Here is a 72089-nt window from a genome sequence, read left to right as displayed (position 1 = left end):
GGTGGTGGGATTCCGTTCCGGCTTGGGTTAGGGTTAGGGAACGGCAAGGCTTAGGGTACAGGTGAGGGTACGGAAACGTGGGATGGTCAGGCTACATGCTGATGCACGTGTCAGTGCCAGCGTACCGGCCAGGAGTAGGCTATGGCGTAGGGTAAGGTGTAGGGCTGTTTCCCTTTCGGGCTACAGTTAGGGTTAGGGAATGGCAAAGCGTAGGGCACAGGTGAGGTTACGGAAACGTGGGAGGGTCAGGCTACATGCTGATGCACATGTCAGTGCCAGCGTACCGGCCAGGAGTAGGCTACGGCTTGGTGGTTAGGTGTAGGGTTGGTGGTGTGTTTCCGTTCCAGGCTAGGGTTAGTGTTAGGGAACAGCAAGGCTTAGGGCACAGTTGAGGGTACAGAAATGTGGGAGGGTCAGGCTAGGTGCTGACGCACGGGTCAGTGCCAGCGTACGGGCCAGGAGTAGGCTATGGCTTGGGGGTTAGGTGTAGGGCTGGTGGTGTGTTTCCGTTCCGTACTAGGGTTAGGGTTAGGGAACGGCAAGTCTTAGGGCACAGGTGAGGTTACGGTAATGTGGGAAGTTCAGGCTACGTGCTGACGCACATGTCAGTGCCACCGTATGGACCAGGAGTAGGCTACGGCTTTGGGGTAAGTTGTAAGGCTGGTGGTGGGTTTCTGTTCTGGGCTAGGGTTAGGGTTAGGGAACGGCAAGGCTTAGGGCACAGGTGAGGGTACGGAAACGTGGGTGGGTCAGGCTACGTGCTGACGCACATGTCAGTGCCAGCGTACGGGCCAGGAATAGGCTACGGCATACGTTAAGGTGTAGGGCTGGTGGTGGGATTCCGTTCCGGGCATCGGTTAGAATTAGGGAAGGCCAAGGCTTAGGGCTTAGCTGAGGCTACGGAAAAGTGGGAGGGTCAGGCTACGTGCTGACGCACGGGTCAGTGCCTGTGTACAGGCCAGGAGTAGGCTATGGCATGGGGGTAAGTTTTAGGGCTGGTGGTGTGTTTCCATTCCGGGCTAGGGTTAGGGTTAGGGAACGGCAAGGCTTAGGGCACAGGTGAGGTTACAGAAACGTTGTAGGGTCAGGCTACGTGCTGACGCACGGGTCAGTGCCAGTGTATGGGCCAGGAGTAGGCTACGGCGTAGGATAAGGTTTAGGGCTGGTGGTGGGTTTCCCTGCCGGGCTAGGGTTAGGGTTAGGGAACGGCAAGGTTTAGGGCCCAGGTGAGGGTATGGAAACGTGGGTGGGTCAGTCTACATGCTGACGCATGGGTCAGTGCCAGCGTACGGGCCTGGAATAGGCTACGGCGTAGGGAAAGGTTTAGGGCTGGTGGTGGGTTTCCGTTCCCGGCTAGGGTTAGGGTTAGGGAACGGCAAAGCTTAGGGCACAGGTGAGGGTACGGAAACGTGGGAGGGTCAGGCTACGTGCTGACGCACGTGTCAGTGTCAGCGTACAGGCCAGGAGTAGGCTCCGCCATAGGGTAAGGTCTAGGGCTGGTAGTGTGTTTCCGTTCCTGGCTAGGGTTAGGGTTAGCAAACGTCAAGGCTTAGGGCACAGGTGAGGGTACGGAAACGTGGGAGGGTCAGGCTACGTGCTTACGCACGTGTCAGTGCCAGAGTATGGGCCAGTAGTAGGCTACGGCTTGGGGTTAAGTTGTAGGGCTGGTGGTGGGTTTCCATTCTGGGCTAGGGTTAGGGTTACGGAACGGCATGGCTTAGTGCTCAGGTGAGGGTACGGAAACGTGGGAGGGTCAGGCTACGTGCTGACGCACGGGTCAGTGCCAGCATACAGGCCAGGAGTAGGCTACGCCGGAGGGTAATGTCTAGCGCTGGTGGTGGGTTTCCGTTCCGGGTTAGGGTTAGGGAACGTCAAGGCTTAGGGCACAGGTGAATGTACGGAAACGTGGGAGGGTCAGGCTACGTACTGATGCATGTGTCAGTGCCAGCGTATGGGCCAGGAGTAGGCTACGGCATAGGGTAAGGTGTAGGGCTGGTGGTGGGTTTTCATTGTGGACCACGGTTAGGGTTAGGGAACGGCAAGGCTTAGGGCACAGGTGAGGGTACGGAAACGTGGGAGGGTCAGGCTACGTACTGACACACTGGTCAGTGCCATCGCATGGTCAAGGAGTAGGCTACGGCATAGGGTAAGGTGTAGGGCTGGTGGGGGGTTTCCGTTCTGGGCTAGGGTTAGTGTTAGGGAATGGCAAGGCTTAGGGCACAGTTGAGGGTACGAAAAAGTAGGAGGGTCTGGCTACGTGCTGACGCACATGTCAGTGCCAGCGTACGGGCCAGGAGTAGGCTACGGCGTAAGGTAAGGTGTAGGGCTGGTGGTGGGTTTCCGTTCTGGGCTAAGGTTAGGGTTAGGGAACGGCAAGGCTTATGGCACAGGTGAGGGTACGGAAACGTGGGTGGGTCAGGCTACGTGCTGACGCACGGGTCATTGCCAGCGTATGGGCCAGGAGTAGGCTACGGATTTTGGGTAAGTTTTGGGGCTGGTGGTGGGTTTCTGTTCTGGGCTAGGGTTAGGGTTAGGAAACGGCAAGGCTTAGGGCACAGGTGAGGGTACGGAAACGTGGGAGGGTCAGGCTACGTGCTGACACACGGGTCAGTGCCAGTGTACAGGCCAGGAGTAGGCTACGGCTTAGGGTAAGCTGTAGGGTTCGTGGTGGGTTTCCGTTCTGGACTAGGGTTAGGGTTAGGGAAAGGCAAGGCTTAGGGCACAGGTGAGGTTACAGAAACGTGGGAGGGTCAGGCTATGTGGTGACGCGCGTGTCAGTGCCAGCATACGGGCCAGGAGTAGGCTACGGCTTGGGGGTAAACTGTAGGGCTGGTGGTGGGTTTCCGTTCCGGGCTAGGGTTAGGGTTAGGGAACGGCAAGGCTTAGGGCACAGGTGAGGGTACGGAAACGTGGGAGGTTCAGGCTACATGCTGACGCACGGGTCAGTGCCAGCGTACGGGCCAGGAGTAGGCTACGGCGTAGGGTATGGTGTAGGGCTGGTGGTGGGTTTCCGTTTCGGGCTAGGGTTAGGGTTAGGGAACGGCAAGGCTTAGGGCACAGGTGAGGGTACGGAAACGAGGGAGGGTCAGGCTACGTGCTGACACACGGGTCTGTGCCAGCGTACGGGTCAGGAGTAGGCTACGGCTTGTGGCTAAGCTATAGGGCTGGTGGTGGCTTTCCGATCCACGGTAGGGTTAGGGTTAGAGAACGGCAAGACTTAGGGCACAGGTGAGGGTACGGAAACGTGGGAGGGTCAGGCTACGTGCTGACGCATGGGTCAGTGCCCGCGTATGGGCCAGGTGTAGGCTACAGCATAGGGTAAGTTGTAGGGCTGGTGGTGGGTTTCCGTTCTGTGCTAGGGTAAGGGTTAGGGAACGGCAAGGCGTAGGGCACAGGTGAGTGTACGGAAACGTGGGAGGGTCACGCTACGTGCTGACGCACGTGTCAGTGCCAGCATATGGTCCAGGAGTAGGCTACGGCTTGGCGGTAAGGTTTAGGGCAGGTGGTGTGTTTCCGTTCCGGGCTAGGATTAGGGTTACGGAACGGCAAGGCTTAGGGCACGGGTGAGGGTACGGAAACGTGGGAGGGTCAGTCTACTTGCTGATGCTCAGGTTAGTGCCATCGAACGGGCCAGGAGTAGGCTACGGCTTCGGGGTAAGGTGCAGGGCTGGTGGTGGGTTTCCGTTGCGGGCTAGGGTTAGGGTTACGGAACGGCAAGGCTTAGGGCACAGGTGAGGGTAGGGAAACGTGGGAGGGTCAGGCTACATGCTGACGCAAGTGTCAGTGCCACCGTACAGGCCAAGAGTAGGCTACGGCGTAGGGTAACGTGTAGGGCTGGTGGTGGGTTTCCGTTCCGGGCTAGGGTTAGGGTTAGGGAACGGCAAGGCTTAGGGCACAGGTTAGGGTACAGAAACGTGGGAGAGTCAGGCTACGTGCTGACGCACGTGTCAGTGCCAGCGTACCGGCCAGGAGTAGGCTATGGCTTGGGGTTAAGCTGTAGGGCTGGTGGTGTGTTTCCTTTTCGGAATAGGTTTAGGGTTAGGGAACGGCAAGTCTTAGGGCACAGGTGAGGGTACAGAAACGTGTGAGGGTCAGGCTACGTGCTGACGCGCGGGTTAGTGCCAGCGTACGGGCCAGGAATAGGCTACGGCGTAGGGTAATGTGTAGGGCTGGTGGTGGGTTTCCGTTCCTCGCTAGGGTTAAGGTGAGGGAACGGCAAGGCTTAGGGCACAGGTGAGGGTACGGAAACGTGGGAGTGTCAGGCTACGTGATGATGCACGGGTCAGTGCCAGTGTACAGGCCAGGAGTAGGCTACGGCGTAGGGTAATGTCAAGGGATGGTGGTGGGTTTCCGTTCAGGGCTAGGGTTAGGGTTAGGGAACGTCAAGGCTTAGGGCACAGGTGAGGTTACGGAAACGTTGGAGGGTCAGGCTACGTGCTGACGCACGGGTCAGTGCCAGCGTACGGGCAAGGAGTAGGCTACGGGGTAGGGTAAGGTCTAGGGCTGGTGATGGGTTTCCGTTCCGGGCTAGGGTTAGTGTTAGGGAACGGCAAGGCTTAGGGCACAGGTGAGGGTACAAAAAAGTTGGAGGTTCAGGCTACGTGCTAATGCACGTGTCAATGCCAGCGTATGGGCCAGGAGTAGGCTACGTCGTAGAGAAAGGTGTATGGCTGGTGGTTCGTTTCCGTTCGGGGCTAGGGTTAGGGATAGGGAACGGCAAGGCTTAGGGCACAGGTGAGGGTACGGAAACGTTGGAGGGTCAGGCTACGTGCTGACGCATGGGTCAGTGCCAGCGTACAGGCCAGGAGTAGGCTATGGCTTGGGTGTTAGGTGTAGGGCTGGTGGTGTGTTTCCGTTCCGTACTAGGGTTAGGGTTAGGGAATGGCAATGCTTAGGGCACAGGTGAGGGTACGGAAATATGGGAAGTTCAGGCTACGTGCTGACACACGGGTCAGTGCCAGCGTACGGGCCAGGAGTAGGCTACAGCGTAGGGTAAGGTGTAGGGTTGGTGATGGGTTTCCATTACGGGCTATAGTTAGGGTTAGTGAAAGGCAAGGCTTAGGGCACAGGTGAGGATACGGAAACGTGGGAGGGTCAGGCTACGTGCTGACGAACGTGTCAGTGCCAGAATATGGGCCAGGAGTAGGCTACGGCTTGGGGGTAAGGTGTAGAGCTGGTGGTGGGTTTCCATTGGGGGCTAGGGTTAGGGTTAGGGAACGGCAAGGCTTAGGGCACAGGTGAGGGTACGGAAACGTGGGAGGGTCAGACAACGTGCTGACGCACGGGTCTGTGCCAGCGTACGGGCCAGGAGTAGGCTACGGCGTAGGGTAAAGTGTAGGGCTGGTGGTGGGTTTCCATTCCGGGCTAGGGTTAGGGTTAGGGAACGGCAAGGATTAGGTCGCAGGTGAGGGTACGGAAACGTGGGAGGGTCAGGCTACGTGCTGACGCACGGGTCAGTGCCAGCGTACGGGCCAGGAGTAGGCTACGGCATAGGGTATGGTGTAGGGCTGCTGGTGGGTTTCCGTTCCGGTCTAGGGTTAGGGTTAGAAAACGGCACGGCTTAGGTCACAGGTGAGTGTACGGAAACGTCGGAGGGTCAGGCTACATTCTGACGCAAGAGTCAGTGCCACCGTACAGGCCAGGAGTAGGCTACGGCGTATGTTAAGGTGTAGGGCTGGTGGTGGGTTTCCGTTCCGGGCTACGGTTAGGGTTAGGGAACGGCAAATCTTAGGGTACATGTGACGGTACGGAAACGTGGGAGGGTCAGCTACGTGCTGACGCACGGGTCACTGCCAGCATACGGGCCAGGAGTAGTCTACGGCTTGGGGGTACTGTGTAGAGCTGGTGGTGGGTTTCCGTTCCGGGCTAGGGTTAGGGTTAGGGAACGGCCAGGCTTAGGGCACAGTTGAGGGTACGGAAACGTAGGAGGTTGAGGCTACTTGCTGACGCACGTGTCAGTGCCAGAGTACGGGCCAGGTTTAGGCTACGGCTTGGGGTTAAAGTGTAGGGCTGGTGGTGGGTTTCCGTTCCGGGCTAGGGTTAGTGTTAGGGAACAGCAAGGATTAGGGCACAGGTGAGGATACGGAAACTTGGGAGGGTTAGGCTACGTGCTGACACACGTGTCAGTGCCAGCGTACGGGCCAGGAGTAGGCTATGGCTTAGGGGTTAGGTGTAGGGCTTGTGGTGTGTTTCCATTCCGTACTAGGGTTAGGGTTAGGGAACGGCAAGGCTTAGGGCACAGGTGACGTTACGGTAATGTGGGAAGGTCAGGCTACGTGCTGACGCACAAATCAGTGCCCGCGTAGGGACCAGGAGTAGGCTACGGCTTGGGGGTATGGAGTAGGGCTTGTGGTGGGTTTCCGTTCCAGGCTAGGGATAGGGTTAGGGAACGGCAAGGCTTAGGGCACAGGTGAGGTTACGGCAAAGTGGCAGGATCAGGATACGTGCTGATGAAAGTTTCAGTGCCTGCGTATGGGCCAGGAATAGGCTACGGCATAGGGAAAGGTGTAGGGCTGGTGGTGGGTTTCCGTTCCGGGCTAGGGTTAGGGTTAGGGAACGGCAAGGCTTAGGGCACAGGTGAGGGTACGGAAACGTGGGAGTGTCAGGCTACGTGCTGATGCACGGGTCAGTGCCAGCGTACCTGCCAGGAGTAGGCTTCGGCTTGGGGGTTAGGTGTAGGGCTGGTGGTGGGTTTTCGTTCCGGGCTAGGTTTAGGGTTAGGGATCGGCAAGGCTTAGGGCACAGGTGAGGGTACGGAACCGTGGGAGGGTCTGGCTACATGCTGATGCACGGGTCAGTGCCAGCGTATGGGCCAAGAGTAGGCTATGGCTTGGGGGTAAGCTGTAGGGGTGGTGGTGGTTTTCCGTTCCAGACTAGGGTTAGGGTTAGGGAATGGCAAGGCTTAGGGCACAGGTGTGGGTACGGTAACGTGGGAGGGTCAGGCTACGTGCTGACGCACGTGTCAGTGCCAGTGTATGGGCCAGGAGTAGGCTACGGCGTAGGGTAAGGTTTAGGGCTGGTGGTGGGTTTCCGTTCCTGGCTAGGGTTAGGGTGAGGGAACGGCTAGGCTTATGGCACAGGTGAGGGTACGGAAACGTGGGAGGGTCAGGCTATGTGCTGACGCACGGGTCAGTGCCAGCGTACAGGCCAGGAGTAGGCTACAGCGTAGGGTAATGTCTAGGGCTGGTGGTGGGTTTCCGTTCCGGGCTAGGGTTAGAGTTAGGGAATGTCAAGGCTTAGGGCACAGGTGAGGGTACTGAAACGTGGGAGGGTCAGGCTACGTACTGATGCATGTGTATGTGCCAGCGTACGGGCCAGGAGTAGGCTACAGCGTAGGGTAAGGTGTAGGGCTGCTGGTGGGTTTTCATTGCGGGCTACGGTTAGGGTTAGGGAACGGCAAGGCTTACGGCACAGGTAAGGGTACGGAAACGTGGGAGGGTCAGGCTATGTGCTGACGCACTGGTCAGTGCCAGCGTATGGGCAAGGAGTATGTTACGGCGTAGGGTAAGGTGTAGGGCTGGTGGTGGGTTTCCGTTCCGGGCTAGGGTTAGTGTTAGGGAACGGCAAGGCTTAGGGCACAGTTGAGGGTACAGAAAAGTTGGAGGTTCAGGCTACGTGCTGATGCACGGGTCAGTGTCAGCGTACGGGCCAGGAATAGGCTACGTCGTAGAGAAAGGTGTAGGGCTGGTGGTGGGTTTCCGTTCCGGTCTAGGGTTAGGGTTAGTGAACGGCAAGGCTTAGGGCACAGGTGAGGGTACGGACAAGTGGGAGGGTCTGGCTACGTGCTGACGCACGGGTCAGTGCCAGCGTACGGGCCAGGAGTAGGCTACGGCGTAGGGTAAGGTGTAGGGCTGGTGGTGGGTTTCCGTTCCGGGCTCGGGTTAGGGTTAGGGAACGGCAAGGCTTAGGGCACAGGTGAGGGTACGGAAACGTGGGAGGGTCAGGCTACGTGCTGACGCACGGGTCAGTGCCAGCGTATGGGCCAGGAGTACGCTACGGCGTAGGGTAAAGTGTAGGGATGGTGGTGGTTTTCCGTTCCGGGCTAGGGTTAGGGTTAGGGAACGGCAAGGCTTAGGGCACAGGTGAGGGTACAGAAACTTGGGAGGGTCAGGCAACGTGCTGACGCACAGGTCAGTGCCAGCGTACGGGCCAGGAGTAGGCTACGGCGTAGGGTAAAGTGTAGGGCTGGTGGTGGGTTTCCGTTCCGGGCTAGGGTTAGGGTTAGGGAATGGCAAGCCTTAGGGCACAGGTGAGGGTACAGAAACGTGGGAGGGTCAGGCTATGTGCTGACGCACGGGTCAGTGCCAGCGTACTGGCCAGGAATAGGCTACGGCTTGGGGGTTAGGTGTAGGGCTGGTGGTGGGTTTCCGTTACGGGCTAGGGTTAGGGTTAGGGAACAGCAAGGCTTAGGGCACAGGTGAGGGTACGGAAACGTGGGAGGGTCAGGCTTCGTGCTGACGCACGGGTCAGTGCCAGAGTACCGGCCAGGAGTAGGCTACGGCGTAGGGTAAGGTGTAGGGCAGGTGGTGTGTTTCCGTTCCGGGCTACGTTTAGGGTTAAGGTACAGCAAGTCTTAGGGCACAGGTGAGGGTACGGAAACATGGGAGGGTCAGGCTACGTGTTGACGCACGGGTCAGTGCTAGCGTACGGGCCAGGAGTAGGCTACGGCGTAGGGTAAGGTGCAGGGCTGCTGGTGGGTTTCCGTTCCGGGCTAGGGTTAGGGTTAGGGAATGGCAAGGCTTAGGGCACAGGTGAGGGTACGGAAACGTGGGAAGTTCAGGCTACGTGCTGACGCACGAGTCAGTGCCAGCGTACGGGCCAGGAGTAGTCTACGGCATAGGGTAATGTGTAGGGCTGGTGGTGGGTTTCCGTTATGGTGTAGGGTTAGGTTTAGGGAACGGCAAGTCTTAGGGCACAGGTGAGGGTACAGCAACGTGGGAGTGTCGGGCTATGTGCTGACGCATGGGTCAGTGCCAGCGTATGGGCCAAGAGTAGGCTACGGCTTGGGGGTTATTTGTAGGTTTGGTGGTGGGTTTCTGTTCTTGGCTAGGGTTAGGGTTAGGGAACGGCAAGGCTTAGGGCATAGGTGAGGGTACGGAAACGTGGGAGGGTCGGGCTACGTGCTGACGCACGAGTTAGTGGCAGCGAACAGGCGAGGAGTAGGCTACGGCGTAGTGTAAGTTGTAGGGCTGTGGTGGGTTTCCGTTCCGGGCTAGGGTTAGGGTTAGGGAACGGCAAGCTTAGGGCACAGGTGAGGTACAGAAACGTGGGAGGGTCGGGCTACATGCTGACGCACGGTTCACTGCCAGCGAACGGGCCATGAGTAGGCTACGGCCTAGGGTAAGGTGTAGGGCTGGTGGAGGGTTTCCGTTCCAGGCTAGCGTTGGGGTTAGGTAACGGCAAGGCTTAGGAGTTGCCAGGCTGCCACGTGTAAAGAAGAGGATGTGTCACCCATAACGTCTGCTGAAATTTCTCTCCGTGCTGAGGTGAGGAAGGAAAAAAAGGAGTGGGGGCCGGGATACGAGGGGTATCTTAGGCAGGAAAATGGAAAGCTTCCAGAAGAGCGCCCGTTGCCAGGACCATCCTGGCTGACCTGCAGGCACCAAGTGGGCCTGTGTGCTGTCGCTGGTGTGGCTCCACTGCCCTTCCTCTAGGCTTTCAAGCCCTTGTACATATTCAGGTGTTTTACCTGGGAAGGGTGGGAACAGTTCAGCAGCAGCTGGCCTGGGGCTCAGCTCACGTTTACTCACAGACGCCTCGGCACGGTCCCACAGCTTGGCAATGAGGACCCTCCTTGCGTGGGGTGGGGCTGCTGGCTGTATGGGAGATGATTCTCCACATCTGACCAATTTCAGAATTGTTTACCGCTGGAGTAAGTGCCTTGATAGTGTTTTCCTCTGTATAACTGTTGGGTTCAGGTTTTTTTTTTCTCCATTGTTTCAAGTTAAATTTTATTCCTCTTTTATGTATTTATAGATATAAGCATGGAAATAAGTCATTCATATAAATACATCTGTGTGAATGGAAGAACTTCTTTCTGTTTTATTTTTAAAAATTTTGAAATTTAATTTTATTTTCTTATACAGCAAGTTACTATTAGTTATGTATTTTATGCATTTACATGTATACAGGTCAATCCCAATCTCCCAACTCATCCCACCACCACCACCACCCCATGGCTTCCCCCTCTTTGTGTCCATACGTTTGTTCTCTACCTCTGTGTCTCTATTTCTGCCCTGCAAACAAGTTCATCTGTACCACTTTTCTAGGTACCAAATATAGGCATTAATATACAATATTTGTTTTTCTGTTTCTGACTTACTCCACTCTGTATGACAGTCACTAGATCCATCGAGTTCTCTACAAATGACCCAGGTTCATTCCTTTATATGGTTGAGTAATACTCCATTTTATATATGTACCACATCTTTATCCGTTCTTCTGTCTGTGGGCATTTAGGTTGCTTCCATTACCTGGCTATTTTAAATAGTGCTGCAACGAACATTGTGGTGAATGTGTCTCTTTGATTTATGGTTTTCTCTGGGTATATGCTCAGAAGTGGGATTGCTGGATCAGATGGTACTCCTCTTTTTAGTTTTTTAAAGGAACCTCCATACAGTTCTCCATAGTGACTGTATCAATTTACATTTCCACCAATAGTGGAAGAGGGTTCCTTTTGTCCACACCCTCCCCAGAATTTTTGTTTGTAGCTTTTCTGATGATGCCGACTCTAATGGGTGTGACGTCATACCTTATTGTAGTTTTGATTTGCATTTCTCTGACAATTAGTGATGTTGAGCAGCTTTTCATGTGCGTCTTGGCCATCTCTGTGTCTTCTTTGAAGAAACGTCTCTTTAGATCTTCTGCCCATTTTTGTATTGGGTGGTTTGTTTTTTTAATATTAAGCTGCATGAGCTGTTTATATATATTGGAGATTAAACCTCTGTACATTGATTCGTTTGCACCGATTTTCGCCCATTCTGAGGGATGCCTTTTTCCATTCCCGTTTTTTTTTAACAAAAAAGGAAAGAAAGGAAAAGAAGCAGAACACTAATGTGCGTAAAATATGCCTTTTGAAACGGTCCTTTTGAAATATGGATGTCCTTTGAATTTTTTGGTCGATATGTGACCCCAGGAATTGTTTTCAGGGCAGGTGTCATTTACAGGCCTGCAAAGATTTTGAATATCAACTGACCATTAGCGCTGGGATTAAAGCTGCTGTTGTGTGAAACGGCCACAAGGTGGCAGCAGTTCTCCCTTACCAAATCTGGTTACTAGGGCAAGAGAGCCTCAGTGGAAGTGGTGTTCTAGATTGGAATTTAGAATGGAATGTGCCAGGAGAAAGCCCCTCAAGTTTGTCTCACTATTTCTTGTTCGTGTTTTTAATTTAATTTTTTTTTATTTTTTATTACAGCAAGTTTGATTACAATGTTTGGCTTGTTGTAGGTGTGGAAGATGTGTTTCTTTTACACATATACAGATGTCTGTTCTTCCTGGGATCCATTTCCCATGTACGTTATGATAGAATGTTGAGTAGTCCTCTCTTCGTATTCTGTAGGTCTTTGGTGATTATATATGTCACCTGTGTTTGTATATGTCTGTTAACCACGATATCGTAATGAAACCAATCCTCACACCTTTCCATTGGTGAACCATAAGTTTGTTTAATGAATCTGTGATTGCCCTTCTCCGTGGAAGTATCTGCCCTGGTATCCATTTTTAGGTAACACCTATAAGTGATATGATATGATATGTGTCTTTCACTTTCTGACTTACTACAAGTCACGTGATTACTTCTAGACTCATTTACGGTGCTGCAAATTGCATTGTGTCCTTTTTTTCCTTGGCTTCTCTTCTGCCTTAGCGAGGTCCATTTTCACCAATGTGATTCCCTGAGGGTTGTGGATTAGCTGACCTGGGCAGCCTTACCCTGCCGGCCTGCCCTCCCCAAATGTGCCTCGTTGAGGTCAATATAAACAGCGCTCCAGGCAGCAATAGCCCCTGAAGCTGTGCCTGACTCCATATTCTCTGCCCCATCAGCAGTCTCGTGGCTGTGCTGGTGGGAGGGAGTGAGGGGCCACAGCTTTGTGGGTGGCCCGGTGTGAGTGGGACTCTGCTGGCCTTTCTGCAGGAGTTGCCAGGCTGCCACCTGTAAAGAAGAGAATGTGTCACCCATACCTTCCGCTGGAATTTCTCTCCGGACAGAAGTGAGGAAGGAAAAAAGCAGTGGGGGCCGGGACAGGAGGGGTATCTCAGACAGGGCAATGGAAAGCTTCCGGAAGAGCGCCTGGGGCCAAGACCAACCTGGCTAGCCTGCAGGCACCAAGTTGGCTTGCTTGCTGTTGATGGTGTGGCTCGATGGCCCTTCCTCTAGGCTTTCAAGCCCTTGTACATATTCAGGTTTTTACCTGGGAATGGTGGGAACAGTTCAGCAGCAGCTGGCCTGAGGCTCAGCTCACGTTTACTCACAGATGCCTCGGCACTGTCCCCCAGCTTTGCAATGAGGACGCTCCTTGCGTGGGGGGTGGGTTGCTGGCTGTATGGGAGATGGTTTCCCACTTCTGACCAATTTCAGAATTGTTTACCGCTGGAGCAAGTGCGCTGGTAGGGTTTTCCTCTGTATAATTCATGGGTTCAGGTTTTTTTTTTTCCTTTATGGTTCAAGTTAGATTTTATTCCTCTTTTATATATTTATAGATATAAGCATGGAAATAATTCATTCCTATAAATACATCTGTGTGACGGGAAGAACTTTTATCTCTTTTATTTTTAAATTTTATTTTTTAAAATTTTGAAATTTAATTTTATTTTTTTTATACAGCACGTTATTATTAGTTATGTATTTTTTGCATATACATGTATACAGGTCAATCCCAATCTCCCAACTCATCCCACCACCACCACCCCATGGCTTCCCACACTTGGTGTCCATTCGTTTGTTCTCTACCTCTGTGTCTCTATTTCTTCCCTGCCAACCAGTTCATCTGTAACATTTTTTAGGTTCCACATATATGCATTAATATACAGTATTTGTTTTCCTCTTTCTGACTTACTTCATTCTGTATGACAGTCTCTCGATTCATCGATGTCTCTACAAATGACCCAGTTTCATTCCTGTTTATGGCCGAGTAATATTCCATTTTATATATGTACCACATCTTTATCCATTCATCTGTCTGTGGGCATTTAGGTTGCTTCCATTACCTGGCTATTGTAAATAGTGCTGCAACGAACATTGTGGTGAATGTGCCTTTTTGATTTACGGTTTTCTCTGGGTATATGCCCAGAAGTGGGATTGCTGGATCAGATGGTAATTCTATTTCTAATTTTTTTAAGGAAACTCCATACTGTTCTCCATAGTGACTGTATCAATTTACATTCCCACCAATAGTGGAAGAGGGCTCCTTTTGTCCACACCCTCCCCAGAATTGGTTGTTTGTAGATTTTCTGATGATGCCGATTCTAACAGGTGTGAGGTGATACCTCATTGTAGTTTTGATTTGCATTTCTCTAATAATTAGTGCTGTTGAGCAGCTTTTCATGTGCGTCTTGGCCTTCTCTGTGTCTTCTTTGAAGAAACGCCTCTTTAGATCTTCGGCCCATTTTTGTATTGGGTTGTTTGTTTTTTAATATTAAGCTGCATGAGCTGTTTATATATATTGGAGATTAAACCTCTGTCCATTGATTCGTTTGCAACGATTTTTGCCCATTCTGAGGGATGCCTTTTTCCATTCCCGTTTTTTTTTTAACAAAAAAGGAAAGAAAGGAAAAGAAGCAGAACACTAATGTGCGTAAAATATGCCTTTTGAAACAGTCGTTTTAAAATATGGGCGTCCTTTGAATTTTTTGGTCAATATGTGACCCCAGGATTTGTGTTCAGGGCAGGTGTCATTTACAGGCCTGCAATGATTTTGAATATCATCTGACCATTACGCTTGGATTAAAGCTGCTGTTGTGTGAAATGGCCACCAGGTGGCAGCAGTTCACACTTACCAAATCTGGTTACTAGGGCAAGAGAGCCTCAGTGGAAGTCGTGTTCTAGATTGGAATTTAGAATGGAATGTTCCTGGAGAAAGCCCCTCAAGTTTGTCTCACTACTTCTTGTTCGTGTTTTTAATTTAATTTTTTTATTTTTTATTACAGCAAGTTTGATTACAATGTTAGGATTGTTGTAGGTGTGTAAGATGTGGTTCTTTTACACATATACAGATGACTGTTCTTCCTGGGATCCTTTTCCCATGTACGTTATGACAGAATGTTGAGTAGTCCTCTCTTGGTATTCTGTAGGTCTTTGGTGATTATATATGTCACCTGTGTTTGTATATGTCTGTTAACCCCGATATCGTAATGAAACCAATCCTCACACCTTTCCATTGGTGAATCATAAGTTTGTTTAATGAATCTGTGATTGCCCTTCTCCGTGGAAATATCTGCCCTGGTATCCATTTTTAGGTATCACCTCTAAGTGATATGATATGGTATGTGTCTTTCATTTTCTGACTTACTACAATTCACGTGATTACTTCTAGACTCATCTACGTTGCTGCAAATGGCATTGTGTCCTTTTTTTCCTTGGCTTCTCTTCTGCCTTAGCGAGGTCCATTTTCAACAATGTGATTCCCTGAGGGTTGTGGATTAGCTGACCTGGGCAGCCTTACCCTGCCGGCCCGCCCTCCCCAGGTGTGCCTCGTTGAGGTCAATATAAACAGCGCTCCAGGCAGCAATAGCCCCTGAAGCTGTGCCTGACTCCATATTCTCTGCCCCGTCAGCAGTCTCGGGGCTCTGCTGGTGGGTGGGAGTGAGGGGCCACAGCTTTGTGGGTGGCCCGGTGTGAGTGGGGTTCTGCTGGCCTTTCTGCAGGAGTTGCCAGGCTGACACCTGTAAAGAAGAGGATGTGTCACCCATACCTTCCGCTGGAATTTCTCTCCGGACAGAGGTGAGGAAGGAAAAAAGCAGTGGGGGCCAGGACAGGAGGGGTATCTCAGGCAGGGCAATGGAAAGCTTCCGGAAGAGCGCCCGGGGCCAGGACCACCCTGGCTGGCCTGCAGGCACCAAGTTGGCCTGCGTGCTGTCGCTGGTGTGGCTCCACGGCCCTTCCTCTAGGCTTTCAAGCCCTTGTACATATTCAGGTGTTTTACCTGGGAAGGGTAGGAACAGTTCAGCATCAGCTGGCCTGGGGCTCAGCTCACGTTTACGCACAGATGCCTCGGCACAGTCCCCCAGCTTTGCAATGAGGACGCTCCTTGTGTGGGGTGCTGGCTGTATGGGAGATGGTTCCCCACCTCTGACCAATTTCACAATTGTTTACCGCTGGAGCAAGTGTCCAGATAGGGTTTTCCTCTGTATAAATGGTGGGTTCAGGTTTTTTTTTTCTTTTATGTTTCAAGTTAGATTTTATTCCTCTTTTATGTATTTATAGATATAAGCATGGAAATAATTCATTCCTATAAATACATCTGTGAGACGGGAAGAACTTTTTTCTCTTTTATTTTTAAATTTTATTGTTTAGAATTATGAAATTAATTAATTTATTTTTTATACAGCAGGTTATTATTAGTTATGTATTTTATGCATATAAATGTATACAGGTCAATCCCAATCTCCCAACTCATCCCACCACCACCACCCCATGGCTTCCCACAATTGGTGTCCATACGTTTGTTCTCTACCTCTGTGTCTCTATTTCTTCGCTGCAAACCAGTTCATCTGTACCATTTTTTAGTTTCCACATATATGCCTTAATATACAGTATTTGGTTTCTTCTTTCTGACTTCATTCTGTATGTCAGTCTCTTGATCCATCGATGTCTCTACAAATGACCCAGTTTCATTCCTTTTTATGGCCGAGTAATATTTCATTTTATATATGTACCACATCTTTATCCATTCATCTCTCTGTGGGCATTTAGGTTGCTTCCATTACCTGGCTATTGTAAATAGTGCTGCAATGAACATTGTGGTGAATGTGCCTTTTTGATTTACGGTTTTCTCTGGGTATATGCCCAGAAGTGGGATTGCTGGATCAGGTGGTAATTCTATTGCTAGTTTTTTTAAGGAAACTCCATACTGTTCTCCATAGTGACTGTATCAATTTACATTCCCACCAATAGTGGAAGAGGGCTCCTTTTGTCCACACCCTCCCCAGAATTGGTTGTTTGTAGATTTTCTGATGATGCCGATTCTAACGGGTGTGAGGTGATACCTCATTGTAGTTTTGATTTGCATTTCTCTAATAATTAGTGCTGTTGAGCAGCTTTTCACGTGCGTCTTGGCCATCTCTGTGTCTCCGTTGAAGAAACATCTCTTTAGATCTTCTGCCCATTTTTGTATTGGGTTGTTTGTTTTTTTAATATTAAGCTGCATGAGCTGTTTATATATATTGGAGATTAAACCTCTGTCCATTGATTCGTTTGCAACGATTTTTGCCCATTCTGAGGGATGCCTTTTTCCATTCCCGTTTTTTTTTAACAAAAAAGGAAAGAAAGGAAAAGAAGCAGAACACTAATGTGCGTAAAATATGCCTTTTCAAACGGTCGTTTTGAAATATGGACGTCCTTTGAATTTTTTGGTCGATATGTGACCCCAGGATTTGTTTTCAGGGCAGGTGTCATTTACAGGCCTGCAATGATTTTGAATATCAACTAACCATTAGCGCTGGGATTAAAGCTGCTGTTGTGTGAAACGGCCACAAGGTGGCAGCAGTTCACCCTTACCAAATCTGGTTACTCTGGCAAGAGAGCCTCAGTGGAAGTGGTGTTCTAGATTGGAATTTAGAATGGAATGTGCCAGGAGAAAGCCCCTCAAGTTTGTCTCACTACTTCTTGTTCGTGTTTTTAATTTAATTTTTTTTATTTTTTATTACAGCAAGTTTGATTACAATGTTTGGCTTGTTGTAGGTGTGGAAGATGTGGTTCTTTTACACATATACAGATGTCTCTTCTTCCTGGGATCCTTTTCCCATGTACGTTATGACAGAATGTTGAGTAGTCCTCTCTTGGTATTCTGTAGGTCTTTGGTGATTATATATGTCGCCTGTGTTTGTATGTCTGTTATCCCCGATATCATAATGAAACCAATCCTCACACCTTTCCATTCGTGAACCATAAGTTTGTTTAATGAATCTGTGATTGCCCTTCTCCGTGGAAATATCTGCCCTGGTATCCATTTTTAGGTAACACCTATAAGTGATATGATATGGTATGTGTCTTTCACTTTCTGACTTACTACAAGTCACGTGATTACTTCTAGACTCATGTACGGTGCTGCAAATGGCATTGTGTCCTTTTTTTCCTTGGCTTCTCTTCTGCCTTAGCGAGGTCCATTTTCAACAATGAGATTCCCTGAGGGTTGTGGATTAGCTGACCTGGGCAGCCTTACCCTGCCGGCCCGCCCTCCCCAGGTGTGCCTCGTTGAGGTCAATATAAACAGCGCTCCAGGCAGCAATAGCCCCTGAAGCTGTGCCTGACTCCATATTCTCTGCCCCGTCAGCAGTCTCGGGGCTCTGCTGGTGGGTGGGAGTGAGGGGCCACAGCTTTGTGGGTGGCCCGGTGTGAGTGGGGCTCTGCTGGCCTTTCTGCAGGAGTTGCCAGGCTGACACCTATAAAGAAGAGGATGTGTCACCCATACCTTCCGCTGGAATTTCTCTCCGGACAGAGGTGAGGAAGGAAAAAAGCAGTGGGGGCCAGGACAGGAGGGGTATATCAGGCAGGGCAATGGAAAGCTTCCGGAAGAGCGCCCGGGGCCAGGACCACCCTGGCTGGCCTGCAGGCACCAAGTTGGCCTGCGTGCTGTCGCTGGTGTGGCTCCACGGCCCTTCCTCTAGGCTTTCAAGCCCTTGTACATATTCAGGTGTTTTACCTGGGAAGGGTGGGAACAGTTCAGCAGCAGCTGGCCTGGGGCTCAGCTCACGTTTACGCACAGATGCCTCGGCACAGTCCCCCAGCTTTGCAATGAGGCCGTTCCTTGCGTGGGGGGTGGGGTGCTGGCTGTATGGGAGATGGTTCCCCACGTCTGACCAATTTCACAATTGTTTACCGCTGGAGCAAGTGTCCAGATAGGGTTTTCCTCTGTATAAATGGTGGGTTCAGGTTTTTTTTTTCTTTTATGTTTCAAGTTAGATTTTATTCCTCTTTTATGTATTTATAGATATAAGCATGGAAATATTTCATTCCTATAAATACATCTGTGAGACGGGAAGAACATTTCTCTCTTTTATTTTTAAATTTTATTGTTTAGAATTTTGAAATTAATTAATTTATTTTTTTATACAGCAGGTTATTATTAGTTATGTATTTTATGCATATAAATGTATACAGGTCAATCCCAATCTCCCAACTCATCCCACCACCACCACCCCATGGCTTCCCACACTTGGTGTCCATACGTTTGTTTTCTACCTCTGTGTCTCTATTTCTTCGCTGCAAACCAGTTCATCTGTACCATTTTTTAGGTTCCCCATATATGCCTTAATATACAGTATTTGGTTTCTTCTTTTTGACTTCATTCTGTATGACAGTCTCTTGATCCATCGATGTCTCTACAAATGACCCAGTTTCATTCCTTTTTATGGCCGAGTAATATTTCATTTTATATATGTACCACATCTTTATCCATTCATCTGTCTGTGGGCATTTAGGTTGCTTCCATTACCTGGCTATTGTAAATAGTGCTGCAATGAACATTGTGGTGAATGTGCCTTTTTGATTTACGGTTTTCTCTGGGTATATGCCCAGAAGTGGGATTGCTGGATCAGATGGTAATTCTATTTCTAGTTTTTTTAAGGAAACTCCATACTGTTCTCCATAGTGACTGTATCAATTTACATTCCCACCAATAGTGGAAGAGGGCTCCTTTTGTCCACACCCTCCCCAGAATTGGTTGTTTGTAGATTTTCTGATGATGCCGATTCTAACGGGTGTGAGGTGATACCTCATTGTAGTTTTGATTTGCATTTCTCTAATAATTAGTGCTGTTGAGCAGCTTTTCATGTGCGTCTTGGCCATCTCTGTGTCTCTTTGAAGAAACATCTCTTTAGATCTTCTGCCCATTTTTGTATTGGGTTGTTTGTTTTTTTAATATTAAGCTGCATGAGCTGTTTATATATATTGGAGATTAAACCTCTGTTCATTGATTCGTTTGCAACGATTTTTGCCCATTCTGAGGGACGCCTTTTTCCATTCCCATTTTTTTTTAACAAAAAAGGAAAGAAAGGAAAAGAAGCAGAACACTAATGTGCGTAAAATATGCCTTTTGAAACGGTCGTTTTGAAATATGGACGTCCTTTGAATTTTTTGGTCGATATGTGGCCCCAGGATTTGTTTTCAGGGCAGGTGTCATTTACAGGCCTGCAATGATTTTGAATATCAACTAACCATTAGCGCTGGGATTAAAGCTGCTGTTGTGTGAAACGGCCACAAGGTGGCAGCAGTTCACCCTTACCAAATCTGGTTATTCTGGCAAGAGAGCCTCAGTGGAAGTGGTGTTCTAGATTGGAATTTAGAATGGAATGTGCCAGGAGAAAGCCCCTCAAGTTTGTCTCACTACTTCTTGTTCGTGTTTTTAATTTAATTTTTTTTATTTTTTATTACAGCAAGTTTGATTACAATGTTTGGCTTGTTGTAGGTGTGGAAGATGTGGTTCTTTTACACATACACAGATGTCTCTTCTTCCTGGGATCCTTTTCCCATGTACGTTATGACAGAATGTTGAGTAGTCCTCTCTTGGTATTCTGTAGGTCTTTGGTGATTATATATGTCGCCTGTGTTTGTATATGTCTGTTATCCCCGATATCATAATGAAACCAATCCTCACACCTTTCCATTCGTGAACCATAAGTTTGTTTAATGAATCTGTGATTGCCCTTCTCCGTGGAAATATCTGCCCTGGTATCCATTTTTAGGTAACACCTATAAGTGATATGATATGGTATGTGTCTTTCACTTTCTGACTTACTACAAGTCACGTGATTACTTCTAGACTCATGTACGGTGCTGCAAATGGCATTGTGTCCTTTTTTTCCTTGGCTTCTCTTCTGCCTTAGCGAGGTCCATTTTCAACAATGTGATTCCCTGAGGGTTGTGGATTAGCTGACCTGGGCAGCCTTACCCTGCCGGCCCGCCCTCCCCAGGTGTGCCTCGTTGAGGTCAATATAAACAGCGCTCCAGGCAGCAATAGCCCCTGAAGCTGTGCCTGACTCCATATTCTCTGCCCCGTCAGCAGTCTCGGGGCTCTGCTGGTGGGTGGGAGTGAGGGGCCACAGCTTTGTGGGTGGCCCGGTGTGAGTGGGGCTCTGCTGGCCTTTCTGCAGGAGTTGCCAGGCTGACACCTGTAAAGAAGAGGATGTGTCACCCATACCTTCCGCTGGAATTTCTCTCCGGACAGAGGTGAGGAAGGAAAAAAGCAGTGGGGGCCAGGACAGGAGGGGTATATCAGGCAGGGCAATGGAAAGCTTCCGGAAGAGCGCCCGGGGCCAGGACCACCCTGGCTGGCCTGCAGGCACCAAGTTGGCCTGCGTGCTGTCGCTGGTGTGGCTCCACGGCCCTTCCTCTAGGCTTTCAAGCCCTTGTACATATTCAGGTGTTTTACCTGGGAAGGGTGGGAACAGTTCAGCAGCAGCTGGCCTGGGGCTCAGCTCACGTTTACGCACAGATGCCTCGGCACAGTCCCCCAGCTTTGCAATGAGGACGCTCCTTGTGTGGGGGGTGGGGTGCTGGCTGTATGGGAGATGGTTCCCCACGTCTGACCAATTTCACAATTGTTTACCGCTGGAGCAAGTGTCCAGATAGGGTTTTCCTCTGTATAAATGGTGGGTTCAGGTTTTTTTTTTCTTTTATGTTTCAAGTTAGATTTTATTCCTCTTTTATGTATTTATAGATATAAGCATGGAAATATTTCATTCCTATAAATACATCTGTGAGACGGGAAGAACATTTCTCTCTTTTATTTTTAAATTTTATTGTTTAGAATTTTGAAATTAATTAATTTATTTTTTTATACAGCAGGTTATTATTAGTTATGTATTTTATGCATATAAATGTATACAGGTCAATCCCAATCTCCCAACTCATCCCACCACCACCACCCCATGGCTTCCCACACTTGGTGTCCATACGTTTGTTTTCTACCTCTGTGTCTCTATTTCTTCGCTGCAAACCAGTTCATCTGTACCATTTTTTAGGTTCCCCATATATGCCTTAATATACAGTATTTGGTTTCTTCTTTTTGACTTCATTCTGTATGACAGTCTCTTGATCCATCGATGTCTCTACAAATGACCCAGTTTCATTCCTTTTTATGGCCGAGTAATATTTCATTTTATATATGTACCACATCTTTATCCATTCATCTGTCTGTGGGCATTTAGGTTGCTTCCATTACCTGGCTATTGTAAATAGTGCTGCAATGAACATTGTGGTGAATGTGCCTTTTTGATTTACGGTTTTCTCTGGGTATATGCCCAGAAGTGGGATTGCTGGATCAGATGGTAATTCTATTTCTAGTTTTTTTAAGGAAACTCCATACTGTTCTCCATAGTGACTGTATCAATTTACATTCCCACCAATAGTGGAAGAGGGCTCCTTTTGTCCACACCCTCCCCAGAATTGGTTGTTTGTAGATTTTCTGATGATGCCGATTCTAACGGGTGTGAGGTGATACCTCATTGTAGTTTTGATTTGCATTTCTCTAATAATTAGTGCTGTTGAGCAGCTTTTCATGTGCGTCTTGGCCATCTCTGTGTCTCCTTTGAAGAAACATCTCTTTAGATCTTCTGCCCATTTTTGTATTGGGTTGTTTGTTTTTTTAATATTAAGCTGCATGAGCTGTTTATATATATTGGAGATTAAACCTCTGTCCATTGATTCGTTTGCAACGATTTTTGCCCATTCTGAGGGACGCCTTTTTCCATTCCCATTTTTTTTTAACAAAAAAGGAAAGAAAGGAAAAGAAGCAGAACACTAATGTGCGTAAAATATGCCTTTTGAAACGGTCGTTTTGAAATATGGACGTCCTTTGAATTTTTTGGTCGATATGTGGCCCCAGGATTTGTTTTCAGGGCAGGTGTCATTTACAGGCCTGCAATGATTTTGAATATCAACTAACCATTAGCGCTGGGATTAAAGCTGCTGTTGTGTGAAACGGCCACAAGGTGGCAGCAGTTCACCCTTACCAAATCTGGTTATTCTGGCAAGAGAGCCTCAGTGGAAGTGGTGTTCTAGATTGGAATTTAGAATGGAATGTGCCAGGAGAAAGCCCCTCAAGTTTGTCTCACTACTTCTTGTTCGTGTTTTTAATTTAATTTTTTTTATTTTTTATTACAGCAAGTTTGATTACAATGTTTGGCTTGTTGTAGGTGTGGAAGATGTGGTTCTTTTACACATACACAGATGTCTCTTCTTCCTGGGATCCTTTTCCCATGTACGTTATGACAGAATGTTGAGTAGTCCTCTCTTGGTATTCTGTAGGTCTTTGGTGATTATATATGTCGCCTGTGTTTGTATATGTCTGTTATCCCCGATATCATAATGAAACCAATCCTCACACCTTTCCATTCGTGAACCATAAGTTTGTTTAATGAATCTGTGATTGCCCTTCTCCGTGGAAATATCTGCCCTGGTATCCATTTTTAGGTAACACCTATAAGTGATATGATATGGTATGTGTCTTTCACTTTCTGACTTACTACAAGTCACGTGATTACTTCTAGACTCATGTACGGTGCTGCAAATGGCATTGTGTCCTTTTTTTCCTTGGCTTCTCTTCTGCCTTAGCGAGGTCCATTTTCAACAATGTGATTCCCTGAGGGTTGTGGATTAGCTGACCTGGGCAGCCTTACCCTGCCGGCCCGCCCTCCCCAGGTGTGCCTCGTTGAGGTCAATATAAACAGCGCTCCAGGCAGCAATAGCCCCTGAAGCTGTGCCTGACTCCATATTCTCTGCCCCGTCAGCAGTCTCGGGGCTCTGCTGGTGGGTGGGAGTGAGGGGCCACAGCTTTGTGGGTGGCCCGGTGTGAGTGGGGCTCTGCTGGCCTTTCTGCAGGAGTTGCCAGGCTGAAACCTGTAAAGAAGAGGATGTGTCACCCATACCTTCCGCTGGAATTTCTCTCCGGACAGAGGTGAGGAAGGAAAAAAGCAGTGGGGGCCAGGACAGGAGGGGTATCTCAGGCAGGGCAATGGAAAGCTTCCGGAAGAGCGCCCGGGGCCAGGACCACCCTGGCTGGCCTGCAGGCACCAAGTTGGCCTGCGTGCTGTCGCTGGTGTGGCTCCACGGCCCTTCCTCTAGGCTTTCAAGCCCTTGTACATATTCAGGTGTTTTACCTGGGAAGGGTGGGAACAGTTCAGCAGCAGCTGGCCTGGGGCTCAGCTCACGTTTACGCACAGATGCCTCAGCACAGTCCCCCAGCTTTGCAATGAGGACGCTCCTTGTGTGGGGGGTGGGGTGCTGGCTGTATGGGAGATGGTTCCCCACGTCTGACCAATTTCACAATTGTTTACCGCTGGAGCAAGTGTCCAGATAGGGTTTTCCTCTGTATAAATGGTGGGTTCAGGTTTTTTTTTTCTTTTATGTTTCAAGTTAGATTTTATTCCTCTTTTATGTATTTATAGATATAAGCATGGAAATAATTCATTCCTATAAATACATCTGTGAGACGGGAAGAACATTTCTCTCTTTTATTTTTAAATTTTATTGTTTAGAATTTTGAAATTAATTAATTAATTTTTTTATACAGCAGGTTATTATTAGTTATGTATTTTATGCATATAAATGTATACAGGTCAATCCCAATCTCCCAACTCATCCCACCACCACCACCCCATGGCTTCCCACACTTGGTGTCCATACGTTTGTTTTCTACCTCTGTGTCTCTATTTCTTCGCTGCAAACCAGTTCATCTGTACCATTTTTTAGGTTCCCCATATATGCCTTAATATACAGTATTTGGTTTCTTCTTTTTGACTTCATTCTGTATGACAGTCTCTTGATCCATCGATGTCTCTACAAATGACCCAGTTTCATTCCTTTTTATGGCCGAGTAATATTTCATTTTATATATGTACCACATCTTTATCCATTCATCTGTCTGTGGGCATTTAGGTTGCTTCCATTACCTGGCTATTGTAAATAGTGCTGCAATGAACATTGTGGTGAATGTGCCTTTTTGATTTACGGTTTTCTCTGGGTATATGCCCAGAAGTGGGATTGCTGGATCAGATGGTAATTCTATTTCTAGTTTTTTTAAGGAAACTCCATACTGTTCTCCATAGTGACTGTATCAATTTACATTCCCACCAATAGTGGAAGAGGGCTCCTTTTGTCCACACCCTCCCCAGAATTGGTTGTTTGTAGATTTTCTGATGATGCCGATTCTAACGGGTGTGAGGTGATACCTCATTGTAGTTTTGATTTGCATTTCTCTAATAATTAGTGCTGTTGAGCAGCTTTTCATGTGCGTCTTGGCCATCTCTGTGTCTCCTTTGAAGAAACATCTCTTTAGATCTTCTGCCCATTTTTGTATTGGGTTGTTTGTTTTTTTAATATTAAGCTGCATGAGCTGTTTATATATATTGGAGATTAAACCTCTGTCCATTGATTCGTTTGCAACGATTTTTGCCCATTCTGAGGGACGCCTTTTTCCATTCCCATTTTTTTTAACAAAAAAGGAAAGAAAGGAAAAGAAGCAGAACACTAATGTGCGTAAAATATGCCTTTTGAAACGGTCGTTTTGAAATATGGACGTCCTTTGAATTTTTTGGTCGATATGTGACCCCAGGATTTGTTTTCAGGGCAGGTGTCATTTACAGGCCTGCAATGATTTTGAATATCAACTAACCATTAGCGCTGGGATTAAAGCTGCTGTTGTGTGAAACGGCCACAAGGTGGCAGCAGTTCACCCTTACCAAATCTGGTTACTCTGGCAAGAGAGCCTCAGTGGAAGTGGTGTTCTAGATTGGAATTTAGAATGGAATGTGCCAGGAGAAAGCCCCTCAAGTTTGTCTCACTACTTCTTGTTCGTGTTTTTAATTTAATTTTTTTTATTTTTTATTACAGCAAGTTTGATTACAATGTTTGGCTTGTTGTAGGTGTGGAAGATGTGGTTCTTTTACCCATATACAGATGTCTCTTCTTCCTGGGATCCTTTTCCCATGTACGTTATGACAGAATGTTGAGTAGTCCTCTCTTGGTATTCTGTAGGTCTTTGGTGATTATATATGTCGCCTGTGTTTGTATATGTCTGTTATCCCCGATATCATAATGAAACCAATCCTCACACCTTTCCATTCGTGAACCATAAGTTTGTTTAATGAATCTGTGATTGCCCTTCTCCGTGGAAATATCTGCCCTGGTATCCATTTTTAGGTAACACCTATAAGTGATATGATATGGTATGTGTCTTTCACTTTCTGACTTACTACAAGTCACGTGATTACTTCTAGACTCATGTACGGTGCTGCAAATGGCATTGTGTCCTTTTTTTCCTTGGCTTCTCTTCTGCCTTAGCGAGGTCCATTTTCAACAATGTGATTCCCTGAGGGTTGTGGATTAGCTGACCTGGGCAGCCTTACCCTGCCGGCCCGCCCTCCCCAGGTGTGCCTCGTTGAGGTCAATATAAACAGCGCTCCAGGCAGCAATAGCCCCTGAAGCTGTGCCTGACTCCATATTCTCTGCCCCGTCAGCAGTCTCGGGGCTCTGCTGGTGGGTGGGAGTGAGGGGCCACAGCTTTGTGGGTGGCCCGGTGTGAGTGGGGCTCTGCTGGCCTTTCTGCAGGAGTTGCCAGGCTGAAACCTGTAAAGAAGAGGATGTGTCACCCATACCTTCCGCTGGAATTTCTCTCCGGACAGAGGTGAGGAAGGAAAAAAGCAGTGGGGGCCAGGACAGGAGGGGTATCTCAGGCAGGGCAATGGAAAGCTTCCGGAAGAGCGCCCGGGGCCAGGACCACCCTGGCTGGCCTGCAGGCACCAAGTTGGCCTGCGTGCTGTCGCTGGTGTGGCTCCACGGCCCTTCCTCTAGGCTTTCAAGCCCTTGTACATATTCAGGTGTTTTACCTGGGAAGGGTGGGAACAGTTCAGCAGCAGCTGGCCTGGGGCTCAGCTCACGTTTACGCACAGATGCCTCAGCACAGTCCCCCAGCTTTGCAATGAGGACGCTCCTTGTGTGGGGGGTGGGGTGCTGGCTGTATGGGAGATGGTTCCCCACCTCTGACCAATTTCACAATTGTTTACCGCTGGAGCAAGTGTCCAGATAGGGTTTTCCTCTGTATAAATGGTGGGTTCAGGTTTTTTTTTTCTTTTATGTTTCAAGTTAGATTTTATTCCTCTTTTATGTATTTATAGATATAAGCATGGAAATAATTCATTCCTATAAATACATCTGTGAGACGGGAAGAACATTTTTCTCTTTTATTTTTAAATTTTATTGTTTAGAATTTTGAAATTAATTTATTTTTTTATACAGCAGGTTATTATTAGTTATGTATTTTATGCATATAAATGTATACAGGTCAATCCCAATCTCCCAACTCATCCCACCACCACCACCCCATTGCTTCCCACACTTGGTGTCCATACGTTTGTTCTCTACCTCTGTGTCTCTATTTCTTCACTGCAAACCAGTTCATCTGTACCATTTTTTAGGTTCCCCATATATGCCTTAATATACAGTATTTGGTTTCTTCTTTTTGACTTCATTCTGTATGACAGTCTCTTGATCCATCGATGTCTCTACAAATGACCCAGTTTCATTCCTTTTTATGGCCGAGTAATATTCCATTTTATATATGTACCACATCTTTATCCATTCATCTGTCTGTGGGCATTTAGGTTGCTTCCATTACCTGGCTATTGTAAATAGTGCTGCAATGAACATTGTGGTGAATGTGCCTTTTTGATTTACGGTTTTCTCTGGGTATATGCCCAGAAGTGGGATTGCTGGATCAGATGGTAATTCTATTTCTAGTTTTTTTAAGGAAACTCCATACTGTTCTCCATAGTGACTGTATCAATTTACATTCCCACCAATAGTGGAAGAGGGCTCCTTTTGTCCACACCCTCCCCAGAATTGGTTGTTTGTAGATTTTCTGATGATGCCGATTCTAACGGGTGTGAGGTGATACCTCATTGTAGTTTTGATTTGCATTTCTCTAATAATTAGTGCTGTTGAGCAGCTTTTCATGTGCGTCTTGGCCATCTCTGTGTCTCCTTTGAAGAAACGTCTCTTTAGATCTTCTGCCCATTTTTGTATTGGGTTGTTTGTTTTTTTAATATTAAGCTGCATGAGCTGTTTATATATATTGGAGATTAAACCTCTGTCCATTGATTCGTTTGCAACGATTTTTGCCCATTCTGAGGGATGCCTTTTTCCATTCCCGTTTTTCTTTTAACACAAAAGGAAAGAAAGGAAAAGAAGCAGAACACTAATGTGCGTAAAATATGCCTTTTGAAACGGTCGTTTTGAAATATGGACGTCCTTTGAATTTTTTGGTCGATATGTGACCCCAGGATTTGTTTTCAGGGCAGGTGTCATTTACAGGCCTGCAATGATTTTGAATATCAACTAACCATTAGCGCTGGGATTAAAGCTGCTGTTGTGTGAAACGGCCACCAGGTGGCAGCAGTTCACCCTTACCAAATCTGGTTACTAGGGCAAGAGAGCCTCAGTGGAAGTGGTGTTCTAGATTGGAATTTAGAATGGAATGTGCCAGGAGAAAGCCCCTCAAGTGTGTCTCACTACTTCTTGTTCGTGTTTTTAATTTAATTTTTTTATTTTTTTATTACAGCAAGTTTGATTACAATGTTTGGCTTGTTGTAGGTTTGGAAGATGTGGTTCTTTTACACATATACAGATGTCTGTTCTTCCTGGGATCCTTTTCCCATGTACGTTATGACAGAATGTTGAGTAGTCCTCTCTTGGTATTCTGTAGGTCTTTGGTGATTATATATGTCACCTGTGTTTGTATATGTCTGTTATCCCCGTTATCGTAATGAAACCAATCCTCACACCTTTCCATTCGTGAACCATAAGTTTGTTTAATGAATCTGTGATTGCCCTTCTCCGTGGAAATATCTGCCCTGGTATCCATTTTTAGGTAACACCTATAAGTGATATGATATGGTATGTGTCTTTCACTTTCTGACTTACTACAAGTCACGTGATTACTTCTAGACTCATTTACGGTGCTGCAAATGGCATTGTGTCCTTTTTTCCTTGGCTTCTCTTCTGCCTTAGCGAGGTCCATTTTCAACAATGTGATTCCCTGAGGGTTGTGGATTAGCTGACCTGGGCAGCCTTACCCTGCCGGCCCGCCCTCCCCAGGTGTGCCTCGTTGAGGTCAATATAAACAGCGCTCCAGGCAGCAATAGCCCCTGAAGCTGTGCCTGACTCCATATTCTCTGCCCCGTCAGCAGTCTCGGGGCTCTGCTGGTGGGTGGGAGTGAGGGGCCACAGCTTTGTGGGTGGCCCGGTGTGAGTGGGGCTCTGCTGGCCTTTCTGCAGGAGTTGCCAGGCTGACACCTGTAAAGAAGAGGATGTGTCACCCATACCTTCCGCTGGAATTTCTCTCCGGACAGAGGTGAGGAAGGAAAAAAGCAGTGGGGGCCAGGACAGGAGGGGTACCTCAGGCAGGGCAATGGAAAGCTTCCAGAAGAGCGCCCGGGGCCAGGACCACCCTGGCTGGCCTGCAGGCACCAAGTTGGCCTGCGTGCTGTCGCTGGTGTGGCTCCACGGCCCTTCCTCTAGGCTTTCAAGCCCTTGTACATATTCAGGTGTTTTACCTGGGAAGGGTGGGAACAGTTCAGCAGCAGCTGGCCTGGGGCTCAGCTCACGTTTACGCACAGATGCCTCGGCACAGTCCCCCAGCTTTGCAATGAGGACGCTCCTTGTGTGGGGGGTGGGGTGCTGGCTGTATGGGAGATGGTTCCCCACCTCTGACCAATTTCACAATTGTTTACCGCTGGAGCAAGTGTCCAGATAGGGTTTTCCTCTCTATAAATGGTGGGTTCAGTTTTTTTTTTTCTTTTATGTTTCAAGTTAGATTTTATTCCTCTTTTATGTATTTATAGATATAAGCATGGAAATAATTCATTCTTATAAATACATCTGTGAGACGGGAAGAACTTTTTTCTCTTTTATTTTTAAATTTTATTGTTTAGAATTTTGAAATTAATTAATTTATTTTTTTATACAGCAGGTTATTATTAGTTATGTATTTTATGCATATAAATGTATACAGGTCAATCCCAATCTCCCAACTCATCCCACCACCACCACCCCATGGCTTCCCACACTTGGTGTCCATACGTTTGTTCTCTACCTCTGTGTCTCTATTTCTTCGCTGCAAACCAGTTCATCTGTACCATTTTTTAGGTTCCCCATATATGCCTTAATATACAGTATTTGGTTTCCTCTTTCTGACTTCATTCTGTATGACAGTCTCTCGATCCATCGATGTCTCTACAAATGACCCAGTTTCATTCCTTTTTATGGCCGAGTAATATTTCATTTTATATATGTACCACATCTTTATCCATTCATCTGTCTGTGGGCATTTAGGTTGCTTCCATTACCTGGCTATTGTAAATAGTGCTGCAATGAACATTGTGGTGAATGTGCCTTTTTGATTTACGGTTTTCTCTGGGTATATGCCCAGAAGTGGGATTGCTGGATCAGATGGTAATTCTATTTCTAGTTTTTTTAAGGAAACTCCATACTGTTCTCCATAGTGACTGTATCAATTTACATTCCCACCAATAGTGGAAGAGGGCTCCTTTTGTCCACACCCTCCCCAGTATTGGTTGTTTGTAGATTTTCTGATGATGCCGATTCTAACGGGTGTGAGGTGATACCTCATTGTAGTTTTGATTTGCATTTCTCTAATAATTAGTGCTGTTGAGCAGCTTTTCATGTGCGTCTTGGCCATCTCTGTGTCTCCTTTGAAGAAACATCTCTTTAGATCTTCTGCCCATTTTTGTATTGGGTTGTTTGTTTTTTTAATATTAAGCTGCATGAGCTGTTTATATATATTGGAGATTAAACCTCTGTCCATTGATTCGTTTGCAACGATTTTTGCCCATTCTGAGGGACGCCTTTTTCCATTCCCATTTTTTTTTAACAAAAAAGGAAAGAAAGGAAAAGAAGCAGAACACTAATGTGCGTAAAATATGCCTTTTGAAACGGTCGTTTTGAAATATGGACGTCCTTTGAATTTTTTGGTCGATATGTGACCCCAGGATTTGTTTTCAGGGCAGGTGTCATTTACAGGCCAGCAATGATTTTGAATATCAACTAACCATTAGCGCTGGGATTAAAGCTGCTGTTGTGTGAAACGGCCACAAGGTGGCAGCAGTTCACCCTTACCAAATCTGGTTATTCTGGCAAGAGAGCCTCAGTGGAAGTGGTGTTCTAGATTGGAATTTAGAATGGAATGTGCCAGGAGAAAGCCCCTCAAGTTTGTCTCACTACTTCTTGTTCGTGTTTTTAATTTAATTTTTTTTATTTTTTATTACAGCAAGTTTGATTACAATGTTTGGCTTGTTGTAGGTGTGGAAGATGTGGTTCTTTTACACATACACAGATGTCTCTTCTTCCTGGGATCCTTTTCCCATGTACGTTATGACAGAATGTTGAGTAGTCCTCTCTTGGTATTCTGTAGGTCTTTGGTGATTATATATGTCGCCTGTGTTTGTATATGTCTGTTATCCCCGATATCATAATGAAACCAATCCTCACACCTTTCCATTCGTGAACCATAAGTTTGTTTAATGAATCTGTGATTGCCCTTCTCCGTGGAAATATCTGCCCTGGTATCCATTTTTAGGTAACACCTATAAGTGATATGATATGGTATGTGTCTTTCACTTTCTGACTTACTACAAGTCACGTGATTACTTCTAGACTCATGTACGGTGCTGCAAATGGCATTGTGTCCTTTTTTTCCTTGGCTTCTCTTCTGCCTTAGCGAGGTCCATTTTCAACAATGTGATTCCCTGAGGGTTGTGGATTAGCTGACCTGGGCAGCCTTACCCTGCCGGCCCGACCTCCCCAGGTGTGCCTCGTTGAGGTCAATATAAACAGCGCTCCAGGCAGCAATAGCCCCTGAAGCTGTGCCTGACTCCATATTCTCTGCCCCGTCAGCAGTCTCGGGGCTCTGCTGGTGGGTGGGAGTGAGGGGCCACAGCTTTGTGGGTGGCCCGGTGTGAGTGGGGCTCTGCTGGCCTTTCTGCAGGAGTTGCCAGGCTGACACCTGTAAAGAAGAGGATGTGTCACCCATACCTTCCGCTGGAATTTCTCTCCGGACAGAGGTGAGGAAGGAAAAAAGCAGTGGGGGCCAGGACAGGAGGGGTATCTCAGGCAGGGCAATGGAAAGCTTCCGGAAGAGCGCCCGGGGCCAGGACCACCCTGGCTGGCCTGCAGGCACCAAGTTGGCCTGCGTGCTGTCGCTGGTGTGGCTCCACGGCCCTTCCTCTAGGCTTTCAAGCCCTTGTACATATTCAGGTGTTTTACCTGGGAAGGGTGGGAACAGTTCAGCAGCAGCTGGCCTGGGGCTCAGCTCACGTTTACGCACAGATGCCTCGGCACAGTCCCCCAGCTTTGCAATGAGGACGCTCCTTGTGTGGGGGGTGGGGTGCTGGCTGTATGGGAGATGGTTCCCCACCTCTGACCAATTTCACAATTGTTTACCGCTGGAGCAAGTGTCCAGATAGGGTTTTCCTCTGTATAAATGGTGGGTTCAGGTTTTTTTTTTCTTTTATGTTTCAAGTTAGATTTTATTCCTCTTTTATGTATTTATAGATATAAGCATGGAAATAATTCATTCCTATAAATACATCTGTGAGACGGGAAGAACATTTTTCTCTGTTATTTTTAAATTTTATTGTTTAGAATTTTGAAATTAATTAATTTATTTTTTTATACAGCAGGTTATTATTAGTTATGTATTTTATGCATATAAATGTATACAGGTCAATCCCAATCTCCCAACTCATCCCACCACCACCAGCCCATGGCTTCCCACACTTGGTGTCCATACGTTTGTTCTCTACCACTGTGTCTCTATTTCTTCGCTGCAAACCAGTTCATCTGTACCATTTTTTAGGTTCCCCATATATGCCTTAATATACAGTATTTGGTTTCTTCTTTTTGACTTCATTCTGTATGACAGTCTCTTGATCCATTGATGTCTCTACAAATGACCCAGTTTCATTCCTTTTTATGGCCGAGTAATATTCCATTTTATATATGTACCACATCTTTATCCATTCATCTGTCTGTGGGCATTTAGGTTGCTTCCATTACCTGGCTATTGTAAATAGTGCTGCAATGAACATTGTGGTGAATGTGCCTTTTTGATTTACGGTTTTCTCTGGGTATATGCCCAGAAGTGGGATTGCTGGATCAGATGGTAATTCTATTTCTAGTTTTTTTAAGGAAACTCCATACTGTTCTCCATAGTGACTGTATCAATTTACATTCCCACCAATAGTGGAAGAGGGCTCCTTTTGTCCACACCCTCCCCAGAATTGGTTGTTTGTAGATTTTCTGATGATGCCGATTCTAACGGGTGTGAGGTGATACCTCATTGTAGTTTTGATTTGCATTTCTCTAATAATTAGTGCTGTTGAGCAGCTTTTCATGTGCGTCTTGGCCATCTCTGTGTCTCCTTTGAAGAAACATCTCTTTAGATCTTCTGCCCATTTTTGTATTGGGTTGTTTGTTTTTTTAATATTAAGCTGCATGAGCTGTTTATATATATTGGAGATTAAACCTCTGTCCATTGATTCGTTTGCAACGATTTTTGCCCATTCTGAGGGACGCCTTTTTCCATTCCCGTTTTTTTTTTAACAAAAAAGGAAAGAAAGGAAAAGAAGCAGAACACTAATGTGCGTAAAATATGCCTTTTGAAACGGTCGTTTTGAAATATGGACGTCCTTTGAATTTTTTGGTCGATATGTGACCCCAGGATTTGTTTTCAGGGCAGGTGTCATTTACAGGCCTGCAATGATTTTGAATATCAACTAACCATTAGCGCTGGGATTAAAGCTGCTGTTGTGTGAAACGGCCACAAGGTGGCAGCAGTTCACCCTTACCAAATCTGGTTACTCTGGCAAGAGAGCCTCAGTGGAAGTGGTGTTCTAGATTGGAATTTAGAATGGAATGTGCCAGGAGAAAGCCCCTCAAGTTTGTCTCACTACTTCTTGTTCGTGTTTTTAATTTAATTTTTTTTATTTTTTATTACAGCAAGTTTGATTACAATGTTTGGCTTGTTGTAGGTGTGGAAGATGTGGTTCTTTTACCCATATACAGATGTCTCTTCTTCCTGGGATCCTTTTCCCATGTACGTTATGACAGAATGTTGAGTAGTCCTCTCTTGGTATTCTGTAGGTCTTTGGTGATTATATATGTCGCCTGTGTTTGTATATGTCTGTTATCCCCGATATCATAATGAAACCAATCCTCACACCTTTCCATTCGTGAACCATAAGTTTGTTTAATGAATCTGTGATTGCCCTTCTCCGTGGAAATATCTGCCCTGGTATCCATTTTTAGGTAACACCTATAAGTGATATGATATAGTATGTGTCTTTCACTTTCTGACTTACTACAAGTCACGTGATTACTTCTAGACTCATGTACGGTGCTGCAAATGGCATTGTGTCCTTTTTTCCTTGGCTTCTCTTCTGCCTTAGCGAGGTCCATTTTCAACACTGTGATTCCCTGAGGGTTGTGGATTAGCTGACCTGGGCAGCCTTATCCTGCCGGCCCGCCCTCACCAGGTGTTCCTCGTTGAGGTCAATATAAACAGCGCTCCAGGCAGCAATAGCCCCTGAAGCTGTGCCTGACTCCATATTCTCTGCCCCGTCAGCAGTCTCGGGGCTCTGCTGGTGGGTGGGAGTGAGGGGCCACAGCTTTGTGGGTGGCCCGGTGTGAGTGGGGCTCTGCTGGCCTTTCTGCAGTAGTTGCCAGGCTGAAACCTGTAAAGAAGAGGATGTGTCACCCATACCTTCCGCTGGAATTTCTCTCCGGACAGAGGTGAGGAAGGAAAAAAGCAGTGGGGGCCAGGACAGGAGGGGTATCTCAGGCAGGGCAATGGAAAGCTTCCGGAAGAGCGCCCGGGGCCAGGACCACCCTGGCTGGCCTGCAGGCACCAAGTTGGCCTGCGTGCTGTCGCTGGTGTGGCTCCACGGCCCTTCCTCTAGGCTTTCAAGCCCTTGTACATATTCAGGTGTTTTACCTGGGAAGGGTGGGAACAGTTCAGCAGCAGCTGGCCTGGGGCTCAGCTCACGTTTACGCACAGATGCCTCAGCACAGTCCCCCAGCTTTGCAATGAGGACGCTCCTTGTGTGGGGGGTGGGGTGCTGGCTGTATGGGAGATGGTTCCCCACCTCTGACCAATTTCACAATTGTTTACCGCTGGAGCAAGTGTCCAGATAGGGTTTTCCTCTGTATAAATGGTGGGTTCAGGTTTTTTTTTTCTTTTATGTTTCAAGTTAGATTTTATTCCTCTTTTATGTATTTATAGATATAAGCATGGAAATAATTCATTCCTATAAATACATCTGTGAGACGGGAAGAACATTTTTCTCTTTTATTTTTAAATTTTATTGTTTAGAATTTTGAAATTAATTTATTTTTTTATACAGCAGGTTATTATTAGTTATGTATTTTATGCATATAAATGTATACAGGTCAATCCCAATCTCCCAACTCATCCCACCACCACCACCCCATGGCTTCCCACACTTGGTGTCCATACGTTTGTTCTCTACCTCTGTGTCTCTATTTCTTCACTGCAAACCAGTTCATCTGTACAATTTTTAGGTTCCCCATATATGCCTTAATATACAGTATTTGGTTTCTTCTTTTTGACTTCATTCTGTATGACAGTCTCTTGATCCATCGATGTCTCTACAAATGACCCAGTTTCATTCCTTTTTATGGCCGAGTAATATTCCATTTTATATATGTACCACATCTTTATCCATTCATCTGTCTGTGGGCATTTAGGTTGCTTCCATTACCTGGCTATTGTAAATAGTGCTGCAATGAACATTGTGGTGAATGTGCCTTTTTGATTTACGGTTTTCTCTGGGTATATGCCCAGAAGTGGGATTGCTGGATCAGATGGTAATTCTATTTCTAGTTTTTTTAAGGAAACTCCATACTGTTCTCCATAGTGACTCTATCAATTTACATTCCCACCAATAGTGGAAGAGGGCTCCTTTTGTCCACACCCTCCCCAGAATTGGTTGTTTGTAGATTTTCTGATGATGCCGATTCTAACGGGTGTGAGGTGATACCTCATTGTAGTTTTGATTTGCATTTCTCTAATAATTAGTGCTGTTGAGCAGCTTTTCATGTGCGTCTTGGCCATCTCTGTGTCTCCTTTGAAGAAACGTCTCTTTAGATCTTCTGCCCATTTTTGTATTGGGTTGTTTGTTTTTTTAATATTAAGCTGCATGAGCTGTTTATATATATTGGAGATTAAACGTCTGTCCATTGATTCGTTTGCAACGATTTTTGCCCATTCTGAGGGATGCCTTTTTCCATTCCCGTTTTTCTTTTAACACAAAAGGAAAGAAAGGAAAAGAAGCAGAACACTAATGTGCGTAAAATATGCCTTTTGAAACGGTCGTTTTGAAATATGGACGTCCTTTGAATTTTTTGGTCGATATGTGACCCCAGGATTTGTTTTCAGGGCAGGTGTCATTTACAGGCCTGCAATGATTTTGAATATCAACTAACCATTAGCGCTGGGATTAAAGCTGCTGTTGTGTGAAACGGCCACAAGGTGGCAGCAGTTCACCCTTACCAAATCTGGTTACTAGGGCAAGAGAGCCTCAGTGGAAGTGGTGTTCTAGATTGGAGTTTAGAATGGAATGTGCCAGGAGAAAGCCCCTCACCTTTGTCTCACTACTTCTTGTTCGTGTTTTTAATTTAATTTTTTATTTTTTATTACAGCAAGTTTGATTACAATGTTTGGCTTCTTGTAGGTGTGGAAGATGTGGTTCTTTTACACATATACAGATGACTGTTCTTCCTGGGATCCTTTTCCCATGTACGTTATGACAGAATGTTGAGTAGTCCTCTCTTGGTATTCTGTAGGTCTTTGGTGATTATATATGTCACCTGTATTTGTATATGTCTGTTAACCCCGATATCGTAATGAAACCAATCCTCACACCTTTCCATTGGTGAACCATAAGTTTGTTTAATGAATCTGTGATTGCCCTTCTCCGTGGAAATATCTGCCCTGGTATCCATTTTTAGGTAACACATATAAGTGATATGATATGATATGTGTCTTTCACTTTCTGACTTACTACAAGTCACGTGATTACTTCTAGACTCATCTACGGTGCTGCAAATGGCATTCTGTCCTTTTTTCCCTTGGCTTCTCTTATGCCTTAGCGGGGTCCATTTTCAACAATGTGATTCCCTGAGGGTTGTGGATTAGCTGACCTGGGCAGCCTTACCCTGCCGGCCCGCCCTCCCCAGGTGTGCCTCGTTGAGGTCAATATAAACAGCGCTCCAGGCAGCAATAGCCCCTGAAGCTGTGCCTGACTCCATATTTTCTGCCCCGTCAGCAGTCTCGAGGCTGTGTTGGTGGGAGGGAGTGAGGGGCCACAGCTTTGTGGGTGGCCCGGTGTGAGTGGGGTTCTGCTGGCCTTTCTGCTGGAGTTGCCAGGCTGCCGCCTGTAAAGAAGAGGATGTGTCACCCATACCTTCCGCTGGAATTTCTCTCCGGACAGAGGTGAGGAAGGAAAAAAGCAGTGGGGGCCGGGACAGGAGGGGTATCTCAGGCAGGGCAATGGAAAGCTTCTGGTAGAGCGCCAGGGTCCAGGACCACCCTGGCTGGCCTGCAGGCACCAAGTTGGCCTGCGTGCTTTCACTGGTGTGGCTCCACGGTCCTTCCTCTAGGCTTTCAAGCCCTTGTACATATTCAGGTGTTTTACCTGGAAAGGGTAGGGACAGTTCAGCAGCAGCTGGCCTGGGGCTCAGCTGACGTTTACTCACAGATGCCTCAGCACGGTCCCCCAGCTTTGCAATGAGGACGCTCCTTGCGTGGGGGGTGGGTTTCTGGCTGTATGGGAGATGGTTCCCCACCTCTGACCAATTTCAGAATTGTTTACCACTGGAGCAAGTGCCGTGGTAGGGTTTTCCTCTGTATAACTCGTGGGTTCACTTTTTTTTTCTTTTATCGTTCAAGTTAGGTTTTATTCCTCTTTTATGTATTTATAGATATAAGCATGGAAATAATTCATTCCTATAAATACATCTGTGTGATGGGAAGAACATTTTTCTGTTTTATTTTTAAATTTTATTTTTTTAAATTTTGAAATTTAATTTTATTTATTTTTTTATACAGCAGGTTATTATTAGTTATGTATTTTATGCATATACATGTATACAGGTCAATCCCAATCTCCCAACTCATCCCACCACCACCACCCCATGGCTTCCCACACTTGGTGTCCATACGTTTGTTCTCTACCTCTGTGTCTCTATTTCTTCCCTGCAATCCAGTTCATCTGTACCATTTTTTGGCTCCACATATATGCATTAATATACAATATTTGTTTTCCTCTTTCTGACTTACTTCATTCTGTATGACAGTCTCTCGATCCATCGATGTCTCTACAAATGACCCAGTTTCATTCCTTTTTATGGCCGAGTAATATTCCATTTTATATATGTACCACATCTTTATCCATTCATCTGTCTGTGGGCATTTCGGTTGCTTCCATTACCTGGCTATTGTAAATAGTGCTGCAACGAACATTGTGGTGAATGTGCCTTTTTGAAATACGGTTTTCTCTGGGTATATGCCCAGAAGTGGGATTGCTGGATCAGATGGTAATTCTATTTCTAATTTTTTTAAGGAAACTCCATACTGTTCTCCATAGGGACTGTATCAATTTACATTCCCACCAATAGTGGAAGAGGGCTCCTTTTGTCCACACCCTCCCCAGAATTGGTTGTTTGTAGATTTCCTAATGATGCTTATTCTAACAGGTGTGAGGTGATACCTCATTGTAGTTTTGATTTGCATTTCTCTAATAATTAGAGCTGTTGAGCAGCTTTTCACGTGTGTCTTGGCCATCTCTGTGTCTCCTTTGAAGAAACGTCTCTTTAGATCTTCTGCCCATTTTTTTTGGGTTGTTTGTTTTTTTAATATTAAGCTGCATGAGCTGTTTATATATATTTGAGATAAAACCTCTGTCCATTGATTCGTCTGCAGCGATTTTCGCCCATTCTGAGGGATGCCTTTTTCCATTCCCGTGTTTTTTAACAAAAAAGGAAAGAAAGGAAAAGAAGCAGAACACTAATGTGCGTAAAATATGCCTTTTGAAACGGTCGTTTTGAAATATGGACGTCCTTTGAATTTTTTGGTCGATATATGACCCCAGGATTTGTGTTCAGGGCAGGTGTCATTTACAGGCCTGCAATGATTTTGAATATCAACTGACCATTAGCGCTGGGATTAAAGCTGCTGTTGTGTGAAACGGCCACAAGGTGGCAGCAGTTCACCCTTACCAAATCTGGTTACGAGGGCAAGAGAGCCTCAGTGGAAGTGGTGTTCTAGATTGGAATTTAGAATGGAATGTGCCAGGAGAAAGCCCCTCAAGTTTGTCTCACTACTTCTTGTTCGTGTTTTTAATTTATTTTTTTATTTTTTATTACAGCAAGTTTGATTACAATGTTTGGCTTGTTGTAGGTGTGGAAGATGTGGTTCTTTTACACATATACAGATGTCTGTTCTTCTTGGGATCCTTTTCCCATGTACGTTATGACAGAATGTTGAGTAGTCCTCTCTTGGTATTCTGTAGGTCTTTGGTGATTATATATGTCACCTGTGTTTGTATATGTGTGTTAACCCCGATATCGTAATGAAACCAATCCTCACACCTTTCCATTGGTGAACCATAAGTTTGTTTAATGAATCTGTGATTCCCCTTCTCCGTGGAAATATCTGCCCTGGTATCCATTTTTAGGTAACACCTATAAGTGATATGATATGATATGTGTCTTTCACTTTCTGACTTACTACAAGTCACGTGATTACTTCTAGACTCATCTACGGTGCTGCAAATAGCATTGTGTCCTTTTTTCCGTTGGCTTCTATTCTGCCTTAGCGAGGTCCATTTTCAACAATGTGATTCCCTGAGGGTTGTGGATTAGCTGACCTGGGCAGCCTTACACTGCCAGCCCGCCCTCCCCAGGTGTGCCTCGTTGAGGTCAATATAAACAGCGCTCCAGGCAGCAATAGCCCCTGAAGCTGTGCCTGACACCATATTCTCTGCCCCGTCAGCAGTCTCGGCGCTGTGCTGGTGGGAGGGAGTGACGGGCCACAGCTTTGTGGGTGGCCCGGTGTGAGTGGGGATCTGCTGGCCTTTTTGCAGTTGTAGCCAGGCTGCCACCTGTAAAGAAGAGGATGTGTCACCCATACCTTCCGCTGGAATTTCTCTCCGGACAGAGGTGAGGAAGGAAAAATGCAGTGTGGGCCAGGACAGGAGGGGTATCTCAGGCAGGGCAATGGAAAGCTTCCGGAAGAGCGCCTGGGTCCAGGACCACCCTGGCTGGCCTGCAGGCACCAAGTTGGCCTGCGTGCTGTCGCTTTTGTGGCTCGACGGCCCTTCCTCTAGGCTTTCAAACCCTTGTACATATTCAGGTGTTTTACCTGGGAAGGGTGGAAACAGTTCAGCAGCAGCTGGCCTGGGGCTCAGCTCACGTTTACGCACAGATGCCTCGGCACGGTCCCCCAGCTTTGCAATTAGGACGCTCCTTGCGTGGGGGGTGGGGTTCTGGCTGTATGGGAGATGGTTCCCCACCTCTGATCAATTTCAGAATTGTTTACCGCAGGAGCAAGTGTCCAGATAGGGTTTTCCTCTGTATAAATGGTGGGTTCGGTTTTTTTTTTTCTTTTATGTTTCATGTTAGATTTTATTCCTCTTTTATGTATTTATAGATATAAGCATGGAAATAATTCATTCCTATAAATACATCTGTGTGATGGGAAGAACTTTTTTCTCTTTTATTTTTAAATTTTATTTTTTAGAATTTTGAAATTAATTAATTTATTTTTTTATACAGCAGGTTATTATTAGTTATGTATTTTATGCATATAATTGTATACAGGTCAATCCCAATCTCCCAACTCATCCCACCTCCACCACCCCATGGCTTCCCACACTTGGTGTCCATACGTTTGTTCTCTACCTCTGTGTCTCTATTTCTTCGCTGCAAACCAGTTCATCTGTACCATTTTTTAGGTTCCACATATATGCCTTAATATACAGTATTTGGTTTCCTCTTTCTGACTTCATTCTGTATGACAGTCCCTTGATCCATCGATGTCTCTACAAATGACCCAGTTTCATTCCTTTTTATGGCCGAGTAATATTTCATTTTATATATGTACCACATCTTTATCCATTCATCTGTCTGTGGGCATTTAGGTTGTTTCCATTACCTGGCTATTGTAAATAGTGCTGCAATGAACATTGTGGTGAATGTGCCTTTTTGATTTACGGTTTTCTCTGGGTATATGCCCAGAAGTGGGATTGCTGGATCAGATGGTAATTCTATTTCTAGTTTTTTTAAGGAAACTCCATAATGTTCTCCATAGTGACTGTATCAATTTACATTCCCACCAATAGTGGAAGAGGGCTCCTTTTGTCCACACCCTCCCCAGAATTGGTTGTTTGTAGATTCTCTGATGATGCCGATTCTAACAGGTGTGAGGTGATACCTCATTGTAGTTTTGATTTGCATTTCTCTAATAATTAGTGCTGTTGAGCAGCTTTTCATGTGCGTCTTGGCCATCTCTGTGTCTTCTTTGAAGAAACGTCTCTTTAGATCTTCTGCCATTTTTGTATTGGCTTGTTTGTTTTTTTAATATTAATCTGCATGAGCTGTTTATATATATTGGAGATTAAACCTCTGTCCATTGATTCGTTTGCAACGATTTTTGCCCATTCTGAGGGATGCCTTTTTCCATTCCCGTGTTTTTTAACAAAAAAGGAAAGAAAGGAAAAGAAGCAGAACACTAATGTGCGTAAAATATGCCTTTTGAAACGGTCCTTTTGAAATATGGACGTCCTTTGAATTTTTTGGTCGATATGTGACCCCAGGATTTGTTTTCAGGGCAGGTGTCATTTACAGGCCTGCAATGATTTTGAATATCAACTGACCATTAGCGCTGGGATTAAAGCTGCTGTTGTGTGAAACGGCCACAAGGTGGCAGCAGTTCACCCTTACCAAATCTGGTTACTAGGGCAAGAGAGCCTCAGTGGAAGTGGTGTTCTAGATTGGAATTTAGAATGGAATGTGCCAGGAGAAAGCCCCTCAAGTTTGTCTCACTACTTCTTGTTCGTGTTTTTAATTTATTTTTTTTTATTTTTTATTACAGCCAGTTTGATTACAATGTTTGGCTTGTTGTAGGTGTGGAAGATGTGGTTCTTTTACACATATACAGATGACTGTTCTTCCTGGGATCCTTTTCCCATGTACGTTATGACAGAATGTTGAGTAGTCCTCTCTTGGTATTCTGTAGGTCTTTGGTGATTATATATGTCACCTGTATTTGTATATGTCTGTTAACCCCGATATCGTAATGAAACCAATCCTCACACCTTTCCATTGGTGAACCATAAGTTTGTTTAACGAATCTGTGATGGCCCTTCTCCGTGGAAATATCTGCCCTGGTATCCATTTTTAGGTAACACCTCTAAGTGATATGATATGATATGTGTCTTTCACTTTCTGACTTACTACAAGTCACGTGATTACTTCTAGACTCATCTACGGTGCTGCAAATGGCATTGTGTCCTTTTTTCCCTTGGCTTCTATTCTGCCTTAGCGAGGTCCATTTTCAACAATGTGATTCCCTGAGGGTTGTGGATTAGCTGACCTGGGCAGCCTTACCCTGCAGGCCCGCCCTCCCCAGGTGTGCCTCGTTGAGGTCAATATAAACAGAGCTCCAGGCAGCAATAGTCCCTGAAGCTGTGCCTGACTCCATATTCTCTGCCCTGTCAGCAGTCTCGGGGCTGTGCTGGTGGGAGGGAGTGAGGAGCCACAACTTTGTGGGTGGCCCGGTGTGAGTGGGGCTCTGCTGGCCTTTCTGCAGGAGTTGCCAGGAAGCCGCCTGTAAAGAACAGGATGTGTCACACATACCTTCCGCTGGAATTTCTCTCCGGACAGAGTTTAGGAAGGAAAAAAGCAGTGGGGGCCGGGACAGGAGGGGTATCTCAGGCAGGGCAATGGAAAGCTTCTGGAATAGCGCCAGGGTCCAGGACCACACTGGCTGGCCTGCAGGCACCAAGTTGGCCTGCGTGCTGTCACAGGTGTGGCTCAACAGTCCTTCCTCTAGGCTTTCAAGCCCTTGTACATATTCAGGTGTTTTACCTGGAAAGGTTGGGAACAGTTCAGCAGCAGCTGGCCTGGGGCTCAGCTCACGTTTACTCACAGATGCCTCGGCACGGTCCCCCAGCTTTGCAATGAGGACGCTCCTTGCGTGGGGCGTGGGTTGCTGGCTGTATGGGAGATGGTTCCCCACCTCTGACCAATTTCACAATTGTTTACCGCTGGAGCAAGTGCCGTGACAGTGTTTTCCTCTGTATAACTCGTGGGTTCACTTTTTTTTTCTTTTATCGTTCAAGTTAGACTTTATTCCTCTTTTATGTATTTATAGATATAAGCATGGAAATAATTCATTCCTATAAATACATCTGTGTGACGGGAAGAACTTTTTTCTGTTTTATTTTTAAATTTTATTTTTTAAAATTTTGAAATTTAATTTTATTTATTTTTTTAAAGAGCACGTTATTATTAGTTATGTATTTTATGCATATATATGTATACAGGTCAATCCCAATCTCCCAACTCATCCCACCACCACCACCCCATGGCTTCCCACACTTGGTGTCCATACGTTTGTTCTCTACCTCTGTGTCTCTATTTCTTCCCTGCAAACCAGTTCATCTGTACCATTTTTTAGGCTCCACTTATATGCATTAATATACAATATTTGTTTTCCTCTTTCTGACTTACTTCATTCTGTATAACAGTCTCTCCATCCATCGATGTCTCTACAAATGACTCAGTTTCATTCCTTTTAATGGCCGAGTAATATTCCATTTTATATATGTACCACTTCTTTATCCATTCATCTGTCTGTGGGCATTTAGGTAGCTTCCAATACCTGGCTAATGTAAATAGTGCTGCAACGAACATTGTGGTGAATGTGCCTTTTTGATTTACGGTTTTCTCTGGGTATATGCCCAGAAGTAGCATTGCTGGATCAGATGGTAATTCTATTTCTAGTTTTTTTAAGGAAACTCCATACTGTTCTCCATAGTGACTGTATCAATTTACATTCCCACCAATAGTGGAAGAGGGCTCCTTTTGTCCACACCCTCCCCAGAATTTGTTGTTTGTAGATTTTCTGATGATGCCGATTCTATCAGGTGTGAGGTGATACCTCATTGTAGTTTTGATTTGAATTTCTCTAATAATTAGTGCTGTTGAGCAGCTTTTCATGTGCGTCTTGGCCATCTCTGTGTCTCCTTTGAAGAAACATCTCTTTAGATCTTCTGCCCATTTTTGTATTGGGTTGTTTGTTTTTTAATATTAAGCTGCATGAGCTGTTTATATATATTGGAGATTAAACCTCTGTCCATTGATTCGTTTGCAACGATTTTCGCCCATTCTGAGGGATGCCTTTTTCCATTCCCGTTTTTTTTAACAAAAAAGGAAAGAAAGGAAAAGAAGCAGAACACTAATGTGCGTAAAATATGCCTTTTGAAACGGTCCTTTTGAAATATGGACGTCCTTTAAATTTTTTGGTCGATATGTGACCCCAGGATTTGTTTTCAGGGCAGGTGTCATTTACAGGCCTGCAATGATTTTGAATATCAACTGACCATTAGCACTGGGATTAAAGCTGCTGTTGTGTGAAACGGCCACAATGTGGCAGCAGTTCTCCCTTACCAAATCTGGTTACTAGGGCAAGAGAGCCTCAGGGGAAGTGGGGTTCTAGATTGGAATTTAGAATGGAATGTGCCAGGAGAAAGCCCCTCAAGTTTGTCTCACTACTTCTTGTTCGTGTTTTTAATTTAATTTTTTATTTTTTATTACAGCAAGTTTGATTACAATGTTTGGCTTGTTGTAGGTGTGGAAGATGTGGTTCTTTTACACATATACAGATGTCTGTTCTTCCTGGGATCCTTTTCCCATGTACGTTATGACAGAATGTTGAGTAGTCCACTCTTGGTATTCTGTAGGTCTTTGGTGATTATATATGTAACCTCTGTTTGTATATGTCTGTTAACCCCAATATCGTAATGAAACCAATCCTCACACCTTTCCATTGGTGAACCATAAGTTTGTTTAACGAATCTGTGATGGCCCTTCTCCGTGGAAATATCTGCCCTGGTATCCATTTTTAGGTAACACCTCTAAGTGATATGATATGATATGTGTCTTTCACTTTCTGACTTACTACAAGTCACGTGATTACTTCTAGACTCATCTAAGGTGCTGCAAATGGCATTGTGTCCTTTTTTCCTTGGCTTCTATTCTGCCTTAGCGAGGTCCATTTTCAACAATGTGATTCCCTGAGGGTTGTGGATTAGCTGACCTGGGCAGCCTTACCCTGCCGGCCCGCCCTCCCCAGGTGTGCCTCGTTGAGGTCAATATAAACAGAGCTCCAGGCAGCAATAGTCCCTGAAGCTGTGCCTGACTCCATATTCTCTGCCCTGTCAGCAGTCTCGGGGCTGTGCTGTTGGGAGGGAGTAAGGAGCCACAACTTTGCGGGTGGCCCGGTGTGAGTGGGGCTCTGCTGGCCTTTCTGCAGGAGTTGCCAGGAAGCCGCCTGTAAAGAACAGGATGTGTCACCCATACCTTCCGCTGGAATTTCTCTCCGGACAGAGTTTAGGAAGGAAAAAAGCAGTGGGGGCCGGGACAGGAGGGGTATCTCAGGCAGGGCAATGGAAAGCTTCTGGAAGAGCGCCAGGGTCCAGGACCACACTGGCTGGCCTGCAGGCACCAAGTTGGCCTGCGTGCTGTCACTGGTGTGGCTCCACAGTCCTTCCTCTAGGCTTTCAAGCCCTTGTACATATTCAGGTGTTTTACCTGGAAAGGTTAGGGACAGTTCAGCAGCAGCTGGCCTGGGGCTCAGCTCACGTTTACTCACAGATGCCTCAGCACGGTCCCCCAGCTTTGCAATGAGGACGCTCCTTACGTGGGGGTTGGTTGCTGGCTGTACGGGAGATGGTTCCCCACCTCTGACCTATTTCAGAATTGTTTACCGCTGGAGCAAGTGCCGTGGTAGGGTTTTCCTCTGTATAACTCGTGGGTTCACTTTTTTTTTCTTTTATCGTTCAAGTTAGATTTTATTCCTCTTTTATGTATTTATAGATATAAGCATGGAAATAATTCATTCCTATAAATACATCTGTGTGATGGGAAGAACATTTTTCTGTTTTATTTTTAAATTTTATTTTTTTAAATTTTGAAATTTAATTTTATTTATTTTTTTATACAGCACGTTATTATTAGTTATGTATTTTATGCATATACATGTATACAGGTCAATCCCAAACTCCCAACTCATCCCACCACCACCACCCCATGGCTTCCCACACTTGGTGTCCATACGTTTGTTCTCTACCTCTGTGTCTCTATTTCTTCCCTGCAAACCAGTTCATCTGTACCATTTTTAGGCTCCACATATATGCATTAATATACAATATTTGTTTTCCTCTTTCTGACTTACTTCATTCTGTATGACAGTCTCTCGATCCATCGATGTCTCTACAAATGACCCAGTTTCATTCCTTTTTATGGCCGAGTAATATTCCATTTTATATATGTACCACATCTTTATCCATTCATCTGTCTGTGGGCATTTATGTTGCTTCCATTACCAGGCTATTGTAAATAGTGCTGCAACGAACATTGTGGTGAATGTGCCTTTTTGAAATACGGTTTTTTCTGGGTATATGCCCAGAAGTGGGATTGCTGGATCAGATGGTAATTCTATTTCTAATTTTTTTAAGGAAACTCCATACTGTTCTCCATAGGGACTGTATCAATTTCCATTCCCACCAATAGTGGAAGAGGGCTCCTTTTGTCCACACCCTCCCCAGAATTGGTTGTTTGTAGATTTCCTAATGATGCTTATTCTAACAGGTGTGAGGTGATACCTCATTGTAGTTTTGATTTGCATTTCTCTAATAATTAGAGCTGTTGAGCAGCTTTTCACGTGCGTCTTGGCCATCTCTGTGTCTCCTTTGAAGAAACGTCTCTTTAGATCGTCTGCCCATTTTTTTTGGGTTGTTTGTTTTTTTAATATTAAGCTGCATGAGCTGTTTATATATATTGGAGATTAAACCTCTGTCCATTGATTCGTCTGCAACGATTTTCGCCCATTCTGAGGGATGCCTTTTTCCATTCCCGTGTTTTTTAACAAAAAAGGAAAGAAAGGAAAAGAAGCAGAACACTAATGTGCGTAAAATATGCCTTTTGAAACGGTCGTTTTGAAATATGGACGTCCTTTGAATTTTTTGGTCGATATGTGACCCCAGGATTTGTGTTCAGGGCAGGTGTCATTTACAGGCCTGCAATGATTTTGAATATCAACTGACCATTAGCGCTGGGATTAAAGCTGCTGTTGTGTGAAACGGCCACCAGGTGGCAGCAGTTCACCCTTACCAAATCTGGTTACTAGGGCAAGAGAGCCTCAGTGGAAGTGGTGTTCTAGATTGGAATTTAGAATGGAATCTGCCAGGAGAAAGCCCCTCAAGTTTGTCTCACTACTTCTTGTTCGTGTTTTTAATTTATTTTTTTTATTTTTTATTACAGCAAGTTTGATTACAATGTTTGGCTTGTTGTAGGTGTGGAAGATGTGGTTCTTTTACACATATACAGATGTCTGTTCTTCCTGGGATCCTTTTCCCATGTACGTTATGACAGAATGTTGAGTAGTCCTCTCTTGGTATTCTGTAGGTCTTTGGTGATTATATATGTCACCTGTGTTTGCATATGTGTGTTAACCCCGATATCGTAATGAAACCAATCCTCACACCTTTCCATTGGTGAACCATAAGTTTGTTTAATGAATCTGTGATTGCCCTTCTCCGTGGAAATATCTGCCCTGGTATCCATTTTTAGGTAACACCTATAAGTGATATGATATGATATGTGTCTTTCACTTTCTGACTTACTACAAGTCACGTGATTACTTCTAGACTCATCTACGGTGCTGCAAATAGCATTGTGTCCTTTTTTCCGTTGGCTTCTATTCTGCCTTAGCGAGGTCCATTTTCAACAATGTGATTCCCTGAGGGTTGTGGATTAGCTGACCTGGGCAGCCTTACACTGCCGGCCCGCCCTCCCCAGGTGTGCCTCGTTGAGGTCAATATAAACAGCGCTCCAGGCAGCAATAGCCCCTGAAGCTGTGCCTGCCTCCATATTCTCTGCCCCGTCAGCAGTCTCGGGGCTGTGCTGGTGGGAGGGAGTGACGGGCCACAGCTTTGTGGGTGGCCCGGTGTGAGTGGGGATCTGCTGGCCTTTTTGCAGGTGTAGCCAGGCTGCCACCTGTAAAGAAGAGGATGTGTCACCCATACCTTCCGCTGGAATTTCTCTCCGGACAGAGGTGAGGAAGGAAAAATGCAGTGTGGGCCAGGACAGGAGGGGTATCTCAGGCAGGGCAATGGAAAGCTTCTGGAAGAGCGCCTGGGGCCAGGACCACCCTGGCTGGCCTTCAGGCACCAAGTTGGCCTGCGTGCTGTCGCTGTTGTGGCTCGATGGCCCTTCCTCTAGGCTTTCAAACCCTTGTACATATTCAGGTGTTTTACCTGGGAAGGGTGGGAACAGTTCAGCAGCAGCTGGCCTGGGGCTCAGCTCACGTTTACGCACAGATGCCTCGGCACGGTCCCCCAGCTTTGCAATGAGGACGCTCCTTGCGTGGGGGCTGGGGTGCTGGCTGTATGGGAGATGGTTCCCCACCTCTGACCAATTTCAGAATTGTTTACCGCAGGAGCAAGTGTCCAGATAGGGTTTTCCTCTGTATAAATGGTGGGTTCAGGTTTTTTTTTCTTTTATGTTTCATGTTAGATTTTATTCCTCTTTTATGTATTTATAGATATAAGCATGGAAATAATTCATTCCTATAAATACATCTGTGTGATGGGAAGAACTTTTTTCTCTTTTATTTTTAAATTTTATTTTTTAGAATTTTGAAATTAATTAATTTATTTTTTTATACAGCAGGTTATTATTAGTTATGTATTTTATGCATATAAATGTATACAGGTCAATCCCAATCTCCCAACTCATCCCACCTCCACCACCCCATGGCTTCCCACACTTGGTGTCCATACGTTTGTTCTCTACCTCTGTGTCTCTATTTCTTCGCTGCAAACCAGTTCATCTGTACCATTTTTTAGGTTCCACATATATGCCTTAATATACAGTATTTGGTTTCCTCTTTCTGACTTCATTCTGTATGACAGTCCCTTGATCCATCGATGTCTCTACAAATGACCCAGTTTCATTCCTTTTTATGGCCGAGTAATATTTCATTTTATATATGTACCACATCTTTATCAATTCATCTGTCTGTGGGCATTTAGGTTGTTTCCATTACCTGGCTATTGTAAATAGTGCTGCAATGAACATTGTGGTGAATGTGCCTTTTTGATTTACGGTTTTCTCTGGGTATATGCCCAGAAGTGGGATTGCTGGATCAGATGGTAATTCTATTTCTAGTTTTTTTAAGGAAACTGCATACTGTTTTCCATAGTGACTGTATCAATTTACATTCCCACCAATAGTTGAAGAGGGCTCCTTTTGTCCACACCCTCCCCAGAATTGGTTGTTTGTAGATTTTCTGATGATGCCGATTCTAACAGGTGTGAGGTGATACCTCATTGTAGATTTGATTTGCATTTCTCTAATAATTAGTGCTGTTGAGCAGCTTTTCATGTGCGTCTTGGCCATCTCTGTGTCTTCTTTGAAGAAACGTCTCTTTAGATCTTCTGCCCATTTTTGTATTGGGTTGTTTGTTTTTTTAATATTAAGCTGCATGAGCTGTTTATATATATTGGAGATTAAACCTCTGTCCATTGATTCGTTTGCAACGATTTTCGCCCATTCTGAGGGATGCCTTTTTCCATTCCCGTTTTTTTTAACAAAAAAGGAAAGAAAGGAAAAGAAGCAGAACACTAATGTGCGTAAAATATGCCTTTTGAAACGGTCCTTTTGAAATATGGACGTGCTTTGAATTTTTTGGTCGATATGTGACCCCAGGATTTGTTTTCAGGGCAGGTGTCATTTACAGGCCTGCAATGATTTTGAATATCAACTGACCATTAGCGCTGGGATTAAAGCTACTGTTGTGTGAAACGGCCACAAGGTGGCAGCAGTTCTCCCTTGCCAAATCTGGTTACTAGGGCAAGAGAGCCTCAGTGGAAGTGGTGTTCTAGATTGGAATTTAGAATGGAATGTGCCAGGAGAAAGCCCCTCAAGTTTGTCTCACTACTTCTTGTTCGTGTTTTTAATTTTTTTTTTTTATTTTTTATTACAGCCAGTTTGATTACAATGTTTGGCTTGTTGTAGGTGTGGAAGATGTGGTTCTTTTACACATATACAGATGTCTGTTCTTCCTGGGATCCTTTTCCCATGTACGTTATGACAGAATGTTGAGTAGTCCTCTCTTGGTATTCTGTAGGTCTTTGGTGATTATATATGTCACCTGTGTTTGTATATGTGTGTTAACCCCGATATCGTAATGAAACCAATCCTCACACCTTTCCATTGGTGAACCATAAGTTTGTTTAATGAATCTGTGATTGCCCTTCTCCGTGGAAATATCTGCCCTGGTATCCATTTTTAGGTAACACCTATAAGTGATATGATATGATATGTGTCTTTCACTTTCTGACTTACTACAAGTCACGTGATTACTTCTAGACTCATCTACGGTGCTGCAAATAGCATTGTGTCCTTTTTTCCGTTGGCTTCTATTCTGCCTTAGCGAGGTCCATTTTCAACAATGTGATTCCCTGAGGGTTGTGGATTAGCTGACCTGGGCAGCCTTACACTGCCGGCCCGCCCTCCCCAGGTGTGCCTCGTTGAGGTCAATATAAACAGCGCTCCAGGCAGCAATAGCCCCTGAAGCTGTGCCTGCCTCCATATTCTCTGCCCCGTCAGCAGTCTCGGGGCTGTGCTGGTGGGAGGGAGTGACGGGCCACAGCTTTGTGGGTGGCCCGGTGTGAGTGGGGATCTGCTGGCCTTTTTGCAGGTGTAGCCAGGCTGCCACCTGTAAAGAAGAGGATGTGTCACCCATACCTTCCGCTGGAATTTCTCTCCGGACAGAGGTGAGGAAGGAAAAATGCAGTGTGGGCCAGGACAGGAGGGGTATCTCAGGCAGGGCAATGGAAAGCTTCCGGAAGAGCGCCTGGGGCCAGGACCACCCTGGCTGGCCTTCAGGCACCAAGTTGGCCTGCGTGCTGTCGCTGTTGTGGCTCGATGGCCCTTCCTCTAGGCTTTCAAACCCTTGTACATATTCAGGTGTTTTACCTGGGAAGGGTGGGAACAGTTCAGCAGCAGCTGGCCTGGGGCTCAGCTCACGTTTACGCACAGATGCCTCGGCACGGTCCCCCAGCTTTGCAATGAGGACGCTCCTTGCGTGGGGGCTGGGGTGCTGGCTGTATGGGAGATGGTTCCCCACCTCTGACCAATTTCAGAATTGTTTACCGCAGGAGCAAGTGTCCAGATAGGGTTTTCCTCTGTATAAATGGTGGGTTCGGGTTTTTTTTTTTCTTTTATGTTTCATGTTAGATTTTATTCCTCTTTTATGTATTTATAGATATAAGCATGGAAATAATTCATTCCTATAAATACATCTGTGTGATGGGAAGAACTTTTTTCTCTTTTATTTTTAAATTTTATTTTTTAAAATTTTGAAATTTAATTTTATTTATTTTTTTATACAGCACGTTATTATTAGTTATGTATTTTATGCATATACATGTATACAGGTCAATCCCAATCTCCGAACTCATCCCACCACCACCACCCCATGGCTTCCCACACTTGGTGTCCATACGTTTTTTGTCTACCTCTGTGTCTCTATTTCTTCCCTGCAAACCAGTTCATCTGTACCATTTTTTTAGGTTCCACATATATGCATTAATATACAATATTTGTTTTCCTCTTTCTGACTTATTTCATTCTGTATGACAGACTCTCGATCCATCGATGTCTCTACAAATGACCCAGTTTCATTCCTTTTTATGGCCGAGTAATATTCCATTTCATATATGTACCACCTCTTTATCCATTCATCTCTCTGTGGGCATTTAGGTTGCTTCCATTACCTGGCTATTGTAAATAGTGCTGCAACGAACATTGTGGTGAATGTGCCTTTTTGAAATACGGTTTTCTCTGGGTATATGGCCATAAGTGGGATAGCTGGATCAGATGGTAATTCTATTTCTAGTTTTTTTAAGGAAACTCCATACTCTTCTCCTTAGTGACTGTATCAATTTACATTCCCACCAATAGTGGAAGAGGGCTCCTTTTGTCCACACCCTCCCCAGAATTGGTTGTTTGTAGATTTTCTGATGATGCCGATTCTAACAGGTGTGAGGTGATACCTCATTTTAGTTTTGATTTGCATTTCTCTAATAATTAGTGATGTTGAGCAGCTTTACATGTGCGTCTTGGCCATCTCTGTGTCTCCTTTGAAGAAACGTCTCTTTAGATCTTCTGCCCATTTTTTTTGGGTTGTTTGTTTTTTTAATATTAAGCTGCATGAGCTGTTTATATATATTGGAGATTAAACCTCTGTCAATTGATTCGTCTGCAACGATTTCCGCCATTTCTGAGGAATGCCTTTTTCCATTCCCGTGTTTTTTAAGAAAAACGGAAAGAAAGGAAAAGAAGCAGAACACTAATGTGCATAAAATATGCCTTTTGAAACGGTCGTTTTGAAATATGGACATCCTTTGAATTTTTTGGTCGATATGTGACCCCAGGATTTGTTTTCAGGGCAGGTGTCATTTACAGGCCTGCAATGATTTTGAATATCAACTGACCATTAGCGTTGGGATTAAAGCTGCTGTTGTGTGAAACGGCCTCAAGGTGGCAGCAGTTCACCCTTACCAAATCTGGTTACTAGGGCAAGAGAGCCTCAGTGGAAGTGGTGTTCTAGTTTGGAGTTTAGAATTGAATGTGCCAGGAGAAAGCCCCTCACGTTTGTCTCACTACTTCTTGTTCGTGTTTTTAATTTAATTTTCTATTTTTTATTACAGCAAGTTTGATTACAATGTTTGGCTTGTTGTAGGTGTGGAAGATGTGGTTCTTTTACACATATACAGATGACTGTTCTTCCTGGGACCCTTTTCCCATGTATGTTATGACAGAATGTTGAGTAGTCCTCTCTTGGTATTCTGTAGGTCTTTGGTGATTATATATGTCACCTGTGCTGGTATATGTCTGTTAACCCTGATATCGTAATGAAACCAATCCTCACACCTTTCCATTGGTGAACCATAAGTTTGTTTAATGAATCTGTGATTGCCCTTCTCCGTGGAAATATCTGCCCTGGTATCCATTTTTAGGTAACACCTATAAGTGATATGATATGATATGTGTCTTTCACTTTCTGACTTACTACAAGTCATGTGATTACTTCTAGACTCATCTACGGTGCTGCAAATGGCATTGTGTCCTTTTTCCCTTGGCTTCTCTTCTGCCTTAGCGGGGTCCATTTTCAACACTGTGATTCCCTGAGGGTTGTGGATTAGCTGACCTGGGCAGCCTTATCCTGCCGGCCCGCCCTCACCAGGTGTGCCTCGTTGAGGTCAATATAAACAGAGCTCCAGGCAGCAATAGCCCCTGAAGCTGTGCCTGACTCCATATTCTCTGCCCCGTCAGCAGTCTCGGGGCTGTGCTGGTGAGAGGGAGTGAGGGGCCACAGTTTGTGGGTGGCCCGGTGTGAGTGGGGTTCTGCTGGCCTTCCTGCAGGAGTTGCCAGGCTGCCGCCTGTAAAGAAGAGGTTGTGTCACACATACCTTCCGCTGGAATTTCTCTCCGGACAGAGGTGAGGAAGGAAAAAAGCAGTGGGGACCTGGACAGGAGGGGTATCTCAGGCAGGGCAATGGAAAGCTTCTGGAAGAGCGTCCAGGGACAGGACCACGCTGGCTGGCCTGCAGGCACCAAGTTGGCCTGCATGCTGTCGCTGGTGTGGCTCCATGGTCCTTCCTCTAGGCTTTCAAGCCCTTGTACATATTCAGGTGTTTTACCTGGAAAGGGTGGGAACAGTTCAGCAGCAGCTGGCCTGGGGCTCAGCTCACGTTTACTCACAGATGCCTCGGCACGGTACCCTAGCTTTGCAATGAGGACGCTCCTTGCGTGGGGGGTGGGTTGCTGGCTGTATGGGAGATGGTTCCCCACCTCTGACCTATTTCAGAATTGTTTACCACTGGAGCAAGTGTCCTGATAGGGTTTTCCTCTGTATAACTCGTGGGTTCAAGTTTTTTTTTTTCTTTTATGGTTCAAGTTAGATTTTATTCCCCTTTTATGTATTTATAGATATAAGCATGGAAATAATTCATTCCTATAAATACATCTGTGTGACGGGAAGAATTTTTTCTGTTTTATTTTTAAATTTTATTTTTTAAAATTTTGAAATTTAATTTTATTTATGTTTTTATACAGCACGTTATTATTAGTAATGTATTTTATGCATATACATGTATACAGGTCAATCCCAATCTCCCAACTCATCCCACCACCACCACCCCATGGCTTCCCACACTTGGTGTCCATACGTTTGTTCTCTACCTCTGTGTCTCTATTTCTTCCCTGGAAACCAGTTCTTCTGTACCATTTTTTTAGGTTCCACATATATGCATTAATATACAATATTTGTTTTCCTCTTTCTGACTTACTTCATTCTGTATGACAGTCTCTCGATGCATAGATGTCTCTACAAATGACCCAGTTTCATTCCTTTTTATGGCCGAGTAATATTCCATTTCATATATGTACCACATCTTTATCCATTCTTCTGTCTGTGGGCATTTAGGTTGCTTCCATTACCTGGCTATTGTAAATAGTGCTGCAATGAACATTGTGGTGAATGTGCCTTTTTGATTTACGGTTTTCTCTGGGTATATGCCCAGAAGTGGGATTGCTGGATCAGATGGTAATTCTATTTCTAGTTTTTTTAAGGAAACTCCATACTGTTCTCCATAGTGACTGTATCAATTTACATTCCCACCAATAGTGGAAGAGGACTCCTTTTGTCCACACCCTCCCCAGAATTGGTTGTTTGTAGATTTTCTGATGATGCCGATTCTAACAGGTGTGAGGTGATACCTCATTGTAGTTTTGATTTGCATTTCTCTAATAATTAGTGCTGTTGAGCAGCTTTTCATGTGCGTCTTGGCCATCTCTGTGTCTTCTTTGAAGAAACGTCTCTTTAGATCTTCTGCCCATTTTTGTATTGGGTTGTTTGTTTTTTTAATATTAAGCTGCATGTGTTGTTTATATATATTGGAGATTAAACCTCTGTCCATTGATTCGTCTGCAACGATTTTCGCGCATTCTGAGGGATGCCTTTTTCCATTCCCGTTTTTTTTAACAAAAAAGGAAAGAAAGGAAAAGAAGCAGAACACTAATGTGCGTAAAATATGCCTTTTGAAACGGTCGTTTTGAAATATGGACGTCCTTTGAATTTTTTGGTCGATATGTGACCCCAGGATTTGTTTTCAGGGCAGGTGTCATTTACAGGCCTGCAATGATTTTGAATATCAACTGACCATTAGCGCTGGGATTAAAGATGCTGTTGTGTGAAACGGCCACATGGTGGCAGCAGTTCTCCCTTACCAAATCTGGTTACTAGGGCAAGAGAGCCTCAGTGGAAGTGGTGTTCTAGATTGGAATTTAGAATGGAATGTGCCAGGAGAAAGCCCCTCAAGTTTGTCTCACTACTTCTTGTTCGTGTTTTTAATTTAATTTTTTATTTTTTATTACAGCAATTTTGATTACAATGTTTGGCTTGTTGTAGGTGTGGAAGATGTGGTTCTTTTACACATATACAGATTTCTGTTCTTCCTGGGATCCTTTTCCCATGTACGTTATGACAGAATATTGAGTAGTCCTCTCTTGGTATTCTGTAGGTCTTTGGTGATTATATATGTCACCTGTGTTTGTATATGTCTGTTAACCCCGATATCGTAATGAAACCAATCCTCACACCTTTCCTTTGGTGAACCATAAGTTTGTTTAATGAATCTGTGATTGCCCTTCTCCGTGGAAATATCTGCCCTGGTATCCATTTTTAGGTAACACCTATAAGTGATATGATATGATATGTGTCTTTCACTTTCTGACTTACTACATGTCACGTGATTACTTCTAGACTCATCTACGGTGCTGCAAATGGCATTGTGTCCTTTTTTTCCTTTGCTTCTCTTCTGCCTTGGTGAGGTCTATTTTCAACAATGTGATTCCCTGAGGGTTGTGGATTAGCTGACCTGGGCAGCCTTACCCTGCCGGCCCGCCCTCCCCAGATGTGCCTGGTTGAGGTCAATATAAACAGCGCTCCAGGCAGCAATAGCCCATGAAGCTGTGCCTGACTCCATATTCTCTGCCCCGTCAGCAGTCTTGGGTCTGTGCTGGTGGGAGGGAGTCAGGGGCCACAGCTTTGTGTGTGGCCCGGTGTGAGTGGGGCTCTGCTGGCCTTTCTGCAGGAGTTGCCAGGCAGCCGCCTATAAAGAAGAGGATGTGTCACCCATACCTTCCGCTGGAATATCTCTCTGGACAGAGGTGAGGAAGGAAAAAAGCAGTGGGGGCCGGGACAGGAGGGGTATCTCAGGCAGGGCAATGCAAAGCTTCCGGAAAAGCTCCTGTGGCCAGGACCACCCTGGCTGGCCTGCAGGCACCAAGTTGGCCTGCGTGCTGTCGCTGGTGTGGCTCCACGGCCCTTCCTCTAGGCTTTCAAGCCCTTGTACATATTCAGGTGTTTTACCTGGGAAGGGTGGGAACAGTTCAGCAGCAGCTGGCCTGGGGCTCAGCTCACGTGTACTCACAGATGCCTCGGCACGGTCCCCCAGCTTTGCAATGAGGACGCTCCTTGCGTGGGGGGTAGGTTGCTGGCTGTATGGGAGATGGTTCCCCACCTCTGACCAATTTCAGAATTGTTTACCCCTGGAGCAAGTGCCCTGATAGGTTTTTCCTCTGTATAACTTGTGGGTTCAGTTTTTTTTTCTTTTATGGTTCAAGTTAGATTTTATGCCTCTTTTATGTATTTATAGATATAAGCATGGAAATAATTCATTCCTATAAATACATCTGTGAGACGGGAAGAACTTTTTTCTCTTTTATTTTTAAATTTTATTTTTTAAAATTTTGTAATTTAATTTTATTTATTTTTTTATACTGCACGTTATTATTAGTTATGTATTTTATGCATATACATGTATACAGGTCAATCCCAAATTCCCAACTCATCCAACCACCACCACCCCATGGCTTCCCACGCTTGGTTTCCATACGTTTGTTCTCTACCTCTGTGTCTCTATTTCTTCCCTGCAAACCAGTTCATCTGTACCATTTTTTAGGCTCCACATATATGCATTAATGTACAATATGTGTTTTCCTCTTTCTTACTTACTTCATTCTGTATGAAAGTCTCTCGATCCATCGATGTCTCTACAAATGACCCAGTTTCATTCCTTTTTATGGCCGAGTAATATTCCATTTTATATATGTACCACATCTTTATCCATTCATCTGTCTGTGGGCATTTAGGTTGCTTCCATTACCTGGCTATTGTAAATAGTGCTGCAACGAACATTGTGGTGAATGTGCCTTTTTGATTTACGGTTTTCTCTGGGTATATGGCCATAAGTGGGATTGCTGGATCAGATGGTAATTCTATTTCTAGTTTTTTTAAGGAAACTCCATACTGTTCTCCTTAGTGACTGTATCAATTTACATTCCCACCAATAGTGGAAGAGGGCTCCTTTTGTCCACTCCCTCCCCAGAATTGGTTGTTTGTAGATTTTCTGATGATGCCGATTCTAACAGGTGTGAGGTGATTCTTCTTTGTAGTTTTGATTTGCATTTCTCTAATAATTAGTGCTGTTGAGCAGCTTTTCATGTGCGTCTTGGCCATCTCTGTGTCTCCTTTGAAGAAACGTCTCTTTAGGTCTTCTGCCCATTTTTGTATTGGGTTGTTTGTTTTTTTAATATTAAGCTGCATGAGCTGTTTATATATATAGGAGATTAAACCTCTGTCCATTGATTCGTCTGCAACGATTTTCGCCCATTCTGAGGGATGCCTTTTTCCATTCCCGTATTTTTTAACAAAAAAGGAAAGAAAGGAAAAGAAGCAGAACACTAATGTGCGTAAAATATGCCTTTTGAAACGGTCGTTTTGAAATATGGACGTCCTTTGAAATTTTTGGTCGATATGTGACCCCAGGATTTGTTTTCAGGGCAGGTGTCATTTACAGGCCTGCAATGATTTTGAATATCAACTGACCATTAGCGTTGGGATTAAAGCTGCTGTTGTGTGAAACGGCCACAAGGTGGCAGCAGTTCACCCTTACCAAATCTGGTTACTAGGGCAAGAGAGCCTCAGTGGAAGTGGTGTTCTAGATTGGAGTTTAGAATGGAATGTGCCAGGAGAAAGTCCCTCACGTTTGTCTCACTACTTCTTGTTCGTGTTTTTAATTTAATTTTTTATTTTTTGTTACAGCAAGTTTGATTACAATGTTTGGCTTGTTGTAGGTGTGGAAGATGTGGTTCTTTTACACATATACAGATGACTGTTCTTCTTGGGATCCTTTTCCCATGTACGTTATGACAGAATGTTGAGTAGTCCTCTCTTGGTATTCTGTAGGTCTTTGGTGATTATATATGTCACCTGTGTTGGTATATGTCTGTTAACCCCGATATTGTAATGAAACCAATCCTCACACCTTTCCATTGGTGAACCATAAGTTTTTTTAATGAATCTGTGATTGCCCTTCTCCGTGGAAATATCTGCCCTGGTATCCATTTTTAGGTAACACCTATAAGTGATATGATATGATATGTGTCTTTCACTTTCTGACTTACTACATGTCACGTGATTACTTCTAGACTCATCTACGGTGCTACAAATGGCATTGTGTCCTTTTTTCCCTTGGCTACTCTTCTGCCTTAGCGGGGTCCACTTTCAACAATGTGATTCCCTGATGGTTGTGGATTAGCTGACCTGGGCAGCCTTACCCTGCCGGCCCACCCTCCCCAGGTGTGCCTCGTTGAGGTCAATATAAACAGAGCTCCAGGCACCAATAGCCCCTGAAGCTGTGCCTGACTCCATATTCTCTGCCCCGTCAGCAGTCTCGGTGCTGTGCTGGTGGGAGGGAGTGAGGGGCCACAGCTTTGTGGGTGGCCCGGTGTGAGTGGGGTTCTGCTGGCCTTTCTGCAGGAGTTGCCAGGCTGCCGCCTGTAAAGAAGAGGATGTGTCACCCATACCTTCCGCTGGAATTTCCCTCCGGACAGTGGTGAGGAAGGAAAAAGCAGTGGAGGCCTGGACAGGAGGGGTATCTCAGGCAGGGCAATGGAAAGCTTCTGGAAGAGCGCCCGGGGCCAGGACCACCCTGGCTGGCCTGCAGGCACCAAGTTGGCCTGCGTGCTGTCGCTGGTGTGGCACCACAGTCCTTCCTCTAGGCTTTCAAGCCCTTTTACATATTCAGGTGTTTTACCTGGAAAGGGAGGGAACAGTTCAGCGGCAGCTGGCCTGGGGCTTAGCTCACGTTTACTCACAAATGCCTCAGCACGGTCCCCCAGCTTTGCAATGAGGACGCTCCTTGCGTGGGGGGTGGGTTGCTGGCTGTATGGGAGATGGTTCCCCACCTCTGACCAATTTCAGAATTGTTTACCACTGGAGCAAGTGCCCTGATAGGGTTTTCCTCTGTATAACTCGTGGGTTCAGGATTTTTCTTTCTTTTATGGTTCAAGTTAGATTTTATTCCTCTTTTATGTATTTATAGATATAAGCATGGAAATAATTCATTCCTATAAATACATCTGTGTGACGGGAAGAACTTTTTTCAGTTTTAGTTTTAAATTTTATTTTTTAAAATTTTGAAATTTAATTTTATTTATTTTTTTATACAGCACGTTATTATTAGTTATGTATTTTATGCATATATATGTATACAGGTCAATCCCAAACTCCCAACTCATCCCACCACCACCACCCCATGGCTTCCCACACTTGGTGTCCATACGTTTGATCTCTACCTCTGTGTCTCTATTTCTTCCCTGCAAACCAGTTCATCTGTACCATTTTTAGGCTCCACAAATATGCGTTAATATACAATATTTGTTTTCCTCTTTCTGACTTACTTCATTCTGTATGACAGTCTCTCGATCCATCGATGTCTCAACAAATGACCCAGTTTCATTCCTTTTAATGGCCGAGTAATATTCCATTTTATATATGTACCACATCTTTATCCATTCATCTGTCTGTGGGCATTTAGGTTGCTTCCATTACCTGGCTATTGTAAATAGTGCTGCAACGAAAATTGTGGTGAATGTGCCTTTTTGAATTACGGTTTTCTCTGGGTATATGCCCAGAAGTGGGATTGCTGGATCAGATGGTAATTCTATTTTTAGGTTTTTTAAGGAAACTCCATACTGTTCTCCATAGTGACTGTATCAATTTACATTCCCACCAGTAGTGGAAGAGGGCTCCTTTTGTCCACACCCTCCCCAGAATTTGTTGTTTGTAGATTTTCTGATGATGCCGATTCTAACAGGTGTGAGGTGATACCTCATTGTAGTTTTGATTTGCATTTCTCTAATAATTAGTGCTGTTGAGCAGCTTTTCATGTGCGTCTTGGATATCTCTGTGTCTCCTTTGAAGAAACGTCTCTTTAGATCTTCTGCCCATTTTTTTGGGTTGTTTGTTTTTTTAATATTAAGCTGCATGAGCTGTTTATATATATTGGAGATTAAACCTCTATTCATTGATTCGTCTGCAACGATTTTCGCCCATTCTGAGGGATGCCTTTTTCCATTCCCGTGTTTTTTAACAAAAAAGGAAAGAAAGGAAAAGAAGCAGAACACTAATGTGCGTAAAATATGCCTTTTGAAACGGTCGTTTTGAAATATGGACGTCCTTTGAATTTTTTGGTCGATATGTGACCCCAGGATTTGTGTTCAGGGCAGGTGTCATTTACAGGCCTGCAATGATTTTGAATATCATCTGACCATTAGCGCTGGGATTAAAGCTGCTGTTGTGTGAAACGGCCACAAGGTGGCAGCAGTTCACCCTTACCAAATCTGGTTACTAGGGCAAGAGAGCCTCAGTGGAAGTGGTGTTCTAGATTGGAGTTTAGAATGGAATGTGCCTGGAGAAAGCCCCTCACGTTTGTCTCACTACTTCTTGTTCGTGTTTTTAATTTAATTTTTTATTTTTTATTACAGCAAGTTTGATAACAATGTTTGGCTTGTTGTAGGTGTGGAAGACGTGGTTCTTTTACACATATACAGATGTCTGTCCTTCCTGGGATCCTTTTCCCATGTACGTTATGACAGAATTTTGAGTAGTCCTCTCTTGGTATTCTGTAGGTCTTTGGTGATTATATATGTCATCTGTGTTTGTATATGTCTGTTAACCCCGATATCGTAATGAAACCAATCCTCACACCTTTCCATTGGTGATCAATAAGTTTGTTTAATGAATCTGTGATTGCCCTTCTCCGTGGAAATATCTAGCCTGGTATCCATTTTTAGGTAACACCTATATGTGATATGATATGATATGTGTCTTTCACTTTCTGACTTACTACAAGTCACGTGATTACTTCTAGACTCATCTACGGTGCTGCAGATGGCATTGTGTCCTTTTTTCCCTTGGCTTCTCTTCTGCCTTAGCGGGGTCCATTTTCAACAATGTGATTCCCTGAGGGTTGTGGATTAGCTGACCTGGGCAGCCTTACCCTGCCGGCCCACCCTCCCCAGGTGTGCCTCGTTGAGGTCAATAGAAACAGCTCTCCAGGCAGCAATAGCCCCTGAAGCTGTGCCTGACTCCCTATTCTCTGCCCCGTCAGCAGTCTCGGGGCTGTGCTGGTGGGAGGGAGTGAGGGGCCACAGCTTTGTGGGTGGCCCGGTGTGAGTGGGGTTCTGCTGGCCTTTCTGCAGGATTTGCCAGGCTGCTGCCTGTAAAGGAGAGGATGTGTCACCCATACCTTCCGCTGGAATTTCTCTCTGGACAGAGGTGAGGAAGGAAAAAAGCAGTGGGGGCCGGGACAGGAGGGGTATCTCAGGCAAGGCAATGGAAAGCTTCTGGAAGAGCGCCCGGTCCCAGGACCACCCTGGCTGGCCTGCAGGCACCAAGTTGGCCTGCGTGCTGTCTCTGGTGTGGCTCCACGGCCCTTCCTCTAGGCTTTCAAGCCCTTGTACATATTCAGGTGTTTTACCTGGAAAGGGTGGGAACAGTTCAGCAGCAGCTGGCCTGGGGCTCAGCTCACCTTTACTCACAGATGCCTCGGCACGGACACCAGCTTTGCAATGAGGACGCTCCTTGTGTGGGGGGTGGGTGGCTGGCTGTATGGGAGATGGTTCCCCACCTCTGACCAATTTCAGAATTGTTTACCGCTGGAGCAAGGGCCCTGATAGGGTTTTCTTCTCTATAACTCGTGGGTTCACTTTTGTTTTTTCTTTTATGGTTCAAGTTAGATTTTATTCCTCTTTTATGTATTTTTAAATATAAGCATGGAAATAATTCATTCCTATAAATACATCTGTGTGACGGGAAGAATTTTTTCTGTTTTATTTTTAAATTTTATTTTTTAAAATTTTGAAATTTAATTTTATTTATGTTTTTATACAGCATGTTATTATGAGTTATGTATTTTATGCATATACATGTATACAGGTCAATCCCAATCTCCCAACTCATCCCACCACCACCACCCCATGGCTTCCCACACTTGGTGTCCATACGTTTGTTCTCTACCTCTGTGTCTCTATTTCTTCCCTGCAAACCAGTTCATCCGTACCATTTTTTTAGGTTCCACATATATGCATTAATATACAATATTTGTTTTCCTCTTTCTGACTTACTTCATTCTGTATGACAGTCTCTCGATCCATCGATGTCTCTACAAATGACCCAGTTTCATTCCTTTTTATGGCCGAGTCATATTCCATTTCATATATGTACCACATCTTTAACAATTCATCTGTCTGTGGGCAATTAGTTTGCTTCCATTACCTGGCTATTGTAAATAGTGCTGCAACGAACATTGTGGTGAATGTGCCTTTTTGAAATATGGTTTTCTCTGGGTATATGCCCAGAAGTGGGATTGCTGGATCAGATGGTAATTCTATTTCTAGTTTTTTTAAGGAAACTCCATACTTTTCTCCATAGAGACTGTATCAATTTACATTCAAACCAATAGTGGAAGAGGGCTCCTTTTGTCCACACCCTCCCCAGAATTGGTTGTTTGTAGATTTTCTGATGATGCCGATTCTAACAGGTGTGAGGTGATACCTCATTGCAGTTTTCTCCTGAATATATTCAGGAGAAAACGCATACGCCCTTTTTGGCCAAGTGCATCATTGTCGAAGTTGTGCCCCTCTTCCTGTGCTTTACAGGCGATTCCAACGTACCTCTTGAAATCTGTTTCCTGCTATTCTGCCTCGCTTTCAATTCCGCCTCTTTGCCTTCCCTCAACAGATTTTTGGACGATAGTTGGCCTTGATTACTCTGTCAGTTTGTGAATTGCTGTGCCCCTAAGCTCGATTTTTCAACTCGTTTTTTGTGAGCTGAACGCAAGTCCAAACTTTTGGTTCAGGACCTATACTGGTTCCCGGTGGGTGGCTGAGATTTTGGTTAATTCTTCTTCCTGCCGGGAAATTAGAGTGACATCTGCCCATCCAAATGCCTAACAGCTACTCTCTCATTGGTTCTCCCTCTTCCCTTTCATCCTCTGCCAAATTGGCAACCTGTGCGAACCAGGAGCTTAAAGGGGTTGTCTCTCCAAGTTGGGAGATTGATAGGAAAGCAGTTGGAAAGTCAAACCGGAGAACCAGGAGAGGGGCTCTTCGTTGAGTTTTAGAAACCTTTCGTATTCACAGTGTGTCCATTCTCTAGGTCTCCCGTACATGTTATAGCTGTAGTAATATTCCCTTCAACCTGGAGAGCTGGGACCCATGGAATGGGTGCCATGCATTATTGCTTTAAAGGGTCTGCATTTGCTCGCCCAATCTCACCAATCCTCTCAGTCCCAAGTGTCCAGCCTTATGCCACATCCAGCTGTCATTGTAGATAGGGTCATTCCAGGTTGCATCAGAGACCCTGAAGGAATTGTAAAGAATTTCCCTGTTTCTTTGTTCTGTTTTTGAAATTCCTTTTTAGAGTGGGTTTGAGCTGATTCTCGCTACCCTGTTTATGCCAGTCTAGACACACTTGATTCCCTTATGGAGACATATCAATACATAGGTTTTAAGATTCTTACTAGTCAGATCTATTCCTCTGCGGGAAATATGGTGTTTTGAGTCCCTTTCACTGAGGAAGGTGTAGGTCTTGTCTATTCCATAGTTGGTTTTTGGAACGGGACCTGTGCTTATATCAAACTCTGGTTTGATGCATCATCCCACCTCTCCTTCCCCCTTAAGCAGGCATAAGAGTGTTTTCTAAATGTGAGACTCTGTTCTCTTGCCTAACTCAGTTCATGTGTAGCCATGTTTACAGGATCTTCCGAAGTGATATCTTATGATAAGTTTCTTTTCCTGTGTGACTTCTTTCACTTAGAATCATCGTACCTGAATCCACTCATTTTGCTGCTACTGGTCTTATGACATTGATTTCATGGCTGAGGGATATTCCATCGTACGTAAGTTCCACAATGTTTGGAACCATTTTTATATTACCTGGGATATTTCAGGTGTACCCAGGTTGAGGTTCCTGTAAGCAGTGCAGCCTTCAATTTGGGGGTGGCTCTGTCTTATGGATTTTCAGTTTTCCCAAGGTATATTCCCTAGACTGGAAGTGCCCTTGGCTCTGTAGCTCTGTTGTTTACTTGTTTTAGGGAACACAATGCACTCCTCCAGTGAGGCAGTTGGCAACTTACATCCCGCCCATCAGCATAACAAGGCTCCCTGTTCTCCAGGGCCTGTCTTGCCTTTCTGGTTTTTACACATTTTGTGGATGTCCCTTTTGACCGGTGGGAAGTGATACTTCTTTGTAGTGCAGATTTGCATTGCCCGCTTGCTTGCTTGGCCAAAAAGGGCGTATGCGTTTTCTCCTGAATATATTCAGGAGAAAACGCATACGCCCTTTTTGGCCAAGTGCATCATTGTCGAAGTTGTGCCCCTCTTCCTGTGCTTTACAGGCAATTCCAACGTACCTCTTGAAATCTCTTTCCTGCTATTCTGCCTCGCTTTCAAGTCCCCCTCGTTGCCTTCCCTCAACAGATTTTTGGACGATAGTTGGCGTTGATTACTCTGCCAGTTTGTGAATTGCTGTGCCCCTGAGCTCCATTTTTCAACTCGTTTCTTGTGAGCTGAACGCAAGTCCAAACTTTTGGTTCAGGACCTATACTGGTTCCCGGTGGGTGGCTGAGACTTTGGTTAATTCTTCTTCCTGCCGGGAAATTAGAGTGACATGTGCCCATCCAAATGCCTAACAGCTACTCTCTCATTGGTTCTCCCTCTTCCCTTTCATCCTCTGCCAAATTGGCAACCTGTGCCAACCAGGACCTTAAAGGGGCTGTCTCTCCAAGTTGGGAGATTGATAGGAAAGCAGTTGGAAAGTCAAACCAGAGCACCAGGAGAGGGGCACTTCGTTGAGTTTTAGAAACCTTTCGTATTCACAGTGTGTCCATTCTCTAGGTTTCCCGTACACGTTATAGCTGTAGTAATATTCCCTTCAACCTGGAGAGCTGGGACCCATGGAATGGGTGCCATGCATTATTGCTTTAAAGGGTCTGCATTTGCTCACCCAATCTCACCAATCCTCTCAGTCCCAAGTGTCCAGCCTTATGCCACATCCAGCTGTCATTGTAGATAGGGTCATTCCAGGTTGCATCAGAGACCCTGAAGGATTTGTAAAGAATTTCCCTGTTTCTTTGTTCTGTTTTTGAAGTTCCATTTTAGAGTGGGTTTGAGATGATTCTTGCTGCCCTGTTTATGCCAGTCTAGACACACTTGATTCCCTTACGGAGACATATCAATACATAGGTTTTAAGATTCTTACTAGTCAGATCTATTCCTCTGCGGGAAATATGGGGTTTTGAGTCCCTTTCACTGAGGAAGGTGTAGGTCTTGTCTATTCCATAGTTGGTTTTTGGAACGGTACCTGTGCTTATATCAAACTCTGGTTTGATGCATCACCCCACCTCTCCTTCCCCCTTAAGCAGGCATAAGAGTGTTTTCTAAATGTGAGACTCTGTTCTCTTGCCTAACTCAGTTCATGTGTAGCCATGTTTACAGGATCTTCCTAAGTGATATCTTATGATAAGTTTCTTTTCCTGTGTGACTTCTTTCACTTAGAATCATCGTACCTGAATCCACTCATTTTGCTGCTACTGGTCTTATGACATTGATTTCATGGCTGAGGGATATTCCATCGTACGTAAGTTCCACAATGTTTGGAACCATTTTTATATTTCCTGGGATATTTCAGGTGTACCCAGGTTGAGGTTCCTGTAAGCAGTGCAGCCCTCAATTTGGGGGTGGCTCTGTCTTATGGATTTTCAGGTTTCCCAAGGTATATTCCCTAGACTGGAAGTGCCCTTGGCTCTGTAGCTCTGTTGTTTACTTGTTTTAGGGAACACAATGCACTCCTCCAGTGAGGCAGTTGACAACTTACATCCCGCCCATCAGCATAACAAGGCTCCCTGTTCTCCAGGGCCTGTCTTGCCTTTCTGGTTTTTACACATTTTGTGGATGTCCCTTTTGACCGGTGGGAAGTGATACTTCTTTGTAGTGCAGATTTGCATTGCCCGCTTGCTTGCTTGGCCAAAAAGGGCGTATGCGTTTTCTCCTGAATATATTCAGGAGAAAACGCATACGCCCTTTTTGGCCAAGTGCATCATTGTCGAAGTTGTGCCCCTCTTCCTGTGCTTTACAGGCGATTCCAACGTACCTCTTGAAATCTGTTTCCTGCTATTCTGCCTCGCTTTCAAGTCCGCCTCGTTGCCTTCCCTCAACAGATTTTTGGACGATAGTTGGCCTTGATTACTCTGCAAGTTTGTGAATTGCTGTGCCCCTGAGCTCCATTTTTCAACTCGTTTCTTGTGAGCTGAACGCAAGTCCAAACTTTTGGTTCAGGACCTATACTGGTTCCCGGTGGGTGGCTGAGACTTTGGTTAATTCTTCTTCCTGCCGGGAAATTAGAGTGACATGTGCCCATCCAAATGCCTAACAGCTACTCTCTCATTGGTTCTCCCTCTTCCCTTTCATCCTCTGCCAAATTGGCAACCTGTGCGAACCAGGAGCTTAAAGGGGCTGTCTCTCCAAGTTGGGAGATTGATAGGAAAGCAGTTGGAAAGTCAAACCGGAGCACCAGGAGAGGGGCTCTTCGTTGAGTTTTAGAAACCTTTCGTATTCACAGTGTGTCCATTCTCTAGGTTTCCCGTACATGTTATAGCTATAGTAATATTCCCTTCAACTTGGAGAGCTGGGACCCAAGGAATGGGAGCCATGCATTATTGCTTTAAAGGGTCTGCATTTGCTCACCCAATCTCACCAATCCCCTCAGTCCAAAGTGTCCAGCCTTATGCCACATCCAGCTGTCATTTTAGATAGGGTCATTCCAGGTTGCATCAGAGACCCTGAAGGAATTGTAAAGAATTTCCCTGTTTCTTTGTTCTGTTTTTGAAATTCCTTTTTAGAGTGGGTTTGAGCTGATTCTCGCTGCCCTGTTTATGCCAGTCTAGACACACTTGATTCCCTTACAGAGACATATCAATACATAGGTTTTAAGATTCTTACTAGTCAGATCTATTCCTCTGCGGGAAATATGGGGTTTTGAGTCCCTTTCACTGAGAAAGGTGTAGGTCTTGTCTATAACATAGTTGGTTTTTGGAACGGTACCTCTGCTTATATCAAACTCTGGTTTGATGCATCACCCCACCTCTCCTTCCCCCTTAAGCAGGCATAAGAGTATTTTCTAAATGTGAGACTCAGTTCTCTTGCCTAACTCAGTTCATGTGTAGCCATGTTTACAGGATCTTCCTAAGTGATATCTTATGATAAGTTTCTTTTCCTGTGTGACTTCTTTCACTTAGAATCATCGTACCTGAATCCACTCATTTTGCTGCTACTGGTCTTATGACATTGATTTCATGGCTGAGGGATATTCCATCGTATGTAAGTTCCACAATGTTTGGAACCATTTTTATATTTCCTGGGATATTTCAGGTGTACCCAGGTTGAGGTTCCTGTAAGCAGTGCAGCCCTCAATTTGGGGGTGGCTCTGTCTTATGGATTTTCAGTTTTCCCAAGGTATATTCCCTAGACTGGAAGTGCCCTTGGCTCTGTAGCTCTGTTGTTTACTTGTTTTAGGGAACACAATGCACTCCTCCAGTGAGGCAGTTGGCAACTTACATCCCGCCCATCAGCATAACAAGGCTCCCTGTTCTCCAGGGCCTGTCTTGCCTTTCTGGTTTTTACACATTTTGTGGATGTCCCTTTTGACCGGTGGGAAGTGATACTTCTTTGTAGTGCAGATTTGCATTGCCCGCTTGCTTGCTTGGCCAAAAAGGGCGTATGCGTTTTCTCCTGAATATATTCAGGAGACAACGCATACGCCCTTTTTGGCCAAGTGCATCATTGTCGAAGTTGTGCCCCTCTTCCTGTGCTTTACAGGCGATTCCAACGTACCTCTTGAAATCTGTTTCCTGCTATTCTGCCTCGCTTTCAAGTCCGCCTCGTTGCCTTCCCTCAACAGATTTTTGGACGATAGTGGGCCTTGATTACTCTGCCAGTTTGTGAATTGCTGTGCCCCTGAGCTCCATTTTTCAACTCGTTTTTTGTGAGCTGAACGCAAGTCCAAACATTTGGTTCAGGACCTATACTGGTTCCCGGTGGGTGGCTGAGACTTTGGTTAATTCTTCTTCCTGCCGGGAAATTAGAGTGACATGTGCCCATCCAAATGCCTAACAGCTACTCTCTCATTGGTTCTCCCTCTTCCCTTTCATCCTCTGCCAAATTGGCAACCTGTGCGAACCAGGAGCTTAAAGGGGCTGTCTCTCCAAGTTGGGAGATTGATAGGAAAGCAGTTGGAAAGTCAAACTGGAGCAGCAGGAGAGGGGCTCTTCGTTGAGTTTTAGAAACCTTTCGTATTCACAGTGTGTCCATTCTCTAGGTTTCCCGTACACGTTATAGTTGTAGTAATATTCCCTTCAACCTGGAGAGCTGGGACCCATGGAATGGGTGCCATGCATTATTGCTTTAAAGGGTCTGCATTTGCTCACCCAATCTCACCAATCCTCTCAGTCCCAAGTGTCCAGCCTTATGCCACATCCAGCTGTCATTGTAGATAGGGTCATTCCAGGTTGCATCAGAGACCCTGAAGGAATTGTAAAGAATTTCCCTGTTTCTTTGTTCTGTTTTTGAAATTCCTTTTTAGAGTGGGTTTGAGCTGATTCTCGCTGCCCTGTTTATGCCAGTCTAGACACACTTGATTCCCTTACAGAGACATATCAATACATAGGTTTTAAGATTCTTACTAGTCAGATCTATTCCTCTGCGGGAAATATGGGGTTTTGAGTCCCTTTCACTGAGGAAGGTGTAGGTCTTGTCTATTCCATAGTAGGTTTTTGGAACGGTACCTGTGCTTATATCAAACTCTGGTTTGATGCATCACCCCACCTCTCCTTCCCCCTTAAGCAGGCATAAGAGTGTTTTCTAAATGTGAGACTCTGTTCTCTTGCCTAACTCAGTTCATGTGTAGCCATGTTTACAGGATCTTCCTAAGTGATATCTTATGATAAGTTTCTTTTCCTGTGTGACTTCTTTCACTTAGAATCATCGTACCTGAATCCACTCATTTTGCTGCTACTGGTCTTATGACATTGATTTCATGGTTGAGGGATATTCCATCGTACGTAAGTTCCACAATGTTTGGAACCATTTTTATATTTCCTGGGATATTTCAGGTGTACCCAGGTTGAGGTTCCTGTAAGCAGTGCAGCCCTCAATTTGGGCGTGGCTCTGTCTTATGGATTTTCAGTTTTCCCAAGGTATATTCCCTAGACTGGAAGTGCCCTTGGCTCTGTAGCTCTGTTGTTTACTTGTTTTAGGGAACACAATGCACTCTTCCAGTGAGGCAGTTGGCAACTTACATCCGGCCCATCAGCATAACAAGGCTCCCTGTTCTCCAGGGCCTGTCTTGCCTTTCTGGTTTTTACACATTTTGTGGATGTTCGTTTTGACCGGTGGGAAGTGATACTTCTTTGTAGTGCAGATTTGCATTGCCCGCTTGCTTGCTTGGCCAAAAAGGGCGTATGCGTTTTCTCCTGAATATATTCAGGAGAAAACGCATACGCCCTTTTTGGCCAAGTGCATCATTGTCGAAGTTGTGCCCCTCTTCCTGTGCTTTACAGGCGATTCCAACGTACCTCTTGAAATCTGTTTCCTGCTATTCTGCCTCGCTTTCAAGTCCGCCTCGTTGCCTTCCCTCAACAGATTTTTGGACGATAGTGGGCCTTGATTACTCTGCCAGTTTGTGAATTGCTGTGCCCCTGAGCTCCATTTATCAACTCGTTTTTTGTGAGCTGAACGCAAGTCCAAACTTTTGGTTCAGGACCTATACTGGTTCCCGGTGTGTGGCTGAGACTTTGGTTAATTCTTCTTCCTGCCGGGAAATTAGAGTGACATGTGCCCATCCAAATGCCTAACAGCTACTCTCTCATTGGTTCTCCCTCTTCCCTTTCATCCTCTGCCAAATTGGCAACCTGTGCGAACCAGGAGCTTAAAGGGGCTGTCTCTCCAAGTTGGGAGATTGATAGGAAAGCAGTTGGAAAGTCAAACCGGAGCACCAGGAGAGGGGCTCTTCGTTGAGTTTTAGAAACCTTTTGTATTCACAGTGTGTCCATTCTCTAGGTTTCCCGTACATGTTATAGCTGTAGTAATATTCGCTTCAACCTGGAGAGCTGGGACCCAAGGAATGGGAGCCATGCATTATTGCTTTAAAGGGTCTGCATTTGCTCACCCAATCTCACCAATCCCCTCAGTCCAAAGTGTCCAGCCTTATGCCACATCCAGCTGTCATTGTAGATAGGGTCATTCCAGGTTGCATCAGAGACCCTGAAGGAATTGTAAAGAATTTCCGTGTTTCTTTGTTCTGTTTTTGAAATTCCTTTTTAGAGTGTGTTTGAGCTGATTCTCGCTGCCATGTTTATGCCAGTCTAGACACACTTGATTCCCTTACGGAGACATATCAATACATAGGTTTTAAGATTCTTACTAGTCAGATCTATTCCTCTGCGGGAAATATGGGGTTTTGAGTCCCTTTCACTGAGGAAGGTGTAGGTCTTGTCTATTCCATAGTTGGTTTTTGGAATGGTACCTGTGCTTATATCAAACTCTGGTTTGATGCATCACCCCACCTCTCCTTCCCCCTTAAGCAGGCATAAGAGTGTTTTCTAAATGTGAGACTCTGTTCTCTTGCCTAACTCAGTTCATGTGTAGCCATGTTTACAGGATCTTCCTAAGTGATATCTTATGATAAGTTTCTTTTCCTGTGTGACTTCTTTCACTTAGAATCATCGTACCTGAATCCACTCATTTTGCTGCTACTGGTCTTATGACATTGATTTCATGGCTGAGGGATATTCCATCGTACGTAAGTTCCACAATGTTTGGAACCATTTTTATATTTCCTGGGATATTTCAGGTGTACCCAGGTTGAGGTTCCTGTAAGCAGTGCAGCCCTCAATTTGGGGGTGGCTCTGTCTTATGGATTTTCAGGTTTCCCAAGGTATATTCCCTAGACTGGAAGTGCCCTTGGCTCTGTAGCTCTGTTGTTTACTTGTTTTAGGGAACACAATGCACTCCTCCAGTGAGGCAGTTGGCAACTTACATCCCGCCCATCAGCATAACAAGGCTCCCTGTTCTCCAGGGCCTGTCTTGCCTTTCTGGTTTTTACACATTTTGTGGATGTCCCTTTTGACCGGTGGGAAGTGATACTTCTTTGTAGTGCAGATTTGCATTGCCCGCTTGCTTGCTTGGCCAAAAAGGGCATATGCGTTTTCTCCTGAATATATTCAGGAGAAAACGCATACGCCCTTTTTGGCCAAGTGCATCATTGTCGAAGTTGTGCCCCTCTTCCTGTGCTTTACAGGCGATTCCAACGTACCTCTTGAAATCTGTTTCCTGCTATTCTGCCTCGTTTTCAAGTCCCCCTCGTTGCCTTCCCTCAACAAATTTTTGGACGATAGTTGGCCTTGATTACTCTGCCGTTTTGTGAATTGCTGTGCCCCTGAGCTCCATTTTTCAACTCGTTTCTTGTGAGCTGAACGCAAGTCCAAACTTTTGGTTCAGGACCTATACTGGTTCCCGGTGTGTGGCTGAGACTTTGGTTAATTCTTCTTCCTGCCGGGAAATTAGAGTGACATGTGCCCATCCAAATGCCTAACAGCTACTCTCTCATTGGTTCTCCCTCTTCCCTTTCATCCTCTGCCAAATTGGCAACCTGTGCGAACCAGGAGCTTAAAGGGGCTGTCTCTCCAAGTTGGGAGATTGATAGGAAAGCAGTTGGAAAGTCAAACCGGAGCACCAGGAGAGGGGCTCTTCGTTGAGTTTTAGAAACCTTTTGTATTCACAGTGTGTCCATTCTCAAGGTTTCCGGTACATGTTATAGCTGTAGTAATATTCCCTTCAACCTGGAGAGCTGGGACCCATGGAATGTGTGCCATGCATTATTGCTTTAAGGGTCTGCAGTTGCTCACCCAATCTCACCAATCCTCTCAGTCCCAAGTGTCCAGCCTTATGCCACATCCAGCTGTCATTGTAGATAGGGTCATTCCAGGTTGCATCAGAGACCCTGAAGGAATTGTAAAGAATTTCCCTG

The sequence above is a fragment of the Mesoplodon mirus genome, assembly GCF_964341445.2.
Source record: "Mesoplodon mirus genome assembly, contig: SUPER_7_unloc_1, whole genome shotgun sequence".
Taxonomy (NCBI): domain Eukaryota; kingdom Metazoa; phylum Chordata; class Mammalia; order Artiodactyla; family Ziphiidae; genus Mesoplodon; species Mesoplodon mirus.
The sequence above is the reverse complement of the archived record's forward strand: the minus strand, read 5'-3'. Positions refer to the sequence as shown.